Below are 60,948 nucleotides of genomic sequence, written 5' to 3' on the forward strand. Positions count from 1 at the left end.
ATCGAGTTCAGATGGTTTGTCGGGCGGGACGGTCAGGGTGTCCGGGGGCGGCGGGTCGATCTCCGCCTTGTTCAGCTCTTCTGATTCGGGGACTTTACTCGGGGGAGCATCGAGCTCAACAGATTCTCCCATCCTCCTCAACGGCAGCCCGGAAGCCGAGCAACCGGTCGCCGAGCAACTGGCGGATCAGGTTGTTCCTCCGTCAGATCCAATGTGCGCCGACCCAGATACATCTGAACGCCTGGGCGTCGATGCAGGCGTTCGACGTTTTATACCGAGCGGCCGGTCTGACAGCGACCATGCCTTTGTTTCTGCATTTCTACAAGACCCGGCCGACGGCTTCGAAAGGCTGGGTCTCTTTTCTCGAGGCGAACAAGAGCTTGTTTACCCTTTACCTCGCTTCCTACAAAGGTTTCAAGACCGGCTTTTTTAAGGTCGCGATTCCTGATCGAGGAAGGAAGTACATTTTCGATGAGGGGGTCGACCGAAGTTCCCCCTATACTGGACGTCTTTTCCTCCTCCTACCGATCCTTGGGCTGAAGACCGCTTGACTCCTACCGAGCGGGCCGACCTGGCCGTCCTCAAGACCCTGCCCGACAAGATCCTCCCGTGGCCGCTGATCCAATGCCTCCGCTCCTCGGATTTGCCGAGGGCGGTTTATGGTTAGTTGTTCTGATCTTTCTGATCGTCGTGTTAGTCGCAATTAACTTACATGTTTTATTTTCGCTTCGCAGATATCATGGCCCGAACGACCGTCTCCAACGCTGAGTTCTTGGCTCGCGCTAAGACTCGACGAAGGGAAGAGGATACTGCTGAGGAGGTCGCGCCCCTCCAGAGCGTCCCCGCTGCCCTTTCGACCGATCGCACACCTGCCAACACCGCTCCGACCGGTGCCTCGGGTGTCGTAACAAGACCCCGTTTTGTCGTGAAGCCTCCCGGCTCCCGTGCTACTGGTGTTGCGGCAGAGAAAGCGAAGAAGTCTAGGCGAGACGACTCTTCCACCGGCCGGTCGTCTAAGAAAAGCAAGAAGGGCGAGGCTTCCGGGTCGCTGGCCAATGCTCTCCTCGGCAGCGACGTTCGACTCGGCGAGGAGGTCTCCTTCCAATTGGGACCTCGCGTGTCGAACATGCTCAAGGATGTGTCTGAAGAGGAGGCCCTTCGGGCAGCCGGGGAACTGACCCTTAGGCTTGCTGCAATATACACCAAGTTTCCTCGCCCCGACCGAAGCAGGATGGAGAGCTTGGAGAAGGAGCTCGCAGCGGCGAAGATGGAGCTTCGTGAAGTGAAGGCCTCGGCATCGGACCTGAAGACTCATTTCGACCGGCTGAACGACATAAAGGTCGAACATGCCAAGTGGACCGGTCTACTGAAGGCTGCCGATGATCGGGCGAAAGAGGAGCAGACAAAGGCGAAGGAGGCTATTGAGGAACTTCGCAAGCTACAACGACACTTCGACGACTTGACGTTGGAGCACCTGGCCGCTGCCGGATCGGCCACCAATTGGCAAAAGAAGGCCAAGGAGTACCAAGCAGAGCTACGAGTGGCCGATGAGCAAGTTTTTGCTCAATATGAAGCGGGCTTTCAGAGTGCCGTTGATCAGGCCGCCTTCTACTACAACTGCTCCCCCGACCGGTTCGATGTGCACTTGGGGGTGGTAGATGGGAAGCTCGAGAAAGTCTTCGAGCGGTTGGACGAGGTGAATGATACTCCCGCAGAGAGTTAAATTTTAATGATTGTATATTTTGACATAACCGATCGCGTCCGATCGGCCGCGTGGTCGATCGCATTCGATCGGTTATTAGGCCATTTTTTGACAAACAATTATATGTAAATATTAGGCGCCTTCTCCTTATTTTGTTTGTTCGCTTTTCTTTCGATCGACTTTTCTCTTGTTTATTGTTTCGCACTACCGATCGGCCATTTTTCTTTTATCGTTCCTCGCTGGCGGTCGGCCATTTTTTTTTTGTTTAACGTGTAAGTTATTTTCATTAATTAGCTGCGCCTGGTATCGAACTAGTCGGACGATCGGCACGAAATTTTCAAGTTTCTTGCAATGTTCTCTTGATTATTTGACCCGAACGATTGACCTTTGCACGTTCAATTTTAATTGTTTAGATCGTAAGTGTAGTACCTTGATCGGCTTGGACAGCCTGTGTCACTTATGTACCAGTGGGGTTAATCAGATCACTTGGATCAGCGCTGACCGAGCGGGACTTCCTCTTGAAAGTCCACGCCTTGACCGGTCAGGCTTTGTTCGGATCCCGTAGGGAGCCCAGTCGGTCCGTCTGTTAAATGAAGTTACATGAAGCGCTTATTTTATTCACAATGTCAACTATAGTAAATTTTTATGTGCGACGCGTTCCATGTGTTCGGTATTTCTTTGCCACTCAGGTATTCTAGCCGATAGGCTCCGTTCTGCAGGCTTTTGGTTACGCGGAACGGACCCTCCCAATTTGGCGCTAGCTTTCCTTGTGCTAATTTTTTGCGCGCTGCGTTGGTCTTCCTCCACACCAAGTCTCCTCGGATGAAGCTCCTTGGTTTAACTTTCGCGTTATACCTCATTGCCACCATCCTCTTGCACGCTTCAGCTCGCATGGCCGCTCTCTCTATGCGCTCGGTCGTCCAGTCCAACTCCTCGCGCAGGCGTCCACAGTTTACGTCGAGATTCTGCATGTCTCGCCGAAGAGTTGGCTCTCCTACTTCAATTGGCAGCATAGCATATGTTCCATACGTCAGATTGAAAGGTGATTCTCCCGTTGTCCCGTGCGGGGTGCACCGATATGCCCAAAGGATCTACGGGAGCTCGTCTACCCACGCTCCTTTGGCTTCTCCCAACCTTTTCTTCAACTCCGCCACTATGATATTGTTCATGGCTTCAGCCTGTCCATTGTTTGGGGGATGCTCGACCGAGCTGGTCACGTGGCGTATCCCCACTTGCTTATAAAAGTCCTTCAGCTTCTTGTCGATAAACTGGCGGCCGTTATCGGTGATAATCGTGTGGGGAAGGCCGAAGCGACAAATGATATTTCACCAGACGAAGGAATGGACCTGCCGAGCGGTTATGTTGGCTAGGGCCTCTGCTTCGACCCATTTGGTGAAATAGTCCACTGCGACAAGTATGAACTTCTTTTGCGCTCGGTCGACCGGGAAGGGTCCGACGATGTCCATACCCCACTATGCGAAAGGCCAAGGGGCTGTCAGGCTATGTAGCTCGTTCGGAGCTTTCTTGACATCGTTTCCATGGGCTTGGCAACCTTCACACTTGTGTATCATGACTTCGCAGTCTTGCTCCATGGTCGGCCAATAATAACCCACCCAGAGTATCCTCGCTTTAATCGTTCTCCGACCGGTGTGCATACCACAAATGCCATTGTGGACTTCATTCATAATATATTCGGCTTCCTCTCCCGATAGGCATTTGAGGAGCGGTAGTGTAAAGCCCCTCTTATAGAGGTCTTCTCCGATCACCACGAACCGGAGTGCTCGTCGTCTCTCTACCGGTTTCACTTCTCCCGCGTCGCACCTTCTTAGGAGTTCTCGGACCTCCCCCATCCAATCTACCGACCGATCTGCCGCCGCGCATTCTCCCGCTGAGGGTCTCATCAGGGTTTGCCTGATGATTGTCTTCAACTGACCCTTCTTTTTTCCTTCCGCCAGCTTAGATAGCCTATCGGCTCTGGTATTTTCCGCTCGGGGAATGTAGTGGATGGTAATTTCTTCGAACTCCTTCATGGCTTCGACCACCTTGTGATAATACTGAAGCAGCAGGTCGTCCCTAACCTGGTATTCCCCTTGTACCTGCCCGACAACGAGCTTCGAATCGGTGTTGCACTTTAATCTTGTCGCTCCCAGGTCTTTTGCCAGCCTTAGCCCGGCAATCAGCGCTTCGTATTCTACTTGGTTGTTCGAGGCTTTAAACTTGAACTGCAAGGAGTGCTCAACCGTGAAACCGCTCGGTCCTTCAATGACGATTCCTGCTCCAGCATTGCGTTTGTCCGACGACCCGTCAACGAAGAGAACCCACACTTGCTCCGAAGAGGAGATCGGTCCGTGAAGCTCGGCTGCAAAGTCTGCTAAATGTTGTCCTTTGACCGATCCTCTAGGTTTGTATTTCAATCCGAACTCGGATAACTCGACTGACCAGACGATCATTCTTCCGGCCAAGTCGGGCTTCCGGAGTATCTTGGCTATGGGATGATCGGTACGGACGATAACCTGGTGACTCTGGAAGTATTGGCGCAGTCGGCGCGCGGCTGTCAATAGCGCCAAGGCTATCTTCTCAATTAACTGATACCTCGTTTCCGCACTTTGCAACACACGATTGATGAAGTACACCGGTCGTTGCTCTGGACTTTCCTGTACCAAGGTCGCGCTGATCGTGTCGTCCGACACTGACAAGTATAACTGCAAAGGCAAGCCCTCTATCGGTCGGCTCATGATAGGGGGACGGCTGATCATCTCCTTTATCTGCTGAAACGCTGTCTCACATTGATCATCCCACTTATTCGCGGTCTGCTTCTTCATGATCTTTAAAATCGGCCGGACCTTCTTTGTGAGTTTGGGCAAGAACCGTGCGAGAGAGGTCAATCGTCCGACCAATCGCTGGATTTCCTTCAGATTCCTGGGACTCCTCATTTCGGTGATGGCGGCCACTTGTCGGGATTGGCCTCGATGCCCCGGGCGGTCAGCATGAATCCTAGAAATTTTCTGGCCGGCACCCCGAAGACACACTTCTCCGGGTTGAGACGCATGTTGTACTTGCGCACTTGGTGAAAGACCTCCTTGAGGTCACGCGCGTGGTCCAAGGCCGTTTGCGACTTCATGACCATGTCGTCCACGTACACCTCCACGGACCGACCGATCTGCCCCCTGAATACCCGATCCATCAGCCTCTGATAGGTGGCCCCTGCGTTCTTCAGGCCGAACGGCATGACCTCGTAGCAGAAATTTGGCCGATCTGTGATGAACGCCCTTTTGGATTTATCTGGACCATACATAGGGATTTGATTGTACCCTGAGTATGCATCCAGAAAGCTCAGGAAGTTGTGCCCCGAAGCTCCATCCACCAGCCGGTCGATGTTGGGTAGAGGGTATGCGTCTTTCGGGCAAGCCTTGTTAAGGTCAGTGAAGTCTGTACACATCCTTCACTTTCCGCTTGTCTTCTTCACCATGACTACGTTAGCCAGCCACGTAGTATACTTGATTTCTTTGATGAAATCAGCCCCCTCCAGCTTCCTCACCTCCTCCTCGACCGCTCTCCTTCGCTCCTCTCCCATTTTCCTTTTCTTCTAAGCAACCGAGCGGGCTTCCCGAAAGACGGCCAACTTGTGAGACATGACGTTTGGATGGACGCCTGGCATGTCGGCGGTCGACCATGCGAACAGATCTTTGTTTTCTAGAATCACCGCCCTTAGGAGCTCTTCTTCTTCCGGTTTAAGGGCTCCCCCAATCTTCGTGATTTGTCCCGGGTGCTTCCCGATCGGGATCTCCTTCGTTTCTCCTTCAGGCTGAATCTGATCCTCCGTGTTCGTTCGGGGGTCTAAGTCTGTCATGGCTACCTCCGAACGGTGCTGCTTTCGGGGACGGCTATAAGGAGCGATCTTCAAACCTGCGGTGTAGCACTGTCTGGCGATTTGTTGATCTGCATGCACGGTGCATATTGTCCCCTTATCCGATGGGAACTTCATAGCTAAGTGTAGAGTGGAGACGATCGCTCCGAAGGCGTTTAGACAAGGTCTTCTTAGCAACACATTGTAGGAGGTGTTAGCTTCAACCAAAAGGAATCTAACCCTTACCTCTCGGCCGTCCTTTCGCGAGCCGATCCTGGTACGAAGATCTAGGTAGCCCCTCGTTCCACTCGCTCGCCCGAGAATCCGACGATCTGCTCGTTATAGGAGACGATCAGGTCCTCGGAGAGGTTCATCTTCTGGAAAGTCTTCCAGTATAAGATGTTGACGGAGCTTCCCTGGTCTACTAGCACCTTCCCGATCCCGTATTCGGCCACCTCGATTGAGATGACCATCGGGTCATCATGATCAAGGTCGAGTGCCTTGAAGTCCTCGTCGGTAAACGTGATGGGGGGCATCGACCGGACCTTCTTCTCCACCAGGTGAACCGATTTTAGTGCTCGAACATGTCTCTTCCGAGCAACTAAGCTCGGTCCTCCTCCAGCGAAACCTCTGGAGATAGTATTGATATAACCCCTCAAGGGTTTATCCTGGCTCCGACTGCGGCTCCTCCTTGGGCTTCGATGTGTCCGTGACGATCCTCTCCTTCGTCTCTCGGGCTCCGGCTCTCTCCGCTTCTCCCACCGGGCGGGGGGGCTCTTCGTGCGGGACTTCTATTCCACACCGGACGTCGCGAAGGGCGATCCTGCCAAACATACTTCTTCAAATGCCTCTGTCGGATGAGCTCCTCGATCTTGTCACGGAGCGTGTGGCACTCTTCGGTGGTGTGACCGATCGTCCGATGGTACTGGCAGTGCTTGCTCCCATCGGCATCGGGAGGTGGGGGCTTCTTCCTGGCCACGGGAAGTGAGTCGGCATTAAAGGCTTCTTGCAGAATCTTAGCCCGAGGGATGACCAAGGGAGTATACGTTGTGAACCTAGGGGTGGTCTTCGGGACTGCAGCATCCTCCTTCTCCCTCTTCTTCACCCGGAATTCTTGCATATCCTCCATCTGTATAAACTTGGCCGCTCGTTCCCTCATCTCCTCCATCGTCTTCGGTTTCTTGCGGCTTATCTTGTCCGCAAAGACTCCCGGCTAGAGCCCATACAAGAAGTGATGCCGAGCGATCTCGTCGCTGAGATCCTTTATCTTGACCGACATCCGATTGTACCGATCAAGATAACTCCTCAGTGATTCCCCATCTTCCTGCCGGATGTTCACTAGGTTGTCGACCGTCAAAATGGCCGGCCTCAGGGGTGCGAACTGCGTGCTAAACCTTGCCTTCAGAGTGGCAAAAGAATCAATATTGCCGGACGGCAGCTCGGAAAACCATTCCAACACCTCCCCCGTGAGAGAAGTCGAGAAAACACGGCACCAGATGGGGTCACTAACTGCGTGGAACATCATCTGGTGCATGAAGACCCGCATGTGATTGTCGGGATTCGTCGTGCCGTCGTACTTGTCGAATGTCGGCATTTTCCACTTCTCCGGTAACGGCGTCTCCAGAATGTACGGGGTGAAGGGGGTGAATCCCGACGCAGGGATCGGTTGACGTGACGGGCGGCCTCCATCATTTGCTCCCGAGCTTTAAGCCATCGCGTGCGACAGACTTCCCCTCGACGCCTGCGTCTTCTCAACCCGAGCAGGCTGTGATTGCTCCTGTCCTGTTGGTGGAGGGCGACTCTCCACTCGTTCGGCATCTCGATGCTGCTGCACCCGACTTAGTCTGAGCGGGTCGGGTACGGTAGGCGTCGACGGGATTCCTTCTTCCTTTCGCCTTAGGGCAGCGTTCTCCTCCCGCAAGATCTGCATCTGCACTTCATAGTTCCTTTGCATCTCATCCATCCTCTTCTGCATCGCCCTTATCATCTCCCTAGTGTCTGCTTGATCATCTGCCACTCTTCCTCCGTCCATGTTGCTATTTCGGTTTCTTGTGGTCACCATAAGGGTATATTGTCTTAAAGAAGACTGCTCGGCCCCACGGTGGGCGCCAAAATGTTTCGGGTGTAGGGATCAAGAGCCTACCAAAGAACCTCTTCAAACTTACTCCACTTCTCACTACAGCAATAACTTCTTCTCCAAGAAAATGCACTGCTCTGCTCGATCTGCTGGGATGACGATCGGGGTACCTGTCTATAGGGCTCTGATGCTTAAGTCAGTAATGAACCGATCGGTGTATCAATATAACTACTGTAATAAATGCGAATTAAAGATCCTTACCAACCTACCTTTGGGCCCTATTTATAGTTTTTGGTGTGGGCCCGTAATTAGGGGTCCTTAATCACGACCCAATGATCCTTTAATCAAGATTACTGAATCGTTTAACGTTAATTAACCCGATTGACTGGTTGTTCGACCGTGCGACCGATGGCCGCTTGACTAGCATAGTTATGCCCTGTTTTTAACAAGTGAACGATTTGTGTATGGCTGATCGACCGACGGACGCATGTAAAGGATTACGTGAGTCTAAAGAGATGGATCCACCGATGGTTGAGCGACCGATGGTTGATCCACGGATTGTCATTTGTTATGTTTAGGTGCTGCTCGTGCTTGTCCGATCGACTGATGTGCTATTGGGGATCAATATCACTCGTTTAGGTGTTACCGATGGACCGATGGGCCTGAACGTGGTTGGCTTGTGACTTGTTTGTATAACCGTTTGACCGATGGTCCTACAGTTTATTTACCAGGCCGTTCGACCGATAGTCTTTTAACGATGCTATGTGGTTAGTTTGTAGAGCCGATTGACCGATGGTCCTACGCAGTTTATTTACCAGGCCGTTCGACTGATAGTCTTCTATGTACGAGTTTTTCTAACCTTGGCCGATGGGACATACAGTACAACTTTCAATCAGGTAGTGTTTATTAAGGAGAAAAAAGATTCTTGAGAAAGGAGATGGAAAGAAGAATCATCCCCATGACAATTTTGATTGACTCGATTCTTGGTCTTTAAGCCTTGTAGTGTCAGAAAACCAACTTAATTTTCTAATATTAGAAAGATCGAATGATTATGATTGCTTTCTATAGATATTTTTATTTATATTCATTTTTATATATAGATGGATTTTGAGATGAAATGTCAAAATTTATAATAATAATAATACGTGATCTTATTTGGACGTTGTTTATAAAAAGAACTCATGTATCTAAAGAATTTAAAATTCTTCGTATTAAAATGTTTTGTTTAGACAAAATAATTTTAAAAAAAATGAAATTTAAAAAATTTGTTAAGTCGAAGGTTGAGAAAGGTTGATAAAGACTGAAGGTTGGGACGAGTTTGTCAAGCTGAAGGTCAGGACGAGTTTGCCTGATTTAAAGGTAGAGATGAGTAAACTCATGTTCAAGGTTTAGATGAGTCGTCACGAACCCAGGGTTAAGGTAAGTCAACCCAGGTTAAAAGTCGAGACGAGTTGGATAGAATGAAGTCAAGACAAGTTGACACAGGCTGAAGGTCATGATGAATCAACACAGGTAAAAGGTTGAGTCGAGTTGGTCTAATCGAAGATAGAGCCAAGTTAACTTGGGCTATTCGAGACGAGTTCATTGGGCCAAAGGTTGGGATGAGTCCATTAGGCACAAAGGTTAAGCTGATTTGGCTTGGGCTGAAGGTTGAAACGAATTAGCCCAGAATTGAAGGTCGAGACAAGTTGATCTGAGAGTAAAGGTTGAAATAAGTAGATACATGGTCGGAGGTCTAGATGAGTCGATCTAGGATAAAAGTGGAGTTGAGTCAGCTTTAACTAAATGTCAAGACGAGTTGGTTTAATAAAAAATAACATCAATCAAGATTGACTACAAAAGATGGTCAATATTAATATTTCTTATTTTTTAACAAAAAGGAAGGAAAATAATAATGAGAATCAAGATTCAATGTAATTGATCAACCTCTCTTAGAATTTTGTTTTTGTATAGAATGAAATTAATAAATTACTTCCATTTAATATATTTATTTTTGTTGATGCAAAAAATTAATAAAATGTCATATTAAAAATTGCATCTTTAATGAGAAAAAAATGCAAACCAAATTACTTTCCTTTTTAAAAGAATACAAAGGAAAAAAATTGAACACACAAAAGAGGACACATTTAGATAGTTTACAATGAGACTGTTTAGAGCACATCAAAATAAATTAATCCAACCAATGTCATTGTTCCTACACCCTTATAATTACTATTTTCACTCAATACTAATACAAAAACATTAATTTTTTTTTACCATTTGTACCACACCATCACTTTCATTATCATTGTCGTTGTTGCAACAACCACTACTTACATCATGGTCCCTCCCTTTACATAGAAAGAAGAAGAGAAGAAAAACACTAGCATTGTGTTCGCATGAAAAGATTAATAAAATTAAATGATTTGCAAGGACAAATTATGAACGTTATTCGTGTTTGGATAAAAGGATGTGAGCATATTTGCGAGTGAATATCCAAAACTCATCTCTTGGAAAACGCAAAGATTTACAAGAATACATAATAACTATACCATTATAACCTTATCACGAGACATTGTTATTCACTTGCATTTGCTTTATTTTGCTTTCGTTGATGTGGTGGTGGTAGTCCTCGACCTTTGTAACCTTTGTAGGTGAGTAATGAAAGTTGTGTGAGTTAGAGAGTTGTGTGATTGTGTGATTATGGGAGTCATGTTGGTTCATGATATGGGCAATGTGGGTGGGTTCTGAGTGCTTATTTTTAATAAATGATGGATGTTGCAAGTTGAATGTTGGAGTTGTGTTGGAGGTTGGTCGAGATGTTTGTTTGGTGCATGATTGACTGTCTATGCTCTTTGTTGTATGGTTCATTTTATGGTGGATCTAATTTGGCCAAATTGGTGGTGTAGGTGGTAGATTTTGCTAAGGGGTTATCATGTTGCTTGTGGTATGGTTGTTTTTGCTACAAGTAGATCTAAATGAAGCTTCCTATTTGTATTTGTCTTCAAGAGGTAAGTTAGTAAACTTCATATTAGTTTTATCATCAAGGGTAATTTAGTAAACTTTTTATCCTATCTATTTTAACTTTTTATTTTATCAATCACATTTCAAATTATTCACAAACTTTCACAAAATTCACCCCAAATCCACTTACTTTAATCTCCAAATCCATTAAAAACAAACAAACAAACAACCACTCAAATTCATTCAAATTCATCTTCACACTCTCCCCTAAATTCATCTTTTTAAAGGAAACCCAAGAGAAAGAAAAAGAAAGAGAACACAAAACAAAAACACCTTGTTCCAAAAGCTACTTTTGAAATACATTTCACTACGAGAAAATATATCATTAACAATCAATTTTAGTGACCAAAAGTTATTAGTTACTATGGTGACCAATTTAAATACCAATATACAAAATAAAAAAAGTATTCATTACTAAAAAACTATTTGGTCTCTAAATTAGTTTCTAAATTTTAGCTACCAAAGAAAGTTAGTCACTAAATATTAGCTACCAAGGTTTTTGCTACCCAAGGAATTGTTTTCTAAAATAATTTATAATTAATTATTAATCAATTTAGCGATTGATTATGATTTTTGTTTCATAACAGTGACTATTTTAGTAGACAATAATTTTTTCTATATAAATTAGTGTCTAAATTTATTATTATAGTGTTTAACAACTTTTGTTTGTTAAAATTAATTATTAATAAAACATTTTCTTGTAATATTTTAATATATTTTAGAAAATTTTTTCAACAATGCATTTTATGTGAAGTGTTATAAGAGGGAAAAAATTATTTTGACACCATTTTTAGTTTTGACTTCCATTTAACACCAAATTTAATAATAAAATATTATATTAATGTTTTATAAAAAAAATAAATATAAATAAAATAAAAAAATTTTTGAAGCGTTAAATGGAAGTAAGAGGAAGTTGGTAGTGGCAAAAATACCACTGCCCTTCTCCCAAAAGACATTATATACATTTCGAAAAAATTGTTCTAAAAATTTTAATTTTAAAATTTTGTTCCAAAAAACATTCAATTCTTGAAAACTTGTTGCGTAAAATTTTAGAAACATATAATCTGAAAATTACAATTATGAAAGGTAAAATAGTCATTTTGAATATTTATGTGTTCGTGCAAAGAAATTGTAGGGGTGGAGAGGTAAAAAGCCTCCAACCAATTAGAGTTTTGTGCATCATCTAGATAAGGTGTTTCTTTTGGCACTCCCATAACTTCCATGTACATTGCCATAAAATTTCAAATACCTCAATTACCCTTCTTCAATTATAAAGCTAAGGGAGTAGATACAGCCTTCTCTAGGAACAATTTGATATTTTACTCACTTTGTAAGGTGGACAACGAAAATACTGGGGTGTAAAAAGCACCACTTAATAAGTCTCCATGCCCCGCTAATTTTTAATAAAATATAACATTTGCCGCAACATACTTGTTGATTGAGCTCTCATTTGCAACCATATTTTTGTTTATACTTATTATTGTTCTCTTTCTTTTTATCATATCACGTAGCTTATAAATTTATCATTTTCATTCCTTTTCTAACTATATATTAAATGTTAATATACTTTTTTTTAATGTGCATGAATCATTAAAAATTCTTATCACATCACATTACTCTATTAATATAGGGAGAATAAGTGAAAGTGTTCATTAAATTCTTGTTGACAGTGGTGGTATATGTGTTTAAGACAAGTGTTTGTTTGAACCCTTTGGAGTGTTGTGATATTAGTTTTTTCTCCAGGATTTAGATACTCAAATAGGGTAATTCAAAATATATTTTTCAACTTTCTCTTGTTAATAAGTGTACACTTTAAAAAATAAAGGATAAAATATGTTTTTGTCCCTTAACTTTCTTAAGTGTGAGTGAATCTTGAAATTAGTCCATTTCGAAATTTTAGATCAATTTAGTTATTCATTAATCAAAATACTTGAATTTAGTCATTTTAATCAAATTTTGTTAAATTTATTTAATATTTCAAGCGTGTTTCATAATAGTATTTGACTTAACATTAAAACAAAAATGTGTCAAACAATACAAAATACAATTCTAAAATATGTACTATACATTAAATAAACCTAACAAAATTTGATTAAAAGGACAAAATTTACGTATTTCGAAAAATAAATGATTAAATTGGTCCAAAATTTTGAAATAAAATAATTTTAAATTTTACTGAAAATTAATAAAAAAATATATTTAATCCAAAAATAAATTACATTTTAGATAATACAATTTATAATTATAAGGGCACGAACGAGTCCTCATTATTATGTTTCTAGATTATGTGTTTTCGAAAAGCTACTTTTAGTAGGGTAAACAAAGTTATGAATCTCGTAATTTATAACTTGTTTTTATAGTTCTGGTTACATGTTCTAAAAAAAGCTAATAATTATATTTATTTTGTTTTATTGGTAAATATTAATTGTTATATGTTACTTTTTTATGTTAGCTATAAGATTGAAACTAACAACCTATTTCACCTTTCTGTCTTTTTTCATTATTTTCTTATCATCAAGTTAAGTTTATAACTCTATATAGTGTAAAAAAAGAGAAAGTTATTATATGCTTAAATTTCGAAATCTTATTTTTATATATACATATAATTGGATTTTATACACTTAAATGAATAATGGGAATGTAATTCAAAGGTTAGTGATATTCTTTTATGTAACATCATCGGATACACACAGGAGACAACATAAGCATGTGATGTTGGGCATTACAAACATTTATTTAATTTAATTTATAGTTGGAAAATAATTAAGCATAAGAAAGTGACATGAGAGGAATGAAAGCGCGTTTGGGAGTTATCTGTCATCCAATCATCACCGCTTCTCCATTTTTATTTTCTTCTTCCACACCCAAACAACCATGCACGTTCTTTGTATTATACAAATGTTGAATTCAGAAGAAAAACTGGTTTTTAAAATCAATAAATATAGAATTGTTTTGGAATTTTATTTTCATTAATGTTTGAATTAGTATATCTTAAAACGTAAGATTGTAGATACAGTGAGAAGGGAATTATTTTTCTGATTAAGTTACAGTTTTCTCTTAATAACTCGTCTAATAAAGACTATGAATTAATTATAGATTGTCACGGTACAAGATTTAAATTTTAAGTAAACATAACACACACAAAATCATTTGCATTAATAATTTGTACATAATTATTTTAACTTATTGAATTATGGATAAGGTATTTTTACAGTCCACATTAACTTTATCCAAATAAATATGGTTGTCTGTTCTGAAAAAAAAAAAAATTCTTAAACAAGAATCATTCTAAATCTTCAAAAACATCTTCGTAGTGTGGGCATTCAATGTATGTATATTATATTAATTATTTTTATAGAAATATTTATCATTCGTAGTTCATATATAATAAATACCATACATTAATAAGGATGTGATTTTCACACAAGAATTACTTAGATGAAGTAAAACTAAGTGAAAAATAGATAGTCTCAATTTTTTTTAAAATTAAATTTAAAAATATAGCACAAAAGCCGTCAACAAATTCAATTTTGATGTTACTAATTAAATTGAATATTTTTCATGAATATAAATTAATAAAATTATTTTATACATACAAACGAATGTAATACTTTTCAAATACTAAATATTTTATTTTTATTTAATGTTTTTACTATAAGATAATATAATATTCTTAGTACACCTTACTATTTAAACAATAAAGAAAGTTATACATCTATTAAGAACATGACCGAAGAAAGTTATAGATTTATTAATTAATTTCACTTTTGTTTTGTTTTTCTCTTACAAGTAGGTGTGGTATTTAAGGTAATTTTTATTACGTGTGACACTTTCTCAAACCATTTTCCTCTTCCACCGTTTCTCAGTACTCTTTCCAGCTGCAAGCAACTGCCAAATCCATTCCATTCAAACCCTCAAAACTCGGGATCGTCCCGCTTTGACTCACCGAGTTGCTTTTCAGCTCCTCTTCCCATGGCATAAGGTAAAATACCTTCTTTCTCAAACTTCACTTTTCTTCAATATTCAAACCATCCTCACCCTTACTAGTGATTGCCCCACATCTTTCATTCTTCAACCTGTTGTTCACTGAAAACCTAGTTCATCATTCCCCTCCACCCCTGGATTTTACCGGTTTTGGAAAATCCGGGTCCAAGCTGACCTGATCATAACCCACCACCCCACTTCCCTTTCCTGATCTGGGTTCCTAAAATATAAAATCTTCGCATCGAATTTGTGGTCTTTGATTGTTTTTAAATTATGGGTATGTGTGAATTGTAATTCCCTGCAAGAGGTGTTGGAAATTGTATGGTAGAAAACAAAGCATTTTGGGTTTGAGTTTGGGTTTGGAATTTTGTATCGTGATGTGGAGTATGAATTGGTACTCTGTTTGTGTTCCATTGTTGGTGTGCTTGGTGTTGGCTATTGAGGTTGTTGTAGCACAGGATTTTAAGCCTACAGATAATATCCTGCTGGATTGTGGAGGTCCTCCATCTAGTACTGATACTGATGGCCGTGTATGGACCACTGATGTTGGTTCCAAGTTTGGTTCCTCATCGGAAAAATCCACCACCGCATCGCAGGCTGCAACTCAAGACCCTGCCGTCCCCCAGGTGCCCTACATGACAGCACGTGTGTTCCACGCGCCGTTTACCTATGCTTTCCCGGTGGCTTCCGGTTGGAAGTTCCTCCGCCTGCACTTTTACTCGGCTTCTTACTCCAACCTCAATGCATCTGATGCCCTTTTTGCGGTGACGGCAAATTCATACACGCTTCTTAGGAACTTCAGTGTTGCTCAGACCACCCTGGCTTTGAATTATGCCTACATTTTGAAGGAATATGCCATCTATGTAGAAGGGAAAACCTTGAATGTGACTTTCACTCCATCTACAAATGCATCCAACGCTTACGCGTTTGTTAATGGGATCGAGGTCGTGTCCATGCCTGATATTTATACTTCTACTGATGGAACTACCATGATAGTGGGTACAAATACTGCTTACACTATTGATAACAGCACTGCACTTGAGAATGTTTATAGGTTGAATGTGGGTGGGAATGATATCTCTCCCTCCCATGATACTGGTATGTTTAGGTCATGGTCTGATGATGTTCCCTTCCTCTTTGGCGCTGCATTTGGAGTTACAGAGCCTGCTGATTCAAATGTGAAGTTTGAGTATCCTCCGGGTACACCAAGTTATATTGCTCCACTTGATGTCTACACTACGGCCAGATCAATGGGCCCGAATCCGAAGATCAACACGAATTACAACTTGACTTGGATCTTCAACATTGATTCGGGGTTTTCCTATCTAGTGAGACTTCATTTTGCTGAGGTATCATCAAATATAACCAAGGTTAATCAAAGAGTATTTGATATATTCCTCAATAATCAAACAGCTACTCCACAGGCTGATGTTATTGCCTGGGCAAACATTTTTAGCCTTTCACATTCTAATGGGGTGCCTGTGCATAAAGATTATGTTGTCTTTATTCCCGATGAGGGGGAACCACGGGTGGACCTGTGGCTTGCATTGCATCCAGATCCAACTGAGAAGCCCATGTATTATGATGCTATCTTGAATGGAGTGGAGATCTTCAAAATTAATGCTACTGCAGGAAATCTGGCAGGGACAAATCCTATTCCTCCCCCTGTGCAAGATATAATTGACCCATCAACAGCTAGAACACATAATCATGGTAAATCAAAGAATCATACAGGCATAATTGCGGGAGGTGTTGTTGGAGGAGTTGTTGTAGTACTTGTGATTGGGCTATTTGCTTTAGCTGCATCTCGTCGCCGTAGGCAAGGAAAGGATTCTGGTGCAAGTGAAGGTCCATCTGGCTGGCTTCCCCTTTCTCTTTATGGTAATTCACACTCTGCAGCTTCTGCCAAGACCAACACAACAGGAAGTTATGCTTCCTCTCTCCCATCAAACCTCTGCCGTCATTTCTCATTTGCTGAAATCAAGTCTGCCACAAACAACTTTGATGAGGCTTTGCTTCTTGGTGTGGGAGGATTCGGTAAGGTTTACAAGGGAGAAATTGATGGTGGAACAACCAAAGTTGCAATTAAACGTGGGAATCCACTATCTGAGCAGGGGGTGCATGAGTTCCAAACTGAGATTGAAATGCTGTCTAAACTCCGTCACCGCCACCTTGTTTCTCTTATCGGATACTGTGAAGAAAACACTGAAATGATCCTCGTTTATGATCATATGGCCTATGGAACACTCAGGGAGCATTTGTACAAGACCCAGAAACCTCCACTTCCATGGAAGCAAAGGCTTGAGATATGCATTGGAGCTGCTCGGGGTTTACACTATCTACACACTGGTGCTAAACACACAATCATCCACCGTGATGTGAAAACAACAAACATTTTACTGGACGAGAAGTGGGTGGCCAAGGTTTCTGATTTTGGATTGTCAAAAACAGGTCCAACATTGGATAATACCCATGTAAGTACCGTGGTAAAGGGTAGCTTTGGGTACTTGGATCCAGAATACTTCAGGAGGCAGCAACTAACTGACAAATCAGACGTTTACTCATTTGGGGTGGTTCTCTTTGAGATATTGTGTGCTCGTCCAGCTTTGAACCCAACCCTTGCTAAGGAGCAAGTGAGTCTGGCTGAGTGGGCAGCTCATTGCTACCTCAAAGGCATTCTTGACCAAATCATTGATCCCTATCTAAAAGGCAAGATAGCTCCCGAATGCTTCAAGAAGTTTGCCGAGACTGCGATGAAGTGTGTGGCTGACCAGGGTATTGAAAGGCCATCCATGGGTGATGTCTTGTGGAACCTTGAATTTGCTTTGCAGCTGCAAGAGAGTGCAGAGGAAAGTGGCAACGGCTTTGGCGACATTCACAATGAAGAGGAGCCGATTTATACAGATTCTAAAGGAAAGAAAGACTCTGATGCGATGGCGGGTTATGATGGTAATGTGACTGACTCCAGAAGCAGTGGCATTTCAATGAGCATTGGAGGTAGAAGCTTGGCTAGTGAAGACTCTGATGGGTTAACCCCAAGTGCTGTCTTCTCCCAGATCATGAATCCAAAAGGGCGTTAAAGTTGTGTAGTAACAACACTCTCACTGCATACAGAGCCAATCATTCATTCTGCAGTGCAAGCGGCTTTCACCAAATTTGAATGTTACCCGTTATTCATTTTCCTAATATTTCTATTCATTTCTATGGTTGTTTCTAATTTATTGCGATTATGTAAGTTGTAATTTGTGAACCATGTTATGTAAAGATTGAAGAAGAGCGAACATGTTGTAACGAGGTTGCTATATCTGAATTTTTTGAAACCCTCACTTTCTTCCCAAGATTGATAAAGACGGGCAGAACAAAGATTAAGTGTTCCTTTCTCCCCTTTCTTAATTGAACCACTTTGTTTCTGTGATAAGATAAATTCCTCAAATTGTAAAACAAACTCTGCATTAACTACTGGTTTGTAGGACTACATTATGATAGTCCGAGAGTGTTTTCTATACCAAATCATGCAGGTCAAGTTACTATGTATGCAATGTGATGAGTTTTTACCTCATGGTGTGACTCAAACCAAGCCTGCGCATTATCATGATCATGATCAATGGATTATCGATAAGAATAATCATTATCTATCTAAAAATATCACTAATATAAGAAATTTATGGATCCTACTAACTGAAAGAACTTTAAATATCATAAAATCGTTCCTGAAATATGTTCAACAGGGACAACGTGTGAAGGACTTACAAAGGGAATAACATTTTTCAACGTTTGCTTTGTATGCAAGACTCCATCTCAGTGACACCTGTGGGGTCTGTAAATAAGAAACAGGCCAAGACAGAATGAGGAAACGGACCATTATCATCCATGATGTGACACTTGCACCAAATTCCACATCCATATACCTTCTATTGAAAAAGAAAATCTACTTTTTTCTATTCCTCTCCTCTTCTTATATAATATATCCTATTAATTTAATATTACCTAAATCATCATTTGAAGCATCCATGAATATTCCTATATTTTTGTTCACTCCTGTCTTGATACATTGAGTTGTTTTTATTAGATTATTATAAATAATTACTATTCAGAAACATAGTAATAATTATGTTAATTAAATACTAAAAAATAATGCTTTTGATTATTATTTAATTGCTTAAAAATTAATCATGCATGTATTATTGTTAATTATATATAAAGATATTTTTCTTTAACTTTTTGTTTATAGTTTGCCAAATTGAATGTATATTGGAATTTAATAATATTATTCTTTTGTTGAATTTTGTACTATGTCAATAATTTTAATCAACTTTTTAGTTTGAACAAGTCACACGTGACAACAATACATGGAGCATGGGAAAATCTTGGGGAGGACCAAGACAATGACGAAGAGGCTTTTACTTCATACATTTCATAATTTTTAACTATACTTCGGTAATTTTCAAATGGATTATTTTACAAGTGCTTTTTGGAATAAGTTTTTTGAAATTTTAAAAATATAATTTTGTAAAAGAATTTCTCAAACAAAATTCATAGAATAAGATTTTCGCCTAAGATGTATAAAATGTATTTCAAAATAATTTTTCTGAGACGAATTCTCTCTCTTATTCTTCTTCCTCTGCATTGGAGAATGTAAGTGTAGCAGTGATAGTGGAAGGATAACAATAACAACAATGGTGACATGATACAGTGAGAGGGGTACTTTAATCTTTTAATAAGGGTGTGTAGTTAGTAATAATGGAGTTGCCGAAAGGAAAAGCCCGATGAAGAACACCCTAATTACACGTGCTATGAATCTTCCATTTCTCAAGAACTACCATGAATTTTTCGCTTTCCTTATACATCAATAATTCAGAACGCTTAACTCTAAACTATTTTGAAAAGAATTTTCTCAAATGCTCTGCAAACTATTTCAAAAACTTTATTTTGTAATGAAAAATATTATTAAAAGTATTTTACATTGAATAATTTATAATAGTTAAAAATAATCATGATTATTTGTGCATGTAATCTTATTCTTATTTTTCTTCTGAAAACTCTGAAAGCTATTTTGTTTTTCCTTCTTTTATCAATTTCATTGTCTTACGGAAAGAGAACTGTTTCATACGATTACTTGGATCTTGCGCGATTTGCGCCGATGACAAGCAAAAACACAAAGGTTTCAAATTAACAAGATTGAAATGCTGAAAAGAAAACACTTATAAAAAACACTACACATGTGAATGAGAATCTGATGGCATGCAGTAAACATTGAAACACCTACTAACAGGTCTATCCAGTGAAGAATTATACAAAAGATCACGAATTCAAAATTCACATGAAAAATTAACACCATTTTTAACTCAAAATCTTGAAATAATAAATTTATGAGTCTTCATTTATATATGATGTTTAATTTTTTCATTTTTAACCTATATAAATTTTAGACACACACTTACCCATATGGAAGAAAGTTAAATTAAGGTGTGAAAACCAGAAAATTAATGAAAGGAAAACGTCTTACATAATCGTGCCTTCTAAGGCAAATAGAAAAAGGATTTAAATAAATCCAAAGTCAAAAGCAAAGCCTAAAGACAAGTGCAAACAAGTTGGAGCAATAAAATAAGAAAGTAATGGTAGGTGAATATGTAGTTTGAACCATGAAGTTCGAAGACAAACATTACAAAACAAAAATTACCATAACAAGATTGCTGACTCTGTTGATACCATTGACGTCGTGGCTTTAAATTTTGTTGGAACTCCTCTGATTGAGACTTATGTGGATGGCTACTTAAATGGTGCACAATATTGATAAAATATGTTTACCTAAGCATAAGTATAATTTATAATGCAGTTTCCTACCCCAAATTATTGTCATTTAATTAATATTTTTTAGTTTAATATTTAGGTGTTATGTGACATATATATATATATATATATTTTTTCAGTAGTTATGTTAAATATATTAGAAGAAAAAAAAATTGCCATTGAAATAACCTTATCTTAAATCCTTATGGTATTATGTTTATCAAAATGCAAGTGTTTCGAAGAGTACAAAGTTAATCAACTACACTAGTGGCAACTTAGTGTAGAGGTGATCCTCGATTAGGATTTTTGGATCTAAATTAGATCAAATTTTGATTCTAAATCTATTTTCGTTGCAGAACTAGTTTCAATTTTTTAATATTTAGATCAAGTTCAAAATTTAAAATTCATTATTTATAAAAGAAATTTAAATTAAATTTTCTAAAAATTGTGTCGTTAGGATCGATTCAGTTGAATTTTGAACTAGTCTAACTCGGCCGAATTTTGACAGAGACTGACTCAAACCAATTTTAGCCCGGCTGACTAGGTCAAAATTTCGATTGAGATTGACTTGACTAAATTCGACCAAATTTTGACAGGGGTCGACTTGACCAAATTTAGCCAAATTTCAGTTAGGGTAGGCTCGGCCGAATATAGCCGAATTTTGATCAGGAATGACTTAGCCGAATTCGGTCAAATTTCGGTCAGGGTCAACTTAATCAAAGTTGGCCAAATTTCGGATGGGGCTGAATGGGCCAAATTTCGACTGGGGCTGACTCAATCAAATTTTAGTTGGAGTCGAATTTCAGTCGACCTTCAATTAGGGCTGACCCGTCTCAATCTTGAGTCTGTTGGTCGAACTCGACCTTCATCCCGGTCCGACCTAGTTCGACTTTCGTAAGGCCAACAACGTCTCGACATTCAACCTATACTAACTCGTCTTGACATTCGGTTTGGGCTAGCTCATCTCAACCTTCAATCCAACCCAACTAAAAATTTAAATTAAAAATTTGGATTGAATATTTTAAATTTTCCATATTTAAAAATCTGGATTCAAAGAATGGATATCCAATCCAAAATAATTATAAAATATAAATCAGATTGAAATTCAAATTTAATAAAAATAAATTTTAAATTGATTGAATTTTTGATAAAATTGATTTAAGTGAATTAGATCGGAACAAAAATAAATCGAATTAAGAAAATTAAATTTTTTATTCACCGGTGGCTATTAAAAAGATAATTTTTAATTCTTCAGCAAATAATTTGGCACATCGCATATTTAAATGTATCACTCTTTTAGTTCAGAAATTTAATAAATATAATCTTTTTTATTTTTTATATGGTTATTTATAGAAAACTTTAAATTCAGGAGAGAGACATATTAATGTATTGAAAATGTACATTAGTGAAGTTCAGGTAAATCGATTAATATTAAACTTTTAAGAAAGTTAAAGAATTATTTTACGAAGAACTACATTGAAGAGGTGCAAAAGATATTAAGATAATGTATTATACTAATAGTTAAAAGAATATTAAAAAACATATATAAAAATAGAAGTTATTGAATTGTTAATTGATCAAGTCTTTATAAAAAGATATGGAAAGTAAAAAGGTAGATCTTAAATATGTTATTTAACAAACGATACGAAGGGGTCAAGAATCATAATTAGTGTGGTTCATATTAGAATATAAAAAATAACTTTAGAGTAGTCATATTTTTATAAGAAGAGAATGTGTGATTTTGTTGGACGATTGTATAAATTTCAAAGGTGATTTATTTGAGAAGAGATTATGGAGAGAATAGTCATGTGATTGAGATAAATGTTTTAGGAAAGTGTTCCAACATAAATGAATTGTGATATAGTGTTTGGATATTGTGATTGGTGGTATGGTTGTATCATTCTTAAGAACGAAGGTTATGACAAGAAGTTTAGTGTTATGCATTTGTTGGGGACACTCATATTGAAGCTATCCTTATATTCCACTAGACTTCTCAACTCGTGTAGAGGATGAAGTCTAGGTGGGGAAAAGGGAAGAAGATTCCTATAGATGGTTCTTGGATCATGAATCCTTTTTCTTTTAGGTTATAAATGAATTCACCTTATCATGAGAGGGACAAATCAGGTACCATTATTGGATTATAACACTTAAAAGATTTCATTTTACATGGTAAGGCAAAACTTTTAAAGTATGAGAGTGAATGCATGAATCTAGATAATTGAGTTGGGCTTATATACATGTATATAGAGGATTTTGTGTTATGATGTTTGTAATGTTTGGTGAGCTTGGTTTGTTAACTTTTGTTATAAATATTTATGCAAGAGTTGTTTATGTATGCAAGTTATCATTAGTTTACCCTTCTTTGTTTGTCGGTTGTTTGTGTTTCTTTTGCAACAATCACTTTTATGACATGAGTAGACGAAATTGTAGGTGATGGTGATGCTAGTAAGTAGTATATAGACATTGAATATGATGTTGTTATTTAATTACATGTGGTATGAAGGAATATGAAGACATGTGTATTTTGAAAATTTTGATATTTGAAATGACTATAACTACATTCTATTTATATGATTATGTATGTTTATTTTTTATATTTGCTTTATATATATATATATATATATATATATATAATTTTATCTTTATTAAAAAATAAATAATTAATTTATAAAAGTTTAACATATTCAAATTGAAATTTATGATGTTTCAAATCTAAATAAAAACAATTTCATAATTTTTGTTTATATTATTTCTTTAAAAGTTTAAATCAAACATAGTAAATATTTTGAAAAAGAAATATAGCAAGTTGTTAAGTTAGGATTGTTGAAAAAAGAATGGCGTTTAGTAAAGCCCATAACTATTTTAAAAGGAATGAAGAAAGTGAGAAAGCGGAATTTTGACTATGATTGCAGCAAGGTTTGTGAAAAACATCATTTGGTTGGTTCCTTTTTATTCTTCCAAACAGATCCTTGTCTCCTTCTGCAATTAATCGTTTCCACCAGGCATCAATGTGCTTTCATCTAACTCTCATCAAGTTTTCAATTTCACTGCACAATTCAGTGAGAGAGGACCATCTTTAATTCTATTATTATATTCTGTCAAATTATCAATACTTGTACCACCAATTATAATAATTTTGCTACATAAAAAAAAATCAAATAATGCATACTGTAATCATAATACAACGTGACAGAAGAATAACAGGTGGAAAATCTAATACCAAAGCCTTTTTCTCAAATTTTATAATTAAATTCCTTTTGCAATGAAGATATTGTTGATCATTATTAGAGAAGCATGCTTTCAGATTAAACTTGAATGATTGTATATATTTGAAATTATGAATGGTCGTGTCTAAATGACGTTGTGCTGTACAACTTGGGTTGATAATGATGTTTTCAATTTCATGGTTTATAGATATTTATTTTCTTAATTGTAATATTTATAATTATATACGCCGTTTCAGCCACTTGAAGGGGCTGAATAGTTTACAGTAATTTTAGAAAGTAAAAAAGAAAATTTTAAATTTGTATGACATTAACGATCGAAATGTTCTTTGAAAAAAAAATAAAGCTAAAAAATTATAAATACCAAATAAAAAAAAAGAGAGAATAGTCTATTCGATGGCATAAATCATATAAAAGTAATAAATAATTTTAAAAATTACCTTAAACTCGACAAAAGGCCAAATTGTTACCAGAAAAGGCCACCTGGATCACATTGGATATTGGTTTGACCATCTAACGTAGTCCTATCCGACCATAGGAAATTTTATATTGTGGATTAATTAATATAGTATTTATTGTTTTAATTCAATTTCATTTTATTTTTAATACTATCATAAACTACATAGAGAAGCATTGAATTAGATTTAAATAATAATAGTAAAAAAAAAAAAGAAGAATACAGCAAGCAACATACCATAAATAAAGCTTTTCTGCTACAAACACATGACACATACAGTACAAAAACACTCTCTTTCTCTCTTTCTCTGTCTTTGACGTTAGAAGCTTTAAATGCTTCACTTTACTCTCTCTGACACTACCCAGAAGGCATAGAAGACTTAAGAATAGAACAAACCAAACTTCACAGCACAAGCACTAATTTATACTTTTCTCTCTCCCACACTTTCCACTCCTCGATCTTCAACTCAATTCTCACTTGCTCTGTCTCTCTCCCTCTTCCATTAATGGCTTCTCTTACCTCGAGGCCTTCTTTATTATAGCTCTGCGTCCCTTTCGCCGCTTTCCCTGGGAATCAAAATCAAATACTATCAAAGTTTCCTTCTTTTTCAAATTTCGTTACATACCCTCTTCAAAAAAAGTCTTTTTTTTTCACCCTTTTATTTTCTTGTCAAATTCGTTAGTGTGAGTGAGTGCTCTTCTTGAAGGGAGTGATTTTTGAAATTCTGAACAGGAAATAAGAAAAGGCCAAAAGGGAATTTCCTGAATTTGCTTTAATTTGTTTTTCTCTTTTTCATCTCACATGGCTTTTATTGTCTAATCCTTTTATTTCTTTATTTATTTATTTTCCCCGTTTGTTTGTTTCTACTCCTTCTTTTTGTTTATATTCACTTAGTTTTGGATACTTGCAACTTCTGTTTCCATTCTGTGTCCTTTTCTAAGCAACCGTGCTACTGTGCTAAGAAGAAACTTCTCCTTCTGTTTGTGTGGTGAGGTGAGGTTTGGTGGTGCATATGTTGTGCTTTGTTACGACCTACCGACCTTTTCTGCCGGATATGCAACCTAATGATAACAGAGTTGTTCTTGTCGAGGGGTAGAATTTTGGTGAAATTTGAACGTTTCTCTTCATAGCATCAATCTATAAATATGATGCAATTCAGCGTGTGTGTGTTGTTTTTTGTGGTTCTTCTTGCTCCGCTTATGTTGGTGGTTTCTGGGGACACTGGTTTCAATGATGATGTGTTGGGTTTGATCGTGTTCAAGGCTGGTTTGGAAGATCCCAAAAGGAAACTCTCTTCGTGGAATGAGGATGATAACAGTCCTTGCAATTGGGAGGGTGTGAAGTGTGATCCTTCATCGAATAGGGTCACTGCTCTTGTTCTTGACGGGTTCTCTCTTTCTGGGCATGTTGATAGGGGCTTATTGAGGTTGCAGTTCCTTCAAATTCTCTCCCTTTCAAGGAACAACTTCACAGGGCCCATAAACCCTGATCTTCCTGGCCTTGGGAATTTACAAACTGTGGACTTCAGTGACAACAACCTCTCTGGGGAGATCCCAGAAGGGTTTTTCCAACAATGTGGCTCTCTCAGGACAGTTTCATTTGCCAAGAACAACCTCACAGGTAAAATTCCAGAGTCCTTGAGTTCCTGCTCCAATTTGGCAACTGTTAACTTCTCCTCTAATCAGCTCCACGGGGAATTGCCTAATGGAGTGTGGTTCTTGAGGGGGCTACAGTCACTTGATCTGTCATACAACATGCTGGAGGGAGAAATTCCTGAAGGCATTCAGAATCTGTATGATATGAGAGAGTTGAGTCTTCAGAGGAACAGGTTTAGGGGAAGGCTTCCTGCGGATATTGGAGGATGCTTACTTCTGAAATCACTTGACTTGAGTGGTAATTTTCTCTCTGGGGAACTCCCTCAGTCAATGCAGAGACTCACTTCTTGCACATCACTTAGTTTGCAGGGAAATTCATTCACAGGGGGCATTCCTGAGTGGATTGGGGAATTGAAGAATCTAGACATGTTGGATCTTTCTGCCAATTCATTTTCTGGTTGGATTCCTAAGTCATTAGGAAATCTTGACTCTTTGCATAGATTGAACTTGTCCAGGAATCAGTTCACAGGAAACCTGCCTGATTCTATGCTGAATTGCACCAAGCTTTTGGCTCTTGACATCAGCCACAATCACTTGGCAGGCCATGTTCCTTCATGGATTTTTAAGATGGGTGTGCAAAGCATATCTGTTTCTGGGAATGGCTTCAGCAAGGGCAATTATCCTGCACTTAAGTCCACACCTACATCTTATCATGGTCTTGAGGTTCTGGATTTGTCATTCAATGCATTTTCTGGTGTGCTTCCATCTGACATTGGAGGACTCAGTAGCCTACAAGTCTTCAATATCTCTGCCAACAACATCTCTGGTCCTATTCCTGTGGGTATAGGTGAACTTAAGTCTTTGTACATTATTGACCTAAGTGACAACAAGCTTAATGGAAGCATTCCTTCTGAAATAGAAGGGGCAATTTCACTCAGGGAGCTAAGGCTGCAAAAGAACTTCCTAGGAGGAAAAATTCCAGCACAAATTGACAAGTGTTCATCTCTAACATTTTTGTAAGTTTTCTCAACATCGTAGTTGCACAAATGTTTTGTTCTTTATTACTTAATCTGACTGATTTGTGTTTACAAACTGAGAAGGCCTTTTTTTGTGTGTATGCTTCTGTCAAAGATTATTGAGAAAAGTTGTCTTGTTTTGTGAGTTAACATTAACATGCCTACAATGTTTTGTCTAATTGTTTTCTGTCTGTGCTTTTTTCCATTGAGTTGTGCAGGATTCTTTCTCACAACAAGCTCACTGGTCCAATCCCTGCAGCCATTGCAAACCTCACCAATCTTCAATACGTAGATTTGTCATGGAATGAACTCTCTGGAAGTTTACCCAAGGAGTTAACAAATCTTTCTCATCTTTTCTCATTCAACGTGTCCAACAACCACCTTGAAGGTGAACTACCAGTGGGTGGCTTCTTCAACACCATCTCCTCCTCCTCAGTCTCCGGTAACCCATTGCTGTGCGGTTCTGTTGTCAACCACTCTTGTCCATCTGTTCATCCCAAACCTATTGTCCTGAACCCCAATTCTTCAGGTTCCAACTCCAGCATTTCCTCACAGACCCATCGGCACAAAATCATACTAAGTATCTCTGCTCTTATTGCTATTGGAGCTGCTGCTTTTATCGCCATTGGTGTGGTGGCTGTTACTGTCCTAAACATCCACGTGCGTTCCTCAATGGAACGTATGCCTGCTACATTTGCAATGTCCGGGGGAGAGGACTATAGTGGTTCGCCTGCAAATGATCCAAACTATGGCAAGCTTGTCATGTTTTCTGGTGATGCAGACTTTGCTGATGGAGCGCATAATCTTCTCAATAAGGAAAGTGAAATAGGCCGAGGTGGATTCGGAGTTGTTTATCGCACTTTTCTTCGCGATGGACACGCAGTTGCAATCAAGAAGCTTACAGTCTCCAGTTTGATCAAGTCCCAGGAAGACTTTGAGAGAGAAATCAAAAAGCTTGGAAAGATCAGGCACTCCAATCTCGTGGCACTTGAAGGCTATTACTGGACATCATCCTTGCAACTCCTTATTTATGAGTACCTCTCAACTGGGAGTTTGCATAAACTTCTGCATGATGATAGCAGCAAAAACGTCTTCTCATGGCCACAAAGGTTCAAGATTATTCATGGCATGGCAAAAGGGTTGGCCCATTTGCATCAAATGAACATAATCCACTACAATCTTAAGTCAACCAATGTTCTCATTGATTGTTCCGGTGAGCCAAAGGTTGGAGATTTTGGCTTGGTGAAACTACTGCCAATGCTAGACCATTGTGTTTTGAGCAGCAAAATTCAAAGTGCACTCGGATACATGGCGCCGGAGTTTGCTTGCCGGACGGTTAAGATCACGGAGAAGTGTGACATATATGGTTTTGGTATCCTTGTGCTGGAGGTGGTGACAGGAAAAAGACCTGTGGAATACATGGAGGATGATGTAGTGGTTCTGTGTGACATGGTTAGGGGTGCATTGGAAGAAGGCAAGGTGGAACAATGTGTTGATAGAAGACTTCTTGGTAACTTTGCTGCAGAGGAAGCAATTCCTGTGATAAAATTAGGGTTGATTTGTGCATCACAAGTGCCATCAAACCGTCCAGATATGGCTGAGGTAGTCAACATACTAGAATTAATCCAATGTCCTTCAGAAGGACAAGAAGAATTAGAATGAGTTTTGTTGCAGTCTTTGAGAAACAGCATATATTGCAGTACCTGGTGAAGCACAATCCGGTTAAAAAGCTCTACACATTCAAAGAATATCATTCAGTCACCAACTTTTGTTTGTTCAAGTTGTTGAAATTTTCTTCTCTTTTTGCTCTCTTAAATTTTGTTCATCTCTTAATGTATTACTGGATTTTTCTTCACCAGTTAGACGACTGATACAAGGATAATATATCACATATCATTATATCATATATCATATATCCCTTAATCACACATTTCCCTCCAAAGAATGAATTGCATTCTCTGAATTTTTACCTGTTGCAATTTTATGGTTTCCTCATGCTGAGACAAGTTGTGCGTTGTTCATGTTGGTACTTGCTATCAAGTACCCCACTTGGTATATGGTACACTGCTAAATGACACTGAACTTTAATGACTGTGAAAGGATGGTTCACACGAATACACGGTCCTGAGTTCAGAGGACACACTCTGCTGCACTTTCAAGAGACTTCACTATGGATCACGTGAAAGACAAATGGAGATAAACCCAAAGTTTGGTCTATAGAGACTACACCATGGAAGATGTTTTTCACTTTTGTTCTATTATGCACACACAAATTTCAAATTACTCTCTTTATAAATATAGTTCTGTTATTTTCATTTTTGTAACTTTGTTGATCCACAGTAAATAAAATTCCAACAAGAATGTAGTAGTTTGATACTTAAATCTTTTGTAGACAAAATTACAAATGCTTCCAGTATAATATTTTTTCTTCCAATGATTCATAATTATCCAAGAGACTTAGAATTATAGTGATAATTCAAAAGACTATTATTTATTTTTATAACATTTTTTCTCTCTTCTTGACGTGAGAATATCCACACATATATCTATTTCTTTTACTGTAAGAAGAAGTATGAGATGTAGAAAATCATTGCTTGAAAAAAGTTATGTTGCCAATGTTTATCTTTTGGTTGAAAAACGTTGTATATATATAGTTTGCTTTTCCATTTCCTCTTTCCGTATGAAAACAAAGATGAGATTTAGAATAAACTAAAAGGAAAGAGAAACACACAGAAGCCCTCACAACAAAGAATAATTCCACGCAGCCACAAACAATGCACCGAAGAGAAAAAAAGTAAAGGGGAAAAAAGCACCCACTTGCTTTATTCACACTTTCAAACCCAACTCTAATATTTTTTTTATTCTCTTTTGTAGAACTCTGGCACTTGATGATAGTAATTGTTGGTGCTAGTAAATTTAATAATTAAAGCTTGGACATGAAGTGAAAAAAAAATTAAAATTGGCATTGCTTATATAAAAAAAAGATTGTTGGAGAAGTGGCACACAACACAACCTTATAAAATAGGGTTTGTTGGTTCGACATCATCAAAGCACAGGCACAGGATGTTCTTAAAAGCACCACCAACTCAAAAGCTTTTTCAAATGGCAACATTTGGTGCAGTGCATGGCAATCATGCCATGTTCCAGCTTGTGAACTGTTTCTGTCTTGAAAGAAGAATTAAGGAAAAAAAATATTGCACACTTTAATCATCAGAAATTATGTTCCATGTAGCTCATTGATTTACGTTCACGCTAGCATGTACAAAGATGATTATGTCTACGTGTGAGACAGTAAACAAAAGGAATGTGCAGATGAGTCTGCAGATCATTATTATATCATCACTGATGAATGGTTGGATGATAACTACAATTAACCTAATATAACAATGCTGTGTCTTTTGCTTCAAGCATAAAAATTGTCAAATACTTATCATTTCCTAGTTTTTGATATTTTAGTTTTTGAAATGTGTCTTCATTTTCTTATTTACATAAGTCCTTGAATGTGACTTTGAATTGTTATTCATGTGAGAACCTTATTAGTAGTTAATCTATAAATAATAATATATTTGTACCTGTACTTCTAGATTTTGAAATATGTTATAATTGTGAAATGAGATATATTTGAGGATAAAGGGTTGGAATCTTAGTATGAATTTAGGTTTTTATACTTAGAAGTGAAAAAGTTGAGCAATAATCTTTGTTAGAAAAATATTTTCGATGAGGATACTTGTCTGAATCGGTTACCAATACAAATTTCAACTTTTATATTATTGATGTCTTTTCAGAAAGAATTTACCAGAAAGATACAATATTAATGAGACATGACTTCACATAAGAGATTGACATCACTTCCAACCTATGATCTTAAAACAATAAATTTAGGTTTAATTAGTCGGATGGTACCCACTTTCGTTCATATGTGTCAGTTTGGTACCCGCTTTTAAAAATGTGTCAATCTAGTTTCAACTTTTGAAGAAGTGTCTTAATCAGGTCCCTTTCAGACAAAAATTACTAAAGTCGTTAACTTAATTCATGACTTTTACCACTAAATTTTAATATAAATATCAATACTTAATTTTGTAAGTCATTTTAAATATCAATACCGTTAACGGTATTAATAATTTTTTGTTGAAAATGACCTGATTGAGACATCTTTTCAAAAGTTGGGACTTAATTGACACTTTCTTAAAAGTGGGCACTAAACTGACACATCTAAATGAAAGTGGTATCATCCGATTAATTAAACCATAAATTTAAGTATATTCTCCTTTAATAGTGTTCAACTTTTCTTCATTACTTACTGTGAGATTTAGACTCACTCATGTTTTCAACAAAACTAATGTTTTGTTTGATATTATATATCGTGATGAGTTACTTTTTAAAAGATATGTATTTTTTTTCTAATGAACTCTCCGATGTTTTAGAAAACGGCTTTTCTGTGTATTTAAGGAGTTCTTAAGAAAGAAAAGGTAACATGAAGTGGTGTAAGAAAGAAATGATTAAGATGAAGTTTGATGAAGAAGTTTGAAATAAGTAGGAAGTGAAAGAGGTACACTAAAATAAACTTTGAAACCATGTTATGCACTTGCACCTTTTGGTTTACTTTGTGGAGACAAAATGACACACAATCCATGAACTGAATGAGAGCATGTACAAGGCTAGATAATTGTGTAGCAGAACTTGTGCATCAAATTTTAAACAAAACTATTCGTGGCCTTCAAGAACAGAATATGAAATGCTTTTTAGAACCATAATAATTAGTTAGTGACCATGACTTTTGCGTAAGAAGAAAAGAACCCAAGAAGAGTGTGATATGTGTCATATCTCACTTATGATGCTCTGCAATATTTAATGGATCACATTCAAATTTACAAATATAGAAATTTTTTACTACTTAAAAATGGAATAAGTTAAGATTAACCCAATTTAGGAAATATTATTTGAGAAAATAAAAATTTAATAAAATATGGGATTTTGGTTTGAAAGAAGTCACGTAGAATATGAGAAAGTAGTTTGTCATATGTTCTCAAATTTGAAAATAAATATTCAGTTAATATATAAATAAATTATTAAGCTAGAAACTATCTTCTTCTCTTCTTTTTTTTTTTTGTCAAAAATGTACTCATGTTTTCTTTTAAAAATTGGTGAGCCTTATCCCCACCAACTCAAATTAGACTTTTTGTTGAAGAAAAAGGCTCATTGAAGTCACGAAATAAAATTAGGTTGAGAGCTTTTTTTTGCCTCTTCCGTCAACCTAAGGCGTTTGACTTAAAATAGTCAAAAGTTTAAAGTTACTTTTGAATACCAAGAGTTTATGACCAAAATACCTTTATTAGTGAAAAAAAAATTTAATAACAACTTTTAAAATAAAATAAAAAACAAGTTATTTAAAAAATAATTTTGTGACCATCGTAATTAAAATAAAATCTTTAGTTTGGTTCTACAAATAACCAATTTAGAAAGTCTTTTTAAAACTTATTTGCAGTATTTTTTTTTTTTTAGTTTCTCTCTTTCACTCATGCTTGTTTTACTTTGGTTCTCTTAGATTCGCTTTGTCTTGGGTATTCACATTGGATATACCTTAATTTCGTTGATAACAAAAGCATTCCCTTTTGGCAACTTCACTTCTTCCTTTCCACCTACCACAAGATCACAATGGGATACCTTAAAAAAAAAAAAAGGGTTAAATATGATTTTCTTTCCTTAACTTTAAGTGAATTTTAAAATTAATCCATTTCAAAATTCTAGACTAATTTAATCCTTTATTTTTCAAAATACGTAAATTTAATCATTTTAATCAAATTGTGTTAAGTTTATTTAACATCTCAAACACGCTTTATAATAGTATTTGACTTATTAAAGCAAAAATGTGTCAAACAGTATAAACAACTCAAATACAATTTTGAAATGCATACGAAACATCAACTAAACCTAACAAAATTTGATTACAATAACTAAATTCACGTATTTCGAAAGATGAAGGACTAAATTGATCCAAAGTTTCAGAATGAACTAATTTTAAAATTCAATGAAAATTAAAGGACCCAAAACATACTTCACCTTAAAAAAATATGTGAATTATTAAACTCACCAGTATTCATTGATTTTTTTTATTTATTTTAAACATGATTATTTAAAAATTATTATTTTTTGAATATAAACTCAAATAAAAAGTTGATCAGAGTATAATTTATATAAAATTACATAGTAAAATATTAGTATAAATAAAATTAGTATCACTGAAAGATAAATTCAAATACGTTTCATAGTAAACTATAAGTTTAAGTAAAATCAGTCTGTTTAAATATAATTAGTCTATTTCAAAAAATAAATGTAATTCTATAAGTGAAAATAAAAAGATTAAATCTATAAAATCATATTACAAACAATTATTCGATTATTGATGTTTATAACTTTTCTGTGATAATTTGATTCTAAACAAAGTGGATAGGTAAAATATTTGTAACTGTTATTTATCCCTTAAAAGTAATCATTTAGTATCTACAACGAATTTTGATACAAATCTTTGTGTTAATCCTACTTCCAATTCCTCTTATGCATCCCCAATTCTTTTTATTTTTTCATTTTCCATAAGTAGCAACAAGGTTACATTTTGTTAGATTCAAAAATATTTTTTTTACAAACATTTTATTTGACAAAATTGACAAAGTTACTAAATAAAATAATTTTTTATTTTTTCATGAAAGTTACAAAATAAGACAATAAAATTTTAGATTTTTTTTACCAAAAATAATTGTTTATCAAAATTTGTCAAACAAAACTTTATTAATCTATCATAACTATTACTTGCTACTTGGTAAGAATAAAAGGGCGACACCAACCTAACAAGACATTTCAGAAATCAGATTCAACCACACTTTTTTTGAAGAAAAACTAGCCTCAAAGAAGCCTACAAAAGTTCTTATTTTTGAGATCACAAGAATAGTATGTATAATAAATCTGACAAAACCAAATATACTTTACCTCCTATATTTTCATTTACAGTTTCTTTAGTCTCTCGTTTTGGCTAAGGTTCTCACTATTACATGTTCAATACAAAAATTCAGTGTGTTATGACTATTACACTTCCTCTTTCCTTTTGATGTGTTCCTTCTTTCCATGGACATGCATCAAAATTAAGCCCCAGCAAAGCCACATTGGTCACATCCCTGACTCTTGTGCTTCACCTTGCTTTCTGCTTCCACTTCTTTTCTACTTTGAGGTTAACACTATACCATTTCCCTTATCTTTTTCCTGCTGAAAACTAATCATCCCAGTTATTCTCCCATCCATCTTTGTTTGATGATCTAGAAGTAAGGCCGTTTGCCGAAATGCTTCCGGCAAGTGCTGCCGGTGACTTCACTGCCACATTGTCGTCCCAATCATCATCCCAATCCTGATCCCAACCTTCAGCAGATTCCATATGGGCAGCAGCAGCAGACTCAGGCTGGGCCATTTCAAGCTCTTGATATGGAATCTCATTCTGACGTTTCTTCCTAAAAGCGCAGCAAACCCATGTTGCTCCAATCATTAGGACCATGAATATGAGGAAATAGGCACAATTTACTGGAGTCAAAATTTTGTCATAAGAAGGAAGACGCAGAAAAAAGTTATTTGCAGGTGTATGAACCAGGTGAAGCACACAATCCTCTTTTCCAGCAGCTTTCAAAGTCAATTGGGTACTTTCATTGCTACTTCGTGTGATGTTGATCTGAAAAATAAGAGTGCAGAAGCAGTAAGGTGGGAACTGTAGAAACCAGATGCAATAGAGTAAAGGAAGAAGTTTTGGTCATCAATTTTATTTCTCATGTAAAACATCTAAAACAATATACAAAACACACAAGCTTGAACAGATGATATTGAGACAGCAAGTACAAAAACCAACAAATAAGAACTTTAGACATGAAAGATCACCCTGTTCTTCCTAGACAGATGCATAAGGAAGAGCAAGAAGTATGAGCCATGAAGTGATGGTAGTGTAACGGCAAGAGGTGGAATAATAATTGACTGGATTTGAAAAATTGCACAAATTAAATTATGACAGTTTGTAAGAGAATTACTTTCTTAAGGGAATTAGATATAAGCAAACATTATAATCCGAATTCAACTAACTTCAATATTTCCCGAGTATTATAAGTTTGGATGAGTTGAACAATATGAACTGAAATGGAAAATAAGGGAACAGCTAACCCTTTGTGGGAAAACATTACAACACTTTCAGCCAACATTCAATTGATTTAAGACAATTAGTAGAGTAATTTAAATGAGATTTAGTGAACATTCAGAATTTCCTGCCTAAAATAAGATAGGTTTTAAATACTATTAAAATTTTGAAGGTAAAAAATATTTAAAATCTCTTTCCCTTCATTCCTGTTGCATGCATTTTCATTCTCCCTTGCCCTAGCATAAATGAACAGTCATTAGTGTCCTTTCCATTCAACTTCGTAACTTAGGAACTGTTACATAAAGTCAAACGAACACAGATTCTGAAATTTCATTGCTCAGTGAGCCCTGAAAAGTAATAAAATTGATTCAATTTACCCAAAACCCTTTGTCTAATGTTCATTGGTATTTTTTAACGAAAGAAATTTTGACTGTCCAAAATAATACTTAAGTGTTCAGTTTGTCTCACAATAAACAATAAATTGAGACAGTGGTCAGGAAGAAGTATATCTCAGGCCTTTTGCTTCAGTTGGAAGAACAAGGGATATACACAGTAAAATAGTAACTTCATACATAAATAAAAACATGAATAAAGAAAGAAAGATCAGTTTAAGATAATATGATTAATACCTCTTCTGTTTTATTTTTGTCAACTTCTATAACTCCAAGAATATTTTCAAAATCAGTACGAAGCGTCACGTTGATGATGCCATCTCCTTTGTTTTGAAGAAGAACAACCAAGTATTTGGGATCTGGTTGTAGTTTACAAAGAATATGAAAATAAGTTCATAATTTTGACTTTCATGAAAACAATACTACATTAGTTAAAAAATTGACCTATAGTTTCAACACAAGTACATGCTTTAGTACACCTCAACAATTAGTAGTTAGTATTTCTCCAATTGTTCCACTTAAAGATATAAAAATACAAAGGTACCAGCCTCATAAAAATAAAGGGTACTGGAGGACTCTCCTATCATAAACATCATTTAAAAAATAGAGAGGTGCATGCACCATTATTGCTTGCATTGTTTCTTCACATGATAAAGGGCCAAAGGCAAAAAGTCTACACAACTAACAGTCAAAATTCTCAAAACAAGCTCGATCAGTCTGACTGGTTCAACAGGTTAAACAAAAGCTGATGAATATAGAAGTTTACTTTGCGTATTACAAGCAATCAATTCTTAAATGAAAGCAAATAGGACTATAGTAATTAAAAACTGCTATATTATTGGTTAAAAATAGCTCCACCACCACAAGGAATGATTGGTTAAAAATTAAAAGGAAAACTACGTTTTTAGTCCCTATATTATTTTGTCAAACTAAGTTTACTCCTACTTTTAAATTGATGAATTAGTCATCCAACTCTTAACATTATATGAAATTATTCCTTCTTTATGCTAAATTTACCATTTAGGGGCGGTTTTTGAATGCTAAAAGTTAGGACGAGGAATTAACTTCACATGTTTACCAAAGTTTTGCGACCAATTCATCAATTTGAAGTTATAGGAACTAAAACCCAGTTTCACCAAAAGTACCTAGAAACATATATGTTTTCCAACAATTGAACAAAGGGTTCTATGTTTTTTGATCCTATAAATATTACAAAATTTTGGTTTTAGTTCTTAAAAAATGTTAGTTTTTTTACTTTATATATCTGTTTATAAGAATGGCCCTTGTTACTATTTAATGATGACATGACATGCATCTAAACATGTCCCGTCAGAGACCACTTTGACAAAAACATCTAGATGCATGCCACCTTATCACTATTTATCTTAATTAGAGGATGAGTTTAAAGGAAGGAAAGAGGAAGGGAGAAAAAAATTGTGAAATTGATTGGATTAAGAAAAAAAATACTAAGTAAAGAAAAATAAGTACAAATGCTGTAGTTGCTTTAATAGATGGGATAAAATAAATGTTTTTAATATTAATATATTTTGAAAATAGTTATAGTTAATAAAATACATTTAAATATATATATATATATATATAAATTAAATATAGAATAAATTTTAAATTAAAATAAAATAATATAAAGTTTAATAAATAATTTTTTTAATATTAAAAATACATTAAAATAAATCACTTTTAAAGCATTAAATTTTAAATTAATTAATTTAATTTAATTATTATTTTAACATTTGTTATTTTAATTATTTATCTAAAAAAATTATAAATAAAATATTATGGTTTTATCCATAATTGATACACATTCAACTTTCATCTCAAATTTTCTCATATATTTACGTGTGTGTATGTATGCAGAGCAAGTTTATTGTGATTTTTTCACAATTATTCTATCTCGTCTTATTTCTCTTTGCACAGTAAATACACGCATTGCCATGGTTTGAAACAAACAGTCTGTAAATAGTAATAGATAGCATTGCAAAAAGAATAAACTTATGAGGACCAAAACTAACAAAGAGAATTCCAAAGGACTGAAAAAAACTGAGTGACTAAAAACAAATTTAGGCCGTAATAAATTATTACTAGTTTAGCAACAATGACCTAGCCTTTTTATAAAATATTTATTTACACAAAGGGAAGGAGAACACGAAGGGTATATATGATAAATATTCAAAAAGAGTTTAAAGATAAAAGAAAGAAGGGTAAATAGTCGATTCAAAATATCAAGTATTGACATATTTTGTGTTTAGTTTAGAACAATAAGAAGAAAAAAATCAATCCTAATACAAAAACTTCAATTCTATTAATTTTGTTTCAACGGGTAATGGTTAAGGTAAATAATAGTAACATGCGTTTGTTAATGTATTAAAGAGAATATTAACATTAATATAGAATTAAATGTTAATATGCAATTAACCTTGAACTTTTTGTTTTGTAAATTTAAAATCCTTAGTGATTTCTTCAAAGTTAATTGCATATTAACATTAATTCTCACTTTAATAAACAAGGGTAACAATTACTAAGATAAAACATGTATTCAATAGCCTTAACTATTGATAGAGTCCAAATAATATTAACAGAATTAATTTTTTTGTAATAAGACTGCAGCTTATTTTTATTGTACTATAAACAAAATACGTCAAATACTTGTTGTATTGAGCTAAATATTTACCAGTAAAGAAAAAATGATAAAAAGTTGTAAATGTAGAAAAGCTACCCAAGAAATGATCAAACACTTGATCTTACAGAAAGCAGCTGCTTACCTCATCCCAAGAAAATGAGAGAATTAGAGTCTCATTCCTTTCTCGCTTTTTTGTTTTAATAACTCATTTCTAAAACAATTTTACACCACTCAACAATCAATTTCTCATCCAAAATCTATTAGGTTTTGAAAATTGTTTCAAAGAGAAGTATTTTAGAAACCAAAAACAGCTGGGAGATGTTTTCTCATCCTCCTCTGTTTTATTAAGTCATCCCTGTTCAAGGAACAAACTTGTTAAAAATTAGAAAATAGAAACTTGCCCAGGGAAAAAACACTTCCAAATGTACTTTTGGGGACACAAGAGTTTAAAAAACAGAAAACAATTTTTGAAATTAGTTACAAACTACACTCCACCAAAACCAGTAAGGTATTGGCTTCTAAAACCAATCAAACTAGTCATCAAAACAGGCTGTAGAACTCAAGACTAAAAAATAGCCTAACAAAGAATTCTGTGCGGTGTTTGTTAATAGTGGGAGACAACTTGGGTCCAAGCAAAACAGAAAAGGCCAAAAAGGTTATGGTGGATGGCATTGAAGGTTATTGAAGCAAGGCAGCAATAATAAAAATATAATAGTATATAAATACACTGATCTCTAAAGCTAAAACACAGTTTCATATGGGAGAATGCAAAATAAAAGTTGATCACTAGACCCCACAAATGACCGAGTAACAGAAAAAATGGAGGGTAGAATGAATAGGGAAGCAAAAGAAGTTACGAGATGGAAAAGAAAAAAAAAAGGGTGGGTGGACGGAGAAGGTAACTGAAAAATGGAGGAGAACAAGGGAAGAGAATAGAAGGTGGGGTTTTTCACTTGAAAACGCATGTCACCATAGGTGATGAAATTTTGTCAGTAGAGATGTAAGTGTATTGAAAATGACAAGAGATTGATACTGTCAACATTGACGTTTGGTCATTAGGGTTTCACTGGTCAAGGACATACCCACGAAAATGGGTCAGATTGTGTAGTAGTGGTCCTTTTTTAGGAGAGAACTTTATGCCATAACCATTTTCTTAATCTGTGTTGCCATGAGAATGACTACGGCCATAGAAATACCACAAGAATCCACCACGCCATAAATATATATGGTGTAGCAGAAGAAGCAGAACAACATAAAAACACATTAGTGCACCACAAAGAACACACTTGATTAATTAAGCAGTGATCACTCAATTACCGCTGACTGGTTAATTTTTCTCAAAATGTATAACAATAAATAACTTCTTTCTAACTTCTAGAAATTTTATTTCAGCGACACTAATTCATTATTGATAATTTGAAATTGTTACAATAAGTAACTGATGCACTATGAGCAATCAGGGTTATCAAAGGCTGGGGGAGGGGAGGGACTTTAAAGTATAAATAACCACACAAAAAAAATATGAAAGAAACTTCTCCATAAACTAAAATTTGTTAATGCACACGAGTTAAAAATAAAAATTTATAGAAACTATATGAGGGAGTTTATACAAATTAACTTGTGCAAAAGTAGTTCAAATGAAATAGCCCTTTCCGCTTTGATCAGGAAAGACAATTTTTGAATCAGTGATAAATTTGAAATCAAGCTAAATTCAATGAAACAAGCTCCACTTGCGTTCTTTGAATCCAAGTTGTTCTTTTCTAAAAAAAAGATAAGAAACTATCCTATAAATGGCAGAAAGAGAGGATGAATTTATTTCCATTTTCTTATAGTGAAGATGGAGGAAAATTGCATGAGTATCAAGTGCTTTGAAATCAAATAAATATCTGCCAGCACCATTCACAATGTTGCATCAAGTGGATGAACACTCAGTTATCAAAACATTATCAATTTGGTAAACAGAACCTAACTAGAATTCCATACCATCGAAAGACTAACAGTTTAATATAGTCATTCTGAACATAGAAAATAAATTACGAGCATGTGCACAGTGAATATCCTCCAATTATGAGCACATAAACACAAATAACAACCAATAACACGTGGACCAAAGCATTAAATACACGCTCACAAATAAAGAAACAAAGTATTTATCGATGAGAGTTGATGAAATAACCAAAAGCAGTGGTGAACAGTAAGTACCAGTTTTTAAAATGCAAGCAAGCAAGTCGCCATCATCTGTGCACTTGTTGAAACCCTCACAAGTTTGAGTGGTGGTAGAATGTGAAAGTTTCCCCTCAATCTCCTCCTTCCCTTGTTTCTGATCCTTGTGACCGCCATCACCCTCCTTTGTCGGTGGAGGAGGTACATTCGGAGCAGGAACTGAATTCTTTTGCCCATCATTTGCATTCCCCACTTTGGGTAAAGGTTGTGGTTGTGGAACTGGGGAAACAGGACCATCCCTATTGACCTTGTTGGTTTGACCAACAGGGTTTGGATCCTAAAGGCGAAAACTTTATTCAACCATCGTAAGAAAAATAAAAAAGTTTAAAATAAATGGAAACTATTCAAAGCACGGAAGCCTAAGAAAGAAACTAACCTTTGTTTTGGTATCGTTAGGATCAGGAGCAATCAACTTTCGGAGTTTCAGAACAAAGGAGGCCTCAGAAACATCAGATATAACCATAGGCAACAACAAAAGTAACAGCAAAGCCTGTGTTCTCATTGTGATCGAGCTGCAACACCCTCAAACACACACCTTCGATGGAAAAATTGGGAGGAACGTGAGAGCGGAAAAACAATATAGGAAGAGGAATCAGAGGAAACCTTGTCAGATTGAAATCAGAGGGTGGCGTTGTAGTGGAAAAATGGATGGAAAAATTAAAAACAAAAATTAATAAAGAAACCCTTTTGAATGGAATCTGAAAGAGAAGGAAGAAGAAAATCTGAGAAAATAGAGATTGGGGTTGAGATTGTAACCATAAATGGTGAATTGAGGATTAGGAAAAGAAAAAATGGAAGACTTGACGCAGTCTCCTTCATCAGAGATACTCTCTCAGGAGAGAGATTGAAACGAGGCGAAGAACGCGTATACACCATTATGGGCTGGGTTCGTGTTTGAAATGGGTCTGGCTAGTGAAAAGGCCCGTGCTTATGCCGGCTATTACTTTCTACACCCCCTAATTACTAATTACTAACTACTAACTGCATCCAGAATACTCATTTTAACTGCACCATACTACTTCCATCATCACTACTCCCGCAGAAAAAGAAAAAGAAAGAAAAAACGTTGTAAAAAAGAAAAATACAAAAAAAAATTTCGAAAAATTTTTTCCATAATACATTTTATATGTTTTGAAAAATTTATTCTAAAATGCTCATTCTAATATATATATATATATATATAGAAACAACCGGTTCTGGAAGTCTCTTTCGACTCTTTTTTTTCTTTTTATTAATTTATTTATTTTATAGTTGCGATTTTCTTTTTTCACTCCCAATATTTCTTCTACATTCCTAAGTTTTTTTTTTTTTAAATCTAAAACTATCCTTTGACCACTTGACAAGTTTGAAATTTTGAATCTCTCACTTATTTCTCTTATTTAATGAAAATGACTTCCTCGTTCTCTTTTAATCTAGCATCGTTGTCCTCACCCCAAAACCTTTGTCTCACTCTCTTAGCTCGTCCCTCACACCATGCCTCACTGGTTTTGTTATGTGTGGCCTCTCCTCTTCCCCTCTACCACATTCCTCTACATCTCTACATTAATAGGTAATGTTAATCTTCCTTCGTAGTTTTTCATTTTTGTTGTTGTTGTCATATTTGTCATGCATCCATAGATAGGTATAAGCATCATTTAGTTAATTAGTTAATTGGAGTATAGATCTACGGAAAACCATGCCTGAAATTTAAACCACAAACTGGAAGTCAACTCCCGCAAGTGATTTATTTCTGGAAGTTGATTTTCGTAAGGCACATGATGTCGGAAATGGACTTTCGTAGACCACCATGAATTTCGGAAGTGGAGTTCCTTGAAAATAGCACATCTGGAAGTCTACTCTCGTAAATCATTAATATGGGAAGTCAACTTCCGTAATTGAGGTTGACTTTTGTTAGAGAGCTGACTTTCGTAGACCACCATAAATTTCAAAGTGGAATTCCGTGAACAGTATGAAAATAACACATCCGGAAGTTGACTTCTGTAAGCCATTAATATCGAAAGTCTACTTTCGTAATTAAAACTAACTTCAATCAGAAGATCTGAGTTTCGTAACCCATTTTGAGTGTTGTGCCCATTTTTGTAGTTCATTTTAATTTAAATAACTTTTAGTGTTAATTAATCATGATTTTGAATAATTATAATTTTAATTAATTCTATTGTTGAGTAAATATAATTTTAATTAATTATAATTTTGAATAATTTTAATTAAAGTTAATTTTAAGATTAACTATATTAAATTTTAATTAATTATAATTTTAAATAATTTTAATTATAAATAATTAGAATTTTGAATAATTTTAGTTATAATTAATTATAATTTTGAATAATTATAATTATAATTATTTATAATTTTGGGATAATTTTAATTAATTATATTGTTTGAATAATTAGAATTTTAATATGTTTATAAATTTGTTAATAACAGACAAAAATATTAAAAAATATCACAATAAAAAATAAGTAAATAATAATTAAAAAATTAAAAAATTAAAAATTAAAACAAAATTAATGGTAAACTATTAGTAATTAATATCACTTTTTTTAAAATAAATTAATATAAAAACAAAATTAAAATATTCCTACAACAATAAAATAAATATAAAACAAAAATAAAAAATAAAACATATAGTAAACCATGAAAATAACAATTCAAAATAAATAAAATTAAAACAATAAAAAATAAAAATATTCATTCAAAACAATAAAAAAGCAATAAATAAATAGTAAACTTAAACAAATAACAATTAAAACACACAAAAATATAACAATAAAAAATATATAAACAAAAAATAAATATTTATGTAATTAAAAATTAAATATAAAACATAAATAAATAACAAATAAAGCATAAGTATTAAGTTATTAATCAAACACGAAAAAGATTACAAATTAAAGCAAAATAAAAAATAATAATCCATCTACATTATATATCCTCTGAAAGTGAAAAATAAAAACAAACACAAAAGATTCACACCTCAAACTCAGGCTTGACACAAGAAAGAAAGAAAAAACATAATGCACCTCATTGACATTAGCATATCCGGAAGAAACTCAATCAACTCATTACTTTCGTTATTGATAAACCACCTCCGGAATTGATAAAACCATGATTCGACATCCCATTAATTTCATTTTTTGATGTTCAATTCCGAAACACAAAGACAAATAATTTGACTTTCGTTCGTTTTAAAGTCCAAAAATTCACATTTGTTTTATAGACAATTCCAAGTGTTCACTTTCGGATGTTGGAATTTTTTTATTCTATTCTGGAAGTCGATTTTTATATATGGGTATTGGGTTAGAAAATGACTTTGGTCAAAGCTATGTCTACATCCGTAAAACATTAAAAACCCAACTCAGTTTTTTTTTTTTCATCTAACATTTCAGTACCTCATATATAAAATTATTAGCCATTGTAATGCATATTTTTTTTCTAAGAAGAAATCAAGCAAAGTAGTGAAATAACAGTGGACCCTACACCGATGAACTGCAAAATCCACTCTTCAGAACAACAGTAACAAAAATTCTCTTGAACTCTACAAGTGAAAGTGAAAGAACGACGAGAAATACATGGGGGTGGAGCAGGTCCATATATACAAATACTATGAATTAATTCGGGCAATCAACTACCTCTGCCACTTCATAATTGTTTAATTATTAAATTTACCTAATTAACTTTTTTTTTATTTAATATTTCCTGAACATAAATGAAAGAGCATAAATTTTTGGAGGTGCTAAAGAAATATTGAGGATGCAGAAAGAAAGTCCCTTCATAGTTATATTGTTATTGGACTTTTTCATCCATCCCATTAACATGGAAATCCAAATTTAGTGATTGATGATTCTAATTAACACAAATTTAATCAAGCCGAGTAGATTTTATAAAAAAGAGTGGAAGAACTCACCTCACGCTACCTAAGGTGTTTTAACCAATTAGAGTGTTATTTTGGTTCAGACCAAGACCAACCCGACTTGTGTTACTTATTTTTTTAAATTGTGAAAATATTCTTTACTTTTATAATTTTTATTGTGAATATAATAACACTTTTCTACGAGATTAAATATTTGAGTATTATTTTTTAATATTCCTTTACTTTTATAATCTACTATTTTAAAAATTGTATTATATTGGACTAAATCATCAGTCATGATTGCTCTTGGTTAAAGGTACATGTCGGTCTACTAAGTCAACATGTATCCAACCTTTCTTATCCGACCAGAGCGATATTGCATCAACTAGATTGGCCAACAATGACAAATTCGGTTTCTAGTAATTGACCCTCCTAGTTCAAGCCTATCTAGAATTAATTACGTTTTCATTAATCACTGCATTAATTATTTGTTGATGCATTTGACTAACTTGTGCGCTAGAGTATTTTATGCTAACATAACCCTACCCATTTTAGGAAGACAAAAACTACATGTGATTGTGTTTACAATAATGATTTTATTAATATTTTCTTATGTTCTAATTTGATACTTATTAACTTTTCTTAATTAGACACTATACAACATTGACAATTTGAATATTGTAACATATTAGTCGTTATCTTTTCTACCATGTTCTCTTTGTTTTGTAGTTTTAAATTTGTTTTGATTTTCTTATTGGTTTTAAGATTTTTTATTTATTTAAGCCTTGAAGTATACTATTTAAAGTATATAATAATTTAATTTTGAAAAACAAAAGTCTTCAACGAGACTATCCACTAAATCATAATTTACAAATTAACACAATTTATTTTATTTTAATAGAGTTTTGTGACACAGATAATAAAAATTCTTATGAAAGTTTGTGAAGATTTGTAGTACCGAGTAATTGATGATCGCAATTATGTAAATTTTAGTTACACGAAGAGATACTTGGTTTGTTTTTTACTTAATTAATAATAATAATAAATTTTTATTATGTTAATAAATACTGCTATATAAAATTTAGTGGTAATAATTTTTAAATTAGGTAGAAATTTAATTTTATAAAACTAACTTTTTATACAGAACAAAATCTATTAAAAGAAACTAATACATATCCTTTTTGGTGCAGCTTCTTTGGCACATAATCTTTCAAAGAAGCATATAGAAAAGATGAAACATATTTTCTTTTAGGCAAGAAAGAATAAAGTGTTGCATATCATCTTGTATAGCTTCTCGAATACAAAATTAAGATCCCCAACATACACCAACAAATTTTTTTGTCTAATCAATTTAAACTCACCAACAAATGACACAAAATGAAAGAAACAAAATCTTTCTTTAATTAAGAAAAAAAATCTAGATGGGTAATTTGCAAAAACGTTTGTCTACAATTTCTTAAAAGTAAAAACAAATAGAAATTACGAAATTCAAATCATCAGGTATTATAAATAGATAAATAAATAGAAATTACGAAATGCATATGATCAAATTTATGCTTTTAATTATTTAAGTGTTGTCCATAAGATTACCGCTAACAAAATTCTATTAGTAATTACACTTAACTCAAGAACCGAATACGAATCATCATTGGTCTGATTTCAAAAAGTTACTTAAAATCGATTTCAATAATATTAATTGTAAACTGTTAAACTTAATTTAAATTATACTTTAATTATTTTCATATTATACTATAATACAAATAAAACCAATGAAAATAGTTTAGATTGGTTTTATTAATTATATATTTTTAATTCAAATACAATTATAATATTACTTTGATACAATTGTATCATATATCTTTTCCAATCCAAACTAAGTACTTTTTAACTTTTATATATTAATACACATTTAAGACAGATGAGCATAATTTTGTTGAGTTTTTATTTATCTAAAAAAATAAAAATTGATCTTCATACCTTACATTCCCAAATGTCTTATTTTTTATAGAGTGCTTCACTACCCTTTTTTACTATATTTTGGATCAAAAGTTAGTGATATATATATATATATATATATATATATATATATATATATATATATATATATATATATATGTGAAGAGACATCTATTTAGAAACTAAATAAATAATTTGCGACTAAACAATAAATAATATTTTTATCCTGCATTATATAAAATTAAATATTTGTACTAAGTAAAGAACATGCAAAAATATAAAGCCTTAAAAAATTATTTCACAGATAGAGTTGGTTTGAAAGTTGAAAAATCCAATAATATTAATTGAATAGTGAAAAGACGTGTGTTTTGGTGCGAAAAATTGATTTTGGAACACCAAGAGAAACAGTTATGACTTTTCACTAAAACACTGAAAATGGTGGTTTTGAAAAATGCAGAGAGTGGTGAATCTGATACTTTGTTTAGACAAGGACGACTCTTCCAAGAACCAATCTTTAACCTAACAAAAGCAGAAAAGAAAGAAGAAAGAGACTCACTCACTCACTACACTCACTACACGCACGCATCAAGTAAAAACATGCAAACCCTTTAAGCCTGGAACCGTCAAATCTCAGTTATAAACAAGTGAGAAGAAGTGTGACAGAGAAAGCGAAGGTTGTCGGAAGCACAGCGAGGAAAATGGAAGTGGTCGGAACGAGGTTCGGCGACCAACAGAGTGGTTTGTTGGACGAGTTCGAGAGGCTGTCGTTTGAGGCACACGCGGCACAGCTGAGCAGGGTGATGTTGGGTCGGAGCCTCTCGGAACCAAAGTTGCAGAAGTCACACCCGCGACTCATCGGCGTTGCTCCGATACCTCTGGTGAATCAAGTGATGATGCAAGGGCCACGTCATCGTGGTGGTGGAGGCGGATCAGGGTTTCACAAGGTGTTGAAGAAACTGCTGAAACCAATTCTCGGAAGGAAGAGAGAGGGAAGAAAACAAGCCTCCGTTGATAAGGATTTGCTCTCTTTCAGGGCTTTCAGCAAATCACTACGCTTCTGATATCTAGTACTATATACTACCAAAGTCTTCATTATATCATCTTCATTATGATTATTATTGTCTATATATTATGAAGCATAAATGCATTTCTAGGATATTTCTCCACAGCATTTAGTTTCAGACATATGGAACTGGTTTCTGTTCCTGCATCAGAAACATGGTTTTGATCCCAGAATGCTTTTGTTTTAGGGTATTACCACACAGTGAATGTAAAGTTCTTCGCGGTGTTCATCAAGAAGTTGCCAACTGAATGCACAAAATGATATACAGAGAGTTTTTTCTTTAATAAAGAAATGTTTTGTTCAGGACACTTTTAATTTACAGTCACGTATATTTCATATAAAATTCATTGTAAATTTTATACTCAAATTGAATTTAGACACCTTTTATATTATATTATATTTTACTTTGTTTTTTTTTTTTTTTCTATTCTGATGTCATCTTTAACGGAAGACTAAAACCAAGTGAAAAAAGACAAAAAGCTTTTTGTGTAAGAAAAGGAAAGGTTACATTCGTTTGGAAAATGATATTTCAACAAAATTATTTGATAAGTTTTTGACAAAGGTGACGTGGTTTTTTTAAATTTTTATTATGAAAAGGTAAGTTAACACGTGCGGCGAAAAGAAAGGAAACTGAAATTAAATGTAAGTTAGAGAGAGAAAGTGAAGAAGAGAGAAAGGGGGAAAGTGAGACTGCGAGTGTGCGGAGTGAGAAATTGAGAGAGGGAGGAAGTAAGGTCGCCGAAGTTTCTGATTCAGTGAAAGCGAGATTCCGGCAAGCATTTCGCCTTCATTAGTGGAGGATAATTATCAGTGAAAGCGAGATTAGAAAGAGAGAGGACAAGAGAAAGCGAGAAACCGACAAAGGGAGAAACAGGAAAGCGAGAAAGATAGAGAGAAAGAGGGATAAAGTGAGAACAGGAATGAGAGAGTGAGAGGAGTTAAGCATTGCAGATTAGTGGTGGATAATTGTAGTCATTGCCGCCGTTTGGGTGGGTTACTGGAGACATGTCGTAGAAGAAGTCGTCACCGACAACGAATTTGTCTTCCCGAGCGTCCAATCGAACCTTTGCCGGAGCCCATTTAATTTATTTAACCCAAAGGTAACGTATTTCGTTCGTATTACGCAGAGGATGTGTAGAGAATGATATAATTTAGTTTTGCAAGTTTGACTGAATTGGGGGATGTGCTTGTAAAGTTGATCTTGTTAGCTGTAGATGTGGTTGTTGGTGATTTTTGTTTTTTTGAGAGATATGGTTGGTGAATGAGCATTTTATGTCTGTGTTTGGTTGTCCAGTTTGTGTATAGGGTGTTGACGTTGGATAAATTTATTGTTGCATTTACATGTCATATTTTGCGATGCGTCTGGTGTGTGTGATGTGTATGGCATTGTAGGATTGTAAGATGGACCGCAAACGTGATGGACATGTTGATTGCTCAGAGGAGAAGAAGGTTTGTTAATCTCGAGTCATGTACTGATAATTGTGCAATTATAATCAATGACATTTAGTTGTTTGTTATGTTTTTCATATTTTATTTCGTCATTTCTGCAAAACGAAGTTTGTCGGTGCTATAAACAATAAACTAAGTGTGCAACAGAAGAAGTATATTGAAGGCACTCCATTTTGGTGGTTTCCCATGTTAACCGATTCAGTGACGATCAGTAGGAAACTTTTGAGTCTTTTATGTTACAACTGGGTTGAGAGAAGGGGCGGTTTTCATATTGGTGGCCAAGTCGTAGAATTTAATCTATTAGATGTTTGTTTAGGGTTAGGTTTGAGGGTTTTGGTTGAAAGAATTGATTTAAATGAGACCATTTTGGATAATGACAGTTTGAATATTTTTGGGAGTGAAACAGTTACTGTTAAGTTGATATACGACTATCTTTTGAAATATGATGATGATGTTGGTGGTGTAGAAGTCTTTTGCAGGATTTACATTTTGTTAGGGATATCAAAATTCTTATTGCCCAATAAGAAGGGTAGTGTTTTCCCAATAATTTTTAAGATAGTTGATGATATGGACAACATCGACAAATATAATTGGGGTACATTAGTGTACGAGTACTTGGTTAGTAGCTTGTGCATTGCTTCATTGGGATTGAAGAACGAGTCAAGTGCAAAGCATTTTGATGTTGTTGGCTGTGTTTATTTGCTTCACGTAAATACATTATTGTTTTTTATTGTGTTGAAATAATGATGTTATTTATGCTAAAGTTGCCGTTGTAATTTATTTTATTTTTTGCGATTATGGTCATTTGATCATTTACTTGTGTGCAACACAAAGTTCAGATGTCGAATGAACAAGTTCCCTCGACTATTGCATTGGATGAATGTCAGAGTTGGTGACAAAGTCATAAGGAGTGCATTTGATAAGAATATGGTGAGGTCAAGCTTAAAAATATGTTGTTCGTTTTAGTTTGAAGCTACATAGAGGGATTTTGTTTATAATTATTTGTTGTTTTGTACAGTGTGTTGTTGATGTGTCCGTGTCAGATGAAGAACTTCATCATGATGTTGTAAAAGAAGCATTTAAACAATTTGGCACTGGCTATAGAAATGAAGAAAAAAATGACAACGAAGAGGTTCTTCGTCTTATCGAGTATGAAGAAGGTGAGATAGCTGGTATGGAACATTCAATTTTTGAATTAGAAGAAATGGTTGCAAAATGTACGGGTGAGGTTGGAAATGAGGACCCCCCAAATGATGCTTGTGTGGAAGATGTGTTTGATGATGACGATGATGGAGATGACGAAATGGCTTTATGACCCTCCTACTAAGCCGAATCAGGATGAAGATGTTGTTGTAAATGATGACGGTGGACAACATAGCAACATGTATGACCGTATGAAGGCCCAACCACGAAGGCGGTTCAAGAGTGTTGTGACAAGAACACCTTTTTCTGTTTATCGGAATAAGAAGAATTTGAAATTGAAATGACCAACATTGGGATGATGTATTGATGAATTTACGTTCTATGTGGATGTTATTATTGCAATAGGAAATGTGATGTGTATTTTCTTTATTTATTAAGTTTGAACAATCCCTAATGCATGTTATTTTATTTATGGCAAATATTAGTTTACATTCTTATGTTTAGTTTGTTGCCTTTTTGTTGAAGTTAATCATTAATGTATGATCTGCATTGAACAACAGCAATATTGAGCAGAAGTTCGTACTAAAAGAATTGAAACCACCCAATTAATATTGTGTTCGGACTTTTGTTAAAAAGAAAAAGGATATCGGGAGATAACTGAATTAGTCAATTGTCATTTGTGTGAATGTTAAGCAGTGCATGAATGATGGATAAAGGAATTTGTAAATTACTAATTTCATTAAGTTTAGTCTACATTGAACATACTAAACTTTGCATGTAACTCCTCACTTAGTTATGCGTCACTCCCCACTTATTTTTCGATTTTTGTTTTGTGGGTTGTGTTGTCTGACAAAGCACCCAGTGTTTTTCATGGAGATTGGGTTATGGAGAAGAATTTGTAAGTCATTGAATTAAAGAGCAATGATCCATATATAAATTCCAAATTCCATATATAAATGACATTTACTGAACTCTGCACTGTCTATACAAAAACGTAATTGTTACTCCCCACATAAGTATGCCTTACTCCCCACTTATTTTTTTGGATTGTTTTATTTGGTTTCTGTGTTGTTCATCAAAGCACCCAGTTTAGTTAATGGAGCATGGGTGATGGAGAAGACTTTGTGAATGATGGAATGAAAGAGCAATGATGCAATTATCGTATATGAACGAACTTTACTCAAGTCTGGACTGTATAGTCATAACATTGTGCGTAACTCTCCACATAGTTATTCGTTACTCTCCACTTAGTTCTAGATGGTTTTATTTGGTTTCTGTCTTGTTCATGAAAGCAGCCAGTTAGTTAATGGACCATGGGTGGTGGAGAAGACTTTGTTAAGGATTGAATGAAAGAGCAATGATGCAATTACCGTATATGAACGAACTTTACTCAAGTCTGCACTGTACAGTCATAACATCGTGCGTAACTCCCCACATAGTTATTCGTTACTCCCCACTTATATTTTTGGATTGTTTTATTTGGTTTTTGTGTTGTTCATCAAAACACCCAGTTTAGTTAATAGAGCATGGGTGATGGAGAAGACTTTGTCAAGGATGGAATGAAAGAGCAATGATGCAATTACCGTATATGAACGAACTTTACTCAAGTCTGGACTGTACAGTCATAACAATGTGTGTAACTCCCCACATAGTTATTCGTTACTCCCCACTTATTTGTGATATCTGTTATTTCGGTTTTGTGTTGTTTGACAAAGATCCCAGTTCAGTTCATGGACCTTGCGTGCATGGAGAACACTTTGGAAATCATTTAATGAATGAACAATTATCGAAATTGAGTATATAAATGACCTTCACTTCAGTCCGCGTTGTACAGGCAAAAAAATACATGTAACTCCCCACATATGTATTTCTTACTCCCAACTTATTTGTGATATCTGTTATTTCGGTTTTGTGTTGTTTGACAAAGATCCCAGTTCAGTTCATGGACGTTGCGTGCATGGAGAAGACTTTGGAAATCATTTAATGAATGAAAAATTATGGAAATTGAGTATATAAATGACCTTCACTTCAGTCCGCGTTGTACATGTAAAAACATACATGTAACTTCCCACATAGGTATGACTTACTTCCCACATAGGCAAAAACCACACAGTCACTAACAAACCGCCCACCCACTTAACTCCAACACTTATGAGTGAAGGAAATTATCTACAACAAATTAATACTTCATTTCGATTTATACAACAAATTCATGTCAACCCAATCTACAAATTACAACATACGAATACCTTCTCATTCAATCCACATTCACGAGCCATAACTTTATGATGACCAACTACTCCAGCCACTACCTTTTCATGGACAAGAGGATCTTTCACTAACCCTCAAACTACTTGAACAGAATATGATATTCAAAGGTTACACATAATATTTTTCTCTTCTTTTTCACAATGACCAACAATTATGGTTATTTAATGCAAAACTATTATGAGTATAATCACACAGGCGCACAAATGAGAGGTCTAAAGTCACCAAATCAACATTATGGGGATGTAGGCACAAAGCAAAATAGATTTCTTACACAACACGGAATACATGACATCGTTGAACAACCTCACATTCAAAATCTGCCAGTACCGAAACCCTAGAAATCAAATACAAATGAAGTAACTGCCAACAATTTTACAATACAGACAACAACACACGAGGACACAGATACGGACTTAGAAAACATGGGGTTTCTTCAAAATTTTCAAGTACCCACACCTCTATAACACACAACACAGAACAAGAAAAATGAGTTCTCAAAAATTCAGTAAACATTAACGATAACACCACCAAATAACTTTTCCCAACTCCATAAAAAACGAACATGTACAAAACCAACTTGTTCGCAAAATAAGTCAAAACTTGACGAAAACGAGATTAACTTCATCATCAACCAACACAGTACGCAAATGTCAAATGGGAGCAAAATAAACTTACAATGCAACGGACACGACCACCAAATGGTTGCCACCGACAAAGGAAGGTGGACCTAGAGTTCGCAAAACACTACCAACTCCAAAAGCTTCGTCTTCTGGATGATAGGAAGAGTCTTCGCTTTCACTAATAACTATCCTCCACTAACGAAGGCGAAATGCTTGCCGGAATCTCGCTTTCACTGAACTAGAAACTCCGGCAACCTTACTTCCTCCCTCTCTCTCTGGATTTCTCACTTCGCACCCTCGCAACCTCACTTTCCCCCTTTCTCTCTTCTTCACTTTCTCTCTCTAACTTACATTTAATTTCAATTTCCTTTCTTTTCGCCGCATGTGTTAACTTACCTTTTCGTAATAAAAATTAAAAAAAACCGCTGTCACGTCACCTTTGTCAAAAATTTGTCAAATAATTTGGTTGAAATATCATTTTCCCATTCATTTATCCCGAAAGGAAGAGTAGATAAATATCAAAGACAGAGAGAGAGAGACACAACAAGCTTCCTCCTTCAAAGGTCATGCCTTCTTCAATTGCAACGTGCTACCATGTTTTACAATCTTGCACTCTAAATACCCCTCTTTTCACAGACATTGTTACCAAAATCAACATTTCCACCGCTAGTATCCGAGCACGAAAAATATCCCTTTCTCTCTCTGCCACTTACCCTTCACCCATTACTCAGACAACAACAAATGACCTCAATTTTGAGGACAGAGCCACCAGGTTTCGAATCAAAGGTCTTGTTCACAGGATCACAACCTTATCATCCTCCAACAGCAAAACCCAAATGCTACAAATCCTAGAGAAAGACCCTGAATTCCAAACCATATCAGATTTCAATCTCCTTCTCATGGCTCTGGTAATTGCACAAGAGCTTGATATTTGTCTCAGTATCTTCGCAAAGCTCCCCTCTTTCCAACTTGTGCCGGATTGTTGTACCCACTCCATCATGATAAGGTGCCACTGTGAGAAAAACGACATGGATGAAGCCAAGAGGGCACTGGACACTGCTCTGGGAAAAGGGTTTCGACCGGATGCTGCAACCTTCACCGTTCTCATAAACTCCCTTTGCAAAAGGGGGAGAGTGAACAAGGCAAGGGAGGTTTTTGAGGCCATGGGAAGAAATGGGTATAAGGGCAGTGTTCAGGCAAAGAATTGCTTGCTTAAGGGTTTGTCCTATGTGGGGAAGGTGGATGAAGCACTTGAGATGTTGATGGGTATGAAGGGAACCTCATTGGAGCCAGATGTTTATTCCTACACTGCTGTGATGGATGGATTGTGCAAAGTGGGGAGGTCAGGTGAAGCAATGGAGTTGCTCGATGAAGTTGTTGGAATGGGGTTGGTGCCCAGTGTGGTCATGTTTAACACCTTAATTCAGGGGTATTCTAGAGAGGGAAGGCCAATGGAGGGCGCTGCTGTGTTGGAGCTTATGAAGGAGCATGAGTGTGTTCCTGATTGTGTTAGTCACAACACTGTGCTACATGGGTTGTTGAAGTGGAATGAAGTTCTAGCAGCCCTTGGGGTGTACAAGGAGATGGTGGGGCTTGGGTTGAAGGTGGATGTGAGGTTGATGGGGACTCTGGCGAGGCGTTTGTGTAAGAGGTCGAGGAGGAAAAACAGTCTTCTTCAGGATGCATATGATGTGTTTGAGAAAATGAAAGAGAGGGGTCCAGTGGTTGACCAGCGGACATTTGAGGTGATGATTCAGGCACTGTGTGTAGGAAAGAGATTTGATCAGGCTTTTGCAACTTTGAATGAGATGGTTAGATTAGGATATTCTCCGGAGGCAATTACCTTTGACAAGGTGATTCTAGGGCTTTGTGCAAGAGGAAGAGTAGATGATGCAGTGTCAACTATGGTCCTTTTGCATGCAAGTGGGGGAATTCCCAGTAAAATTTCTTATGATATGCTGATCAAAGAACTCAATGAAGAGGGTAGACTGTTTTGTGCTCGTAATTTGTTTGGTTCTGCCCTGAAGCTAGGTGTTGTACCCAATAGGGAACCTAGGCTAAATGTAATGGGGTGGGAGGAACCGCAAGTGACTAGGATTTGTTAGTTATTCAGGTAAAGGTAAATTAAAGATGCTGACATCGAAATTTAGTTGTTGCAACATACTATCAAGTGGATAGTGGATGAGGGATTTCCTGTAAAGGGCAACAGTTTGTGAATGGGGTGGAAGCAGGCAAGTCATGTTATGAATATTTGAGGGCAAAAGGTAGAAGTTAAGTTCAGTACCTCTCTGTTAAGATGCAATGATGTCACTGATTTCACAAAAGAGTTGCAATTATCTGGGTTTTAGATGAACCAAGTTGTGGAAAGAGAAGTGCTACTTTTGTTCTGAGTGGAGATGAGGTGTAGATGCAATACCATTATTGTTGTGTATAGATCATACGGGGTTTATGGTTGGCTTGTGACAGAGCTATGGTGAGTTAGACATTTTTTAATAAGTGGGTTAACGATAATATTCTCATGTGTAGTGATAAAGTTCGTCAATTGAACTGTGCTTATAAGCTGCCATGACAATCTAAAATACTGGATACTACAGAATTATGGACATAAACTACATACAAATAAACCTGAACTTATTGACATCTGATTACACACTTTTCTTTAAGTTGTCGTTTTAAATTAGTAGAAGACAACAAATGCATCTTCAGACAAGTTTCTTCACTTAACATTCAGGAATAAAAATAATTTTTCCGCAAACTAAAATTAATTTATGTACAAATTTAAACTAAAAATCTTTGAAAGTTGCAGGAGAAAACACATATAAACTAACATATATATTAGATCTTTTTAATTTATGAAAAAGTCCATTTCGTTATTTTTTATACAAGTGTTTAGGAAAAAGTTGTTAACTCTTAACAAGTTCTAATAAAAATATGAAAACAGTACATTGTATAAGCTGATTTTCTTTTTCATTGCAAGGAACAACTTCAAAGGTTAATAATCTCTGGCTATTTTTGTAAGAACGCTATGCCCCGTAACCATGCCGAATAAACTGTAAGAACTTCAATATCGCAAACATATTACAACACAATTTTAACTCAATGTTATAGAAGACACAGCCAATTTGCTAAGGTTAATAAACGTAATCCATCTTCATTGGTAAATTATTTCCTAAAAAAAAGAACAAAATAAACGAGAATTCTCGGGACTTCAATTACAAAATTTGATGGGAAATCTTATGCGCGGCTCATGTACTGTCCAGTTCTTGAATCAACTAATATTTCATCACCGACATTTACAAAAAGTGGGACATTGACAACAGCGCCAGTGTCGAGTGTGGCCGGTTTTGTTCCACCTGTCAATCAAATTTTATCATCAGAGACTTAGTAAGGTCTACAAGGAAAATAAGAAGAAAAGTTATACAGGAAATGGAGGGAACCAAACAGTAAATGTCATAATGGGGTATCACACTGTGTTCCCTTTGATAACAGGTGTGGTAAACAAGCCTATTCTAACTATTCAAACTGCTTTTTCTTAATTGATTTCTGATGCCAAATTGTGAAATATGCATTTAGAGGAACTCATCCCTTGACAGATGCATAGAGACCAATATGAGGATCATCTTCTAGCTGATGAGAGACAATAGTTTCATTTTATTGAAACCAAATTTTCTTGGCTACAAATATGGCTTACAATGTTTGCAATATAAATTGGTCATAATAGAAGTTTGCAGTATAAAAAAATTGGTATCACCTTGGGCTGTGTCACCCTTAAGTCCTGGGTCCACGTCAACTACAGTAAGCTTAACCGTGATAGGGAGATCAACATCAATGACCTGAAAAAAATATCGAGTGACCAACTGTTAAAACAAGAACAGTAGCAGTAACTGCACATATCTTGTTGATTTTTAAATGCCATATTGCTAATCAGAAAATGCTCCTCTAGCGTGATTTTGTCACTGAAGTGTCATGCAAAGGTGTCTCTACTCTTAGACGATAGTAGGTTAAGATCACAGTATACTTTAAATTAGATGATCAAGGACGAATACTAAAACAACCACACTACTCACTCTGGACAGAAAAAATAAAGTCATGTTAGAGAAGCCTTGTACCTCCCAATCTATGTATAAGCAAGAATCTTATTTACCATGCAAAGCACGTCTAAAACCACTAATAACTATTAGAGCACAGTTTGAACCGATAAAGCGTGAAAAAACAATTAAGTTTATTCTCAGCAGCCTGGATAAAAGAGCATTTGGGAGAAACAAAAGTTGAAGAGTATAATTATATAAAAATATATAACTCCATAACATGTATGTACCACTGCAGACCAAGATCATTCAAGCTTTCAGGAAAAAAAATGCAGCCCTTATAAAAGTGAAACACCATTAAAGTGGATAAAAGTTGCAACCACACAAATTCAAAGATATTTAAATAAATAAAAATTTGAGAACCAGGCCACTTCTTGTCCTATAACGTTTATCATAAGTAGTCTGGAAAATTAAAAGTCTGAGACACTGCAAGGCATAATATATTATGAGAGGACATTGTTACTTTTCCATTCCATAACAGCAAATTGCAGTCCATTCCTTCTTTTAGCCACTTTGTTCTGTCTCCGATTTCCTTTTCACCCAGACGAAACTCCTCATATGTACTCTGATAAAATTAAAATAAGCAAATTAAACAGAGAATGGTAAAACTCAGTACATTATTCGTTAGTTAACTAATTGCAAGTAATAAATGAAAAAGAACTATTGGAATAGAGTGTATAAACCTAATTGAATTATTTTATAAATCTTCACAATATTCTTGAGTTCGTAACCCATAGGTTGATATTATATTTAGTCAGAAACAGCAAAATGTACATATCTATAATTTGTTAGATTATATAATCATGTTTCCCAGATAATACCAAGTCCATGAAGACAAATTGAGCACCATCTTTATACGTGAACTGCTTTGTTTCCTTGTATACATCTGCTTGGTCAATCTGTCAAAAGAGGGAACAAATGAAATGAGAAAAGATAAACCCAAAAATCCAAATTTTTAGCAACTACTTGCAAAATAGTCTCCCCCATCTTTATTTTTTAATGGAGAAAAGTATCAAAAAGCATAAGTCTTCGAATGTGAGCTTCAGGACTGTTTGGATACCAACTAAAAGTCTTTTTGAGATCTTTCATACTGGAAATCTACAACTTTTTTTCAGTAGAGAAACTCCTCTGCATTGGTGTTTTAAAGTAAGGACAACCTAAGTTTCATAAAGACAACAGCTACATTGGTGATATCTCTACTTGACACGGGATCTCAAACCTTGACAGTCCTTATTCATGCACACTAAGATGTTTCACTTCACATTTCTAGTCAACTCTTTCATACATAGTTATTCTTGAGACACTGACAACCAACTTTTATAAGCCACACTTAAGGCGAAGCAAAGGTGGTCACTATTAAGCTGATTTACCAGCAATAATATTATCTCCTTCCATCTCTAGCCCCAAAAGACACTACCAAATTGATCTTCAGTTGAATCCAGAAATCAAATTGTTCCATCCCACAAAACAACCTCATACTGCTTAAGAATCAAGTTCAAGGATATTTTATAAACATCTTCTTTTCTTGACTTACTAAAACATCTTTAAAGGACAACCACAGATGTCCACAAAAGCCAAAGTTGACAATAGCTCAAACGCCATGAGTCTAACATAATACCAACTTAAGATCGGAACACAAATTAAATACAGTGGTGGATATCCAAACATGCACTATAACAATTCAATCAACCGTTCCAGTCAACACTCCAGAGGTAATCCTCTGAGTCATTGACAACCAACCACTCTCACAGGTCGCAATTAAGGAAGGCTATGGGTGATGACAATTAAATGGACTTTCCAACAAAAAACAAAAACTTATCTCCCCCAATCCCAACCCAAAACACAAACCAATCATTCATCGATTGAACCTATAAATAAAATCAAACGCAGTGATTAAGCAGAAGCATTGCAATGTTGTGTGCATTACCGAGCTTCCAGCTCTAAATGTTTTCTCCACCGTGTTCCCCGTGATATAGTTCTTCAACTTGGTCCTCACAAACGCCGCACCTTTTCCAGGCTTAACATGGAGAAATTCTAAAGCGTGAAACGCAAGCCAAGTCAAAAACCGTCACAATTCAGACACAAAACCACAGTTCAAAAGTACGGCAAAAAAAAAAAAAATACCTATCACGCGCCAAGGAGCACCATCGACTTCGAGGTTGGTGCCCACCTTGATGTCGTTGCTGGTCAAGGCGTAAATTCCTGAAAGAAAAGGCGTACGTTAGCAAAGAGTGGAACATGGTCAGAAAAAAACGTGGAAAGGAACGAAGCGACTCACTGAAACATCGGGGTTTAGAAGAAGAAGGGGTTCGCATTGGAAGAAAGGAGGGGAACGAAGAGGAGGAGGAAGAAGCGGTGAAACTCGACATTGAAGACGAAAAGGCCGAAAGGTTAAGCTTCAAGGTTGCGATTCCCGCCACCATTGTTGCTCCAAACTGTGAATGCTTCTTTCTTTGTGTTGTTCTTACAAAGAAGATAAGAGACTTTCTTCTGTTTCGCCACCTGAACAACCGCTTTGGCTCAATTTAGGTGTTTCCAACAAAATTTAAAATCATATTTTTTATTATTTTCTTTTAAATTCAATTTTACAAGACTTTTTCGTTTTTCTAAATTTAAATTATTCTCTTTTCTTATATTTTTTTAGTTTATTGTTTATCTTTAGTTAAGTAAACATTATACTCCACCAAATAAGAATATTGATCCTTATTCACTTTTTACTGTAAAATCACCCAAAAATATATATTAGAATGTTAAATTATTTGGTGTTCTAAATATATGCTTAAAAGACTTTATTTATTTTTTAAAATAATTAAAATAAAAATATATGACATATGTTTAATCATTGTTATTTATAATGCAACTAACAATGAGTAAACACAATCAAGAGTCACTATTATGTTTTCTTTGTGACTTTCTAATCACTTTATTACATTTGTTAATTAGAGTATCACATATGTTTATTAAATATTTTGGACCTGTACTACAACCTTCAAACAAGAGCTATGTAAGTATGAGGTGCATTTGAGTTTTATCCTTAACATGTGTTAATTCAATTAATTACTTTAACATTGTTAAAGACAATAATTTTTTTACCGTATCATATTGTTTTTCCTCTCCAAATGAAATGAGAGGAACATTTTTAGCATGAGATTAGATATTTGTAGGTTTTATTACGATATACTCTTATATTATTATCTTAAAAGTTAGTTTTAAGTTGAAATCAAATTTGAAAAATTGAATTTTAAGTTTGTTTTACATTCACTTGTTATATACTAAAATTTAATTATATTGATATTTTTCAACAAGTTACATCATATATATATTCCACTATTTCAACAAGTTACACAATATATTTCTCACACACACATATAATATATAATGTACATATTATGCTAATCTTGAAATATGGTTTAATTCTATGAATTATATATTTACTTTTATTATATATAAAAGAACCGTAGTTAAATTTTGGTTATCCTATTTTATCTATCAAGTATTTCTAGTCATATATTATTTATCGAATAAGAAAAATTTAAATTAATCATATTCTCAATTTTATTCAGATTTTATTAAGAATGTGAGTCTAAATCCTATATTAAAAGTATTATAAGAAAATTGAGTATCTTATAAGAAAAACATCATAAACCTATTATATTAAGATTTTAGGTTATAAATGGTGTCATTCTTTTATGTGAATTTAATTCGGGTATTATTAGTGTTGACTCATGTTAAATCATTCAAGTGAATTATCTTGAAAGACTCATTAATGTGTAACACCCCATTTAATTAATAACGCTAATTAAAGGAATGTCACGCGGAATAGTATTAGAAACAAAGTCCTGGAGTGTAGACACTACTCCTCTAGACTATCCAAGAGAAAATCCGAATAAGAAAAGGGCACACTACGATGCCATAACAAAGTATAAAATATAAATCATCAACATTTATAATTTTAAGCCTAAAGACTAGCGGTACACGGGTCATAGTCCTAAAGAAAAGTCCAAGTAAACCTAGATCCAGTCCAAGCAGACTATGCAGCGAAATCATCCCTTCCCCGGTCGACCTTGAGTGCCTCTTGCATCTGCTCACATCAATGAATTGATGATCATCGGAAAAGGAGAAGAACCATATACAAGACAACCAAACAAGCAAACAGGGTAAGCTAGAGTAGAAACATTTTATCAAGCAGTCACATGCTATTACACAACCCAAAACAATATTCATCAACCAATCATGTTATGACTTCTCAAGCAATACACTAGACTCATACTCGACTCATCCGGATTACATATAATCAGGTCGGATTCAGCGGATGCTTGCACTTGTGGTGGATTACCCTGCTCACCCCCGAGCTAAGTGTTACAAGTGTTACAATGTTTCAATCCCCCACACACAA

At 35.5% G+C, this 60,948-nt stretch overlaps 7 protein-coding genes across 7 annotated transcripts; 4 read left to right on the forward strand and 3 right to left on the reverse strand.

Annotated features, from left to right (window-relative positions):
* Window positions 1-3,174: 3,174 nt before the first annotated feature.
* On the reverse strand, window positions 3,175-4,635 carry LOC114183262. The gene has a single exon (XM_028070204.1). The coding sequence runs from the start codon at window positions 4,633-4,635 to the stop codon at window positions 3,175-3,177; it is 1,461 nt and encodes a 486-aa protein (XP_027926005.1).
* Window positions 4,636-14,452: 9,817 nt separating this feature from the next.
* Window positions 14,453-17,992, forward strand: LOC114183241 (receptor-like protein kinase FERONIA). Its single transcript, XM_028070176.1, has one exon. It carries the CDS (start codon window positions 14,991-14,993, stop codon window positions 17,691-17,693), a length of 2,703 nt encoding a protein of 900 aa, XP_027925977.1. The 5' UTR covers window positions 14,453-14,990; the 3' UTR covers window positions 17,694-17,992.
* A 6,364-nt stretch (window positions 17,993-24,356) lies between these two features.
* On the forward strand, window positions 24,357-28,599 carry LOC114185247 (leucine-rich repeat receptor-like protein kinase PXC2). The gene is made up of 2 exons (XM_028072867.1): window positions 24,357-26,695; window positions 26,914-28,599. The coding sequence occupies exons 1-2, from the start codon at window positions 25,230-25,232 to the stop codon at window positions 28,355-28,357; spliced, it is 2,910 nt and encodes a 969-aa protein (XP_027928668.1). The 5' UTR covers window positions 24,357-25,229; the 3' UTR covers window positions 28,358-28,599.
* A 4,958-nt stretch (window positions 28,600-33,557) lies between these two features.
* LOC114185120 lies at window positions 33,558-40,963 on the reverse strand. Its single transcript, XM_028072648.1, has 5 exons — window positions 40,869-40,963; window positions 40,489-40,647; window positions 40,092-40,389; window positions 35,489-35,610; window positions 33,558-34,406 (listed from the first exon to the last, which is right to left on the reverse strand). The coding sequence occupies exons 2-5, from the start codon at window positions 40,612-40,614 to the stop codon at window positions 33,960-33,962; spliced, it is 993 nt and encodes a 330-aa protein (XP_027928449.1). The 5' UTR covers window positions 40,615-40,647; window positions 40,869-40,963; the 3' UTR covers window positions 33,558-33,959.
* Window positions 40,964-47,452: 6,489 nt separating this feature from the next.
* Window positions 47,453-50,009, forward strand: LOC114186192. Its single transcript, XM_028074233.1, has 3 exons — window positions 47,453-48,430; window positions 49,270-49,360; window positions 49,449-50,009. The coding sequence occupies exons 1-3, from the start codon at window positions 48,399-48,401 to the stop codon at window positions 49,743-49,745; spliced, it is 420 nt and encodes a 139-aa protein (XP_027930034.1). The 5' UTR covers window positions 47,453-48,398; the 3' UTR covers window positions 49,746-50,009.
* A 2,966-nt stretch (window positions 50,010-52,975) lies between these two features.
* LOC114183866 (pentatricopeptide repeat-containing protein At5g39710-like) lies at window positions 52,976-54,977 on the forward strand. Its single transcript, XM_028071026.1, has one exon. The coding sequence runs from the start codon at window positions 53,031-53,033 to the stop codon at window positions 54,567-54,569; it is 1,539 nt and encodes a 512-aa protein (XP_027926827.1). The 5' UTR covers window positions 52,976-53,030; the 3' UTR covers window positions 54,570-54,977.
* A 475-nt stretch (window positions 54,978-55,452) lies between these two features.
* LOC114183988 (elongation factor P) lies at window positions 55,453-59,099 on the reverse strand. The gene is made up of 7 exons (XM_028071210.1): window positions 58,831-59,099; window positions 58,677-58,754; window positions 58,480-58,586; window positions 57,374-57,451; window positions 57,016-57,117; window positions 56,216-56,297; window positions 55,453-55,817 (listed from the first exon to the last, which is right to left on the reverse strand). Exons 1-7 carry the CDS (start codon window positions 58,973-58,975, stop codon window positions 55,699-55,701), a joined length of 711 nt encoding a protein of 236 aa, XP_027927011.1. The 5' UTR covers window positions 58,976-59,099; the 3' UTR covers window positions 55,453-55,698.
* Window positions 59,100-60,948: the final 1,849 nt, after the last annotated feature.

This window comes from Vigna unguiculata, chromosome 5 (assembly GCF_004118075.2).
Source record: "Vigna unguiculata cultivar IT97K-499-35 chromosome 5, ASM411807v1, whole genome shotgun sequence".
NCBI classification, from domain to species: Eukaryota; Viridiplantae; Streptophyta; class Magnoliopsida; order Fabales; family Fabaceae; genus Vigna; species Vigna unguiculata.

Coding starts and splice junctions, on each gene's coding strand:
- LOC114183262 (XM_028070204.1), bottom strand. CDS start 4,635: ATGAGGAGTCCCAGGAATCTGAAGGAAATCCAGCGATTGGTCGGACGA.
- LOC114183241 (XM_028070176.1), top strand. CDS start 14,991: ATGTGGAGTATGAATTGGTACTCTGTTTGTGTTCCATTGTTGGTGTGC.
- LOC114185247 (XM_028072867.1), top strand. CDS start 25,230: ATGATGCAATTCAGCGTGTGTGTGTTGTTTTTTGTGGTTCTTCTTGCT. Junction 26,696..26,913: donor TGTTCATCTCTAACATTTTT/GTAAGTTTTCTC, acceptor TGAGTTGTGCAG/GATTCTTTCTCACAACAAGC.
- LOC114185120 (XM_028072648.1), bottom strand. CDS start 40,614: ATGAGAACACAGGCTTTGCTGTTACTTTTGTTGTTGCCTATGGTTATA. Junction 35,611..40,091: donor TGCTTGCATTTTAAAAACTG/GTACTTACTGTT, acceptor AACTACAACCAG/ATCCCAAATACTTGGTTGTT. Junction 34,407..35,488: donor ACAAAAATAAAACAGAAGAG/GTATTAATCATA, acceptor CTTATTTTTCAG/ATCAACATCACACGAAGTAG.
- LOC114186192 (XM_028074233.1), top strand. CDS start 48,399: ATGGACATGTTGATTGCTCAGAGGAGAAGAAG. Junction 48,431..49,269: donor ATTGCTCAGAGGAGAAGAAG/GTTTGTTAATCT, acceptor CACAAAGTTCAG/ATGTCGAATGAACAAGTTCC. Junction 49,361..49,448: donor GTGCATTTGATAAGAATATG/GTGAGGTCAAGC, acceptor TGTTTTGTACAG/TGTGTTGTTGATGTGTCCGT.
- LOC114183866 (XM_028071026.1), top strand. CDS start 53,031: ATGCCTTCTTCAATTGCAACGTGCTACCATGTTTTACAATCTTGCACT.
- LOC114183988 (XM_028071210.1), bottom strand. CDS start 58,975: ATGGTGGCGGGAATCGCAACCTTGAAGCTTAACCTTTCGGCCTTTTCG. Junction 58,587..58,676: donor TGCTCCTTGGCGCGTGATAG/GTATTTTTTTTT, acceptor TTCACGCTTTAG/AATTTCTCCATGTTAAGCCT. Junction 57,118..57,373: donor AATTTGTCTTCATGGACTTG/GTATTATCTGGG, acceptor TAATTTTATCAG/AGTACATATGAGGAGTTTCG.